Genomic DNA, 72,089 nt, shown 5'->3' with positions numbered 1-72,089 from the left:
GGGTGAGCTGCTTATCGAATATATTGTAAGTTGCAATCTGGCGATTTGTAATAAAGGGGATAAACCGACCTTTATTACCAGGAACAGGCAGGAGGTACTAGATATAACCTTGTATCGGAAGATATAAGTGGAAGAATATGCGACTGGGAAGTGTTGGATGACCACAGCTTCTCAGATCATCGTTATATTAGCTTCAGCCTCGGAGAAAATACTGAAGTAGTGGTCTCTCGGCTAAACAGAAGAAAGGCGGATTGGGATAAATTTCGGCACAAATTCTGCCCCACTATCTCTTCTAGACTAGAAAAGGAAGTAGAAACTACGGAGGATATAGATATAGTGATCAAGCGGATCATGAAGGCGCTGAATGACTCGCTTGTGTCAACATGCCCTAGTGCCAAGCCAAGGGGCAAACAGCGACCGCCATGGTGGACCCCAGAGCTGGTTGGTCTAAGGAAGGACAGTAGAAAACTCTTCAACAGAGCAAAAGCCACAAGAGCATCACACGATTGAGACATCTATAAGGCTGAGCTAAGAAAATATAAGAGCGAGCTTAGAAAGGCTCAGAACAAATCCGGGGTAGAATTCTGCAGCTCCGTGGAGGATACATTTGAGGCCTCTAGGCTAAGGAAGTTTCTGTCCTCGAGACCCATTACGGTGGGGTATATCCAGAATTCAGAGGATGTATGGACAATGTCTAGTGAGGAAACACTAGAACTACTCGTTGATACACATTTCCCGGGAAGTTCTCCAATGGACAACATGGCGCCAGAAGAGGTTGTTACTGATATGCATTCGTCGCTGGCCATTAGGGAAATTGCGCCTTGTAGGGGCTCAAGAAGCAAAATCTGGAGATCTGTTTATATGGGAGCTGATTCAAGCAATTGATCGATTCATACCATATTAGACACGTATATTGAAGGTCATGAGAGAATCCGTTATACAAAATTTCTTCCAAATCGTATGAGAATTGCGCAATCTAGAGGCTCAAGAAGTCAAGATCCCAGAATGGTCTATATGGCAGCTATATCAGGTTATGTACCGAGTTACGCCATACTTAACACAGTTATTGGAAGTCATAACAAAACATCTCAAGCTTAATTTCAGCCAAATCGGATGAGGATTGCGCCCTCTAGAGGCTCAAGAAGTCAAGACCCAAGATCGATTTATATGGCAGCTGTAACAAAACATGGACCGATTTGGCCCATTTACAATCCCAACGGACCTACGCTAATAAAAAGCATTTGTGCAAAATTTTAAGCGGCTATCTTAATTCCTTTGAAGGTTAGCGTGGTTTCGATAGACAGACGGACGGACGGCTGGATAGACGGACGGACATGGCTAGATCGACTTAGAATGACAAGACGATCAAGAATATATATACTTTATGGGGTCTCAGACTCAAACAGTAGATCTTACAAACAGTATGACGAAATCAATATACCCCCATCTTATGGTGGAGGGTATAATATTGTGCCAGCATTGCAGTTACGGTTTAGATTCGTTTAAACAAGAGCTACATTTCAGATCTTGGGGAATAAATTATTTGATCGTTCCTAAAAAAGGTTTGTGCATCTTGTAGAAAACTTTTATAGGCAATTGCGAGCTTTTGTAAATAGATTTATAAATTCAAACCTGTTTCTACTTAGCACTTCAAAGCGCTCAAAGTTCAACAGATACGAAAAAGAGAAAAAAGCTTACAATTTAATAAAACACCGGGTTGTTATGTTAAGTATTTCGATGCAACACTTGACCTCCTTCATACAGTCCCATTATGGCTCTGTATTATAATCTGTGGTATTTTTTTTTTGTTATAAGTAAAACAAAAAATAATGCATGTTGCTGTTTTCGCACATTTAAATACCTAAAGAAATGTGTTTTGAAATTCTTATTGCGTTTTCATGTGCCAGGCGACATTTGCCTGTTGCTGTAATTTGTATACCCTCCACCATAAGATGGGGGGTATACTAATTTCGTCATTCTGTTTGTAACTACTCGAAATATTCGTCTGAGACCCCATAAAGTATATATGTTCTTGATCGTCTTGACATTTTATGTCGATCTAGCCATGTCCGTCCGTCTGTCCGTCCGTCCGTCTGTCCGTCCGTCCGTCTGTCTGTCCGTCCGTCCGTCTGTCCGTCCGTCCGTCCGTCTGTCTGTCGAAAGCACGCTAACTTTCGAAGGAGTAAGGCTATCCGCTTGAAATTTTGCACAAATACTTCCTATTAGTGTAGGTCGGTTGGTATTGTAAATGGGCCATATCGGTCCATGTTTTGATATAGCTGCCATATAAACCGATCTTGGGTCTTGACTTCTTGAGCCTCTAGAGTGCGCAATTCTTATCCGATTGAAATGAAATTTTGCACGACGTGTTTTGTTATGATATCCAACAACTGTGCCAAGTATGGTTCAAATCGGTTTATAACCTGATATAGCTGCGATATAAACCGATCTTGGGTCTTGACTTCTTGAGCCTCTAGAGTGCGCAATTCTTATACGATTGAAATGAAATTTTGCACGACGTGTTTTGTTATTATATCCAACAACAGTGCCAAGTATGGTTCAAATCGGTCCATAACCTGATATAGCTGCCATATAAACCGATCTTGGGTCTTGACTTCTTGACCCTCTAGAGGGCACAATTCTTATCCGATTTGAATGAATTTTTGCACGAAGTATTTCGTTATGATATCCAACAACTGTGTCAAGTATGGTTGAAATCGGTCAATAACCTGATATAGCTGTTATATAAATAGATCTGGGGATTTGACTTCTTGAGCTTCTAGAGGACGCAATTCCTATCTGATGTGGCTGAAATTTTGTACGATGGATCCTCTCGTGACCATCAACAAACGTGTTTATTATGGTCTCAATCGGTCTATAGGCCGATACAGCTCCTATATAAATCGATCTCTCTATTTTACTTCGTGAGCCCAATGGGCGCAATTCTTATACGAATTGGCTGAAATTTTACACAGGTCTCCAACATATAATTTAATTGTGGTCCGAACCGGACCATATCTTGATATCGTTTTAATAGCAGAGCAACTCTTTTCTTATATCCTTTCTTGCCTAAGAAGAGATGCCGGGAAAAGAACTCGACAAATGCGATCCATGGTGGAGGGTATATAAGATTCGGCCCGGCCGAACTTAGCACGCTTTTACTTGTTTTTTTTTTGTTATTGGACATACAAGCATTTTTCTATTTAAAGGGCGAAATTTTCGTTGCTAAGAGTAATGCATTGACATATCCCAATCGAAATTTTCATTACCGATTACCATCATGCTTTTGGGACCCGAACGAAGATAATCGAGAGACTGGTTTACATGGAAGCTATATAAACATATAGACTGATTTTAACCTTATCTGGCACAGTTCATGGAAGTTGTAACAGAACACAGCATGCAAAATTTCTGCTAAATCGGACAAATTTGCTTCTTGTAAGGACTCATAAAGTCAAATCGGCAGATCGGTTTACCTAGGAGCTATATCATGTTATACACCGATGTGGACTTTACTAAGTACAGTTGTTGAAAGTCATAACATAACCCTACATGGAAAATTTCAGCCAAATCAGGAAAAATTGCGGCTTGTAAGGGCTCAAGAAGTCAAGTCGGGAGATCGGTTCATATGAGAGCTTTATCAAGTTAGGGACCTTGTAAGGTTGTTAGGAGTCATAACAGAACACCGCGTGCAAAATTTCAGCCAAATCTGAAAAAATTGTGGCTTTCAGGGGCTCAAGAAGCCAAAACTGGAGATCGGTTTAAATGGGAGCTATATCAAGAAGTCAAATCGGGAGGGCGGTTTATATAGGAACTTTATCCAAATCGAAACCGATATTGCCCATTTGCAATCCCCAAAGACCTACATCAATAGGTAGTATCTGTGCAAAATTTCAAGCGAATAGCTTTACGCGTTCGACCGCCGTCTTTATTTCTAGAGACGGACGAACGGACATGGCTAGATCGACTCAAAATGTCCAGACGATCAAGAATATATATATTCTTTATAGGGTCTTAGATCAATATTTCGAGGTGTTACAAACGGAATGACTAGATTAGTATACCCCCATCCTATGATGGTGGGTATAACAAATTTTATGTGTACGAGATGGTCTCTATATGCTCAAACACTCACCCTCTCTTTTTTTAGTAGAAGGGGCACAAGAGAATAATTATTGGTCTGGTAAACGAATAATCGCTCGCGGCTGTCGAAACATTTTGCTATTAAAGAATTTTTGATTTTAGTATTAAAGAAAGATTTATTTACAGTAGACGAAATAGCTGAAAGTTTACAATAATCAAAGTTGGAGCGAAACGTCTTACAGTTACAATAAAAATAAAACTTCGTTGTACATTCCAAACGTTTTGTTTTTTGTGTGTAGCTAAATATATTCCGTATAAACCTCATGTTGACCGATGTCTCTGTTTTATATTGATAATTTGTATACTCACCACCGACAGATAGAGGCATATTCTTTGTGTCATTCCGTTTGCAACACATCGATATATCCACTCCGACCCTATTAAGTATATATGTATATGTTTGATCGTTATAAAAAGCTAAGACGATGTAGCCAGTCCGTCCGTCTGTTGAAATCACGCTAAAGTCTTAAAAAAATAAATAAAACTTTGGACAGGTTTTTTTTGGTCCATAGGCAAATCAAGTTCGTAGATGGGACTGTATCTTAATAAAGCCCCCATATAAACCGATCTGCCGATTGAAGGCCAAAGGCCCATTAAAACCACATTTATTATCAAATTTGACTAAAAATTGGCACAATGTGTTGCGTTAGGCTCCTAGACTTTCGTACAGAGTATGGTTAAGGTCGGGCTATATTTGGATATACCTAACACACTCGGTGAAATTTGATAGTAAAACAGAAAAAATATTTGCTGTAACAGCAGAAAGTCTGCTGAAATTGGGTAAGCAGTAATTTTTTGCTAAAAAAGCAAATACTTTCTGCTGTTTTCAAATGGTATAACATTAAAAATAGCTCAAAAATTTAATAAATGTTTCAAAATAATTTTTTCTATTTCATCTTGTCTTTCAATGTCACAAGCATATAGCATTTCTCTGAAATTTGATACCAAGAGTTGTATTATACCCTTAGATACCCTTCCCGAATATGGTGGAGACAGGACTATATTTAGACACAGCTGCCATATAAACCAGTTTTTGTTTTGCCGTCTCAACATTAATGCATTGTTCACCGGAATATCACAAGTATGGGTATCCAAACTTCAGCCCGGCCGAACTTAATGACTTTTTGTACAAAATTAGTTAACTTGTAATCATCATTGCTTATCAAAGTAACATGAGTATGACCAATTATTTTCCTTTCTGTAGAGAATTGAGCCAATTTCATTTATGTTGGTTTAACTGGACAACATGCTTGTTACTCAATTATTATATAAAAACAAGTAAGTATTAATGATCGGGATTTTATAGAAAGTGACAATCCAAATACGAACTATTTCTGTGAGTGGCTTAAAAGTGAAGATCGAGTTCTCTTTTTAATTAATCAGCAGCATCATGCGAACATAAAAATTAAATCTTTATGTTTCGTCAACTAGTTTTTGTGATAAGCGCATTTATTGTGACAAACATTTTTATCAAAGACGTTGCTGCGGACGTTTAATTATTATTTTTTATTTATGCTCTATTAGTAATTATTCTCACAAATAAAGGTTTAAGGCAATGACAATTGTCATCTGCATGTGGTATTTAGAAATCAATTTTATTCTTACTTGAAGTAAAAAGGACTTATATCTTAAAGCAAATTGCAAATTTTCGCATTAACATCCCATTAAGGCACAGGGGCAAACTTCTCACACATCAATGAGTGTTGTCCGATTCAAGTTTTAAATACAAGACGGAGAAAAGTTTGGCTATACAATTCATTAAAGAAATAGCCCTGTAGTTGTTTGGAAAATCCGGAGAAACTTTTTAATAGATAGGAAAAATGACGGATCTAACAAAAGTATTGTCGATTTTTCTCCTGGATAGTTGTTGTAGCAGTGTGTTTTAAACTGAGGCGGCAGCACTTGCCGATGAAGGAATCCATCGGGTCAATCCGGTACATACAACCGGCTGCCTTGGGATTGTCCTAGTTAGTATTCTATTAAATGACTTTGTTAATGGATGGATAAATTCTATTGAGGCATTTTGTAAGAATTCGTATGAAAATCGATTCTCACCAGGTGATTTTTACCTTTTCATCCTCTGCAATTTTGTTTCTTCCGCTGACGTAATGTCTGTATCAAGCTCATAGTCAGTGCGCCATATATGTGCATATTGAATGCCGTTTGAAGCTCCTGGGGGATTCTGCGATCTCTCGAAATATTATAGGGGTAATTTAGGTGTAATTTCCATTTCAAGTTCGCAATTATATTCTTCGTTTCCGTTCTGGCATATGTTTTTATAGTTTGTTCTTTCTCCTATATATGATTTTATATCCTCTGCGTCATTATTTAATTTAAGTATCCAACTTAGAGGATTTTATATTAGTTTCTAAGTTGTAGAACATAAGTCTTAATATCACTGATAAGGAACTTCTAAATTAATTTTGCATTGTTTAAGGCCTTACATAATTAGCACAGTCATTTATAAGAATTCATATGGCACTTAATATTACTGATGAATTTCATAAAAATCGGTTCACATTTAGATATAGCTACCATATCCACCACTGCAAGTGCATTTATTGACCAATACGTTTTTTTTTTTTGTACAACGCTTTCCTCGACGACTACTACAATATCAAAATAGTTTGGTCAGAATGTGTTCAGATTTACAATAGATATAGCTCCCATATAAATGTTCGTTAGATTTTATGTAATTCGCAATAATGTTGTCGTGTGCCAACCGTACAGTTTGCTCGAAATTTGATACGAATTGCTTCTGGAAATATCCGCCAAGGTCCATCAATATTAGTTCGGAATTAGAACTAGAACTGCTCCTACTTTGTACTTTTGCCTTTCCTTATTGGTTTTTTAATAAAAATCTAATCTATTTCTGTTCATCGTTGTCACGAGAATCTTAGCTGCGACCTACTGCTCGCGTCCACAGGTAGCGGATAGTGGAATGCTCCATACGGACTAGCTGCAACGTAAGTCGCGGACAATCAGCGATATCGAGCTGAGAGTCTCAGTGAGAGGCCGGGTGGCACCGCCTTTTGCACAAATGCAAAGAAACAATACTTAAACTCTGCATTAATTTCTCACTAGCAGTATCTATTTTCTCAATTTTATTGTCTCAATTTTCATTTAATTACAAATTAGTTTTTGTTTTAAATTAGTTTAATATAAATATGTGTTGCTAAGTTTCATTTCTTTAGCTTGTTGGCCGTAAAGTTTCTTAATAATTTCTTCATCATTCTGGTTTTCTCATAATCGTTGGTGGTTCGGTCCCAATCTTAACCATTTATCAGAAATCTTTATTTTTGCATCTCTCACTAGTACCCGATGGAATAAACTCACTGAACAGATCTGTCTAATTAAAGCCAGCATCACACTCTTCTACTCTTTCATTGTCATCATTGTTCAGATCTCTTTCTTTATAAATACTCGACTCAACAAATTCTCTAGTATTTTTTTGCACTTTGAAGGCAGTTTCTTCAGAATCCAACTCGGCAATCACAACCATTTTTCCTTCACGTTCTGATATTTGTGGATTCCAGCTGGTCTTCTAATCGTGAAACTTATTTTTTTCTTTCAATATTTATATCATCCCGGGTAAAAAAATTAATGTGGTCAGATCCAAATATAATTCGTATAAGGTATTGGTGGATCCAATTAGATCCAAATGGATCTGCCATATCCAATTATATATAATTATATCTGATGCTATATGTAACTATATCTGGTAGAAGACATGATTGGATATGGGGCCAGATATAATTGTACCAGTGTTATAATGTAGAAATGCTTCCAATTCCGCAACGTGAGATAATATGTTTTTTTTTTTAACTTAATCAACATGTGATTGTTGGTGTTAACAATTGGTAATACTATATGAATGTATGTTTACTGATCTTTCTGTAATGAAGAAAGGCGCGCAGCACAGAGGGAAAGCATACGCCTCACAATCGTAAGGTTGGCTGTTCAAATCCCAGCCAGGAAAAATCTTTGCAAATAAAATCTTAATCTATTAATCTCGACTTGAAAAAGACATAAATTAGAAAGAGAAATAAAAATAAGGCTCACTCTAATTGGTAAAAAAAAACATTAGGCAAAAAAAAAATATTTTTTTTTATTGATGACGTTGATAATCGAATTTCAAACTTTTTTTAGTCCCTATTTAGTCACTCATGGGTATATATCGCCAAGTGGCACGTTTTTTCCAGTACCGAGACACCAATTAGTGTAAAAAATGATATCGCCTGAGATTGTTTTCAACTTCCTTGAGTGCAGATTTAGTGAATCGCACGATAGAAAATGGTTGCAGGGATGTAATGTGGTTACAGGTTGTAAAATATAAAAAAAAAATTTAATTACAATACATTTGAAAATTCCGTTAATTTAAAGTTCTTTATTGTTTCCCGTCAAATGTTTTTTTTTTTCATTATGAGATTCAAAAGGAACAGCAGATAGTCCCAATTAAAGGACCCCAGCGCCTGACGTTGCACTCACTATTTCAATACACATGGACGATATGTTGGGTGTGAGTGCAACCCAAACATTTCTATTCTCCAAGAGTAAGAACAAGAAAATAAACAAATAAATACAAAAACAAGAAAAAAGGTATATATATAAACCACCTTTCGTCAAAATCCGGTGAAAAATGCATACCTTATGCCCCATAGCAGCTATATCGAAATATGTTCCGATTTGGACCAAATATTTATAAGTACAAGTCATTGTACCACTGTGTATAACAAAATATTGGCCTTTTAAGTCGCTATATCTAAAAATAAACCGATCTGAACCATATACGACACGGATGTCGAAAAGCCTAACATAAGGCACTGTGCCAAATTTCAGTGAAATCGGATTATAAATGAGCCTTTTATGGGGCCAAGACTTTAAATCGAGATATCGGTCTATATGGCAGCTATATCCAAATCTGGACCGATTTGGGCCAAGTTGCAGAAAACTATCAAAGAGCCTGACACAGCTCACTGTCCCAAATTTCGGCGACATCGGACAATAAATTAGCTTTTTATGGGCTCAAAACCTTAAATCGACGGATCGGTCTATATGACAGCTGTATCCAAATCTGGATCGATCTGAACCAAATTGAAGAAGGATGTCGAAGGGTCTAACACAACTCACTGTCCCAAATTTCAGCAAATCGGATAATGAATGTGGCTTTTATGGGCCTAAGCCCCTAAATCGGCGGATCGATATATATGGGGGTTATATCAAGATATAGTCCATCTTCGAACTTAACCTGCTTATGGAGAAAAAAAAAAAAAAAGAATTTGCGTAAAGTTTCAGCTCAATATCTCTATTTTAAAAACTGTAGCGTGATTTCAACAGACAGACGGACGGACATGGCTAGATCGTCTTAGATTTTTACGACGATCAAAAATATATATATTTTATGGGATCGGAAATGGATATTTCGATGAGTTGCAAACGGAATGACCAAATGAATATAACCCCATCCTTCGGTGGTGTGTATAAAAATACAGGATGGGAATTATTAGGTGCGGATTTTTGAGCAGTGGTAATCCCTAGATATTTGGTGCCAAATTTTTATATAAAATTTATGTTCTCTTTTCAAGTTCCCTTCATTTGAGTCGGTCTTCTTTATCGTGTGGAGTGCTTTTGGATGAGGGGTGGCCTTCCCGAGAAGTGGCTGTAATTGTTGAGTTAAAATTCCTATTATACTCCCAAAAATCTTTAATTTGAGTTCCATAGTATGCCAATCGACCTCTATATCCTTTTGAGGGGGTTTTTGGAGTTAGAGTTGGTTTGGAGCGCCCCCCTAAGACATGGAAGCAAATGTTAATATCAAATTCGTATTCTACTCCCAATTATCTTTGATTTGAGTCCATTATTGCCCCAATCATTTAATATGTCTACTTAGGTGGTTTTTGGGGCGGGACGGCCCCCACTGTGATACTACCCCATATTTTGATACATGTTTCGTTTTCTACTCTAAAATATATTTTGTTTGAGTCCCATATTGTCCCCGTCGGTCGGCTAACATGCCCATCGTTTAGGTGGGTTTATGGGGCGAGACGGTCCACGTGAGACTTTATTGTCCCCATTGGCCCTCTTTTAATTTTGAGTGGTAATTTTGGGGTAAGAGGGAGTGTCCGGCCCACTTCCGATATCAAAAAATTATATACTCTACTACATCAGAAAATTTTTCAGCGGTGGTTATCACCTTACTAATGCTGTCCTCATTTGTAAAGTATTCTGCCATGTAAAAACTTTTCTACCAAGTGGTGGCGCTATGCGGCACGCCGTTCGAAATAGGCATAAAAAGGAGGCCCTTATCATTGAGCTTAAACATTAATCGGACTGCACTCATTGATATGAGAGAAGTATCCCCTGTTCCTTAATGGAATGTTCATGGGAAAATGTAGTTAGTTTTGTACAACTTGTAGCTCTCCAGTACAATTAGTTTATCTACTACCAAACACCTTTTATTAAACCCCTTATAGCCATGATTGACAAATATTCCCATTTTTGGCAACATTCTATCTCTTGAACCACATTTTTAATATCATATTCGTAATCTACTCCTTAATACATTTTATTTCAGTCCCATATTATCATGATTGTCTAATATGCCCACTTAGGACGGTTTTAGTTTTGGGGCGCCCGCCTTGGTAATTATACCCAATTTTTAATGTTCAATAATCATATTTGTACTCTACTCTCAAATACCTTTCATTGGAGTCCTATATTGTCCCGATCGGTTCACTTTTGATTTTGGGCGGCATTTGTGGGACAGTTTTGGACTTGGGCGGGCACATAGGTACTTGAACCCAATTTTTAATATCGCATTAATACTCATCTCCTTAATACCTCTCATATGAGCAGCATTTTGTCCCCATCGGTCCCCTTTGGAATATGCGTGGTACTTTAGGGGCGATTTTGGCCTTAAGACGATCCGCTAGGTACTTGGGCTCAATTTTTTATATCATATTCGTACTCTACTCCCGAATACCTTTCAATTAAGTCCCATATTGTCCCGATCATTCCACTTTTGATTTTGGGCGGTGCGGCTGAGGTAAGGGAGAGGGTTCGCCCCGCTTCCGATATCAAAAAATGATATGGGCTATTGCTCCTTCCAGACTAACCTACGCAATCTGTGAAAATTTCAAGAAAATCGGTACAGCCGTGTTTGAGTCTCTACGGAAGAAAAAAAAAACTTACAAGCAAACAAACAAACACAGATTCATTTTTATATTTATATATAGATTACATCATATTTCATTCGTATAATTGGAACAGTATTTTAAAAACCCATAAGTTCTACATGCGAGGAGTTTTGCGAAACCCCCGTGGTCTATATATATTTTTTAATAGATCCAAATAAAAATTTATTGGAAATTTCAAAAAATTCAATCTTTAATTAAAAAATTAATTGCATTTAATCCAGTTTGTGATGAAGATTTCAGTAATCCTGTAAGACTAGCCTTTGCATTTTTGGTAGTTTTCTCAAAGAAAGGCCTTCCTACCAACACATGGCTGTTCCTTATGTCAGTATGCGTTTTTTTTTTTTAATTTTCAAATATCATCTTTATTTATAATTTAAGTTTCCTTGTACTTACATGGTTAGAGATTTTATCAACAGATATTATAACAATTCCTTATAAGGTACAGGATTCACTGAATAGGGTTAAGCCAATCGATCAGCCGACATAAAATGTTTTTAATTCTTGGCAGCACTGGGCATTAAGGATGTCAACTTGTTCTCTTTTTACATTCATTCCTTGTTTACGTTTTCTCCTAATGATGTTCATGGGGCCTATCCACTTTATGTTTTCGCAAGTGACCTAACCTTATATTAGTAAATCCTGATGAAGGTATACAGGATATAAAAAATGGATATTCATTAAGGCAATTTTAAAGGAAACCCTTAACGTTGGTCTTATGTTAGCTGTGTTGTTTTATCAACATTCCTGCAGAAGTAAATGGCACACAGAACATTTTTTTCTTCTTTCGTAAAACCGAAAACGCTCCAGTCACTATTTTCAACAACATCTGTTTATGATATTGCAACGCATAGTGTATAGAGCGCAGTTCTACTTGGCATGGATATCGAAAGTGTTGATTAACGTTTCCTACCAGTCAAGTTGGATAAGGATTTCTCCGGAGAAGATTGAGTGGTAACTAAAATTCCATAGCGTTTTAGACCAATATTTTTTATTTTATTTTAATTCGAAGCCATCAGATGGCCCATATAACTATGAATTACAAAATTTGTTCAAAATTCATTAACATGAAAGCTGCTCTCTTATAAATGGGAATTGAGAAGATTAATGTAAAAGCTGCTGTTATACCCTCCACCATAGGATGGGAGTATACTAATTTCGTCATTCTGTTTGTAACTACTCGAAATATTCGTCTGAGACCCCATAAAGTATATATATTCTTGATCGTAGTGATATTTTATGTCGATCTAGCCATGTCCGTTCATCCGTATGTCTGTCGAAAGCACGCTAACTTCGAAGGAGTAAATCTAGCCTCTTGAAATTTTGCACAAATACTTCTTATTAGTGTAGGTCGGTTGGTATTGTAAATGGGCCATATCGGTCCATGTTTTGATATAGCTGCCATATAAACCGATCTTGCGTCTTGACTTCTTGAGTCTCTATAGGGCGCAATTCTTATCCGATTTGAATGAATTTTTGCACGAAGTATTTTGTTATGATATCCAATAACTGCGCCAAGATTGGTTCAAATCGGTTCATAACCTGATATAGCTGTCATATATAAACAGATCTGGGGACTTGACTTCTTGAGCTTCTAGAGGGCGCAATTTCTATCTGATTTGGCTGAAATTTAACACGACGTATTTTATTTTTACTTTCAACAACTGTGTCAAATAAGGTTTAAATCGGTTCATAACCTGATATAGCTGCCATATAAACCGATCTAGGATCTTGACTTCTTGAGCCTCTAGAGGTCGCAATTATTATTCGATTTGCCTGAAATTTTGTACGACGGATCCTCTCTTGACCATCATCAAGCGTGTTTATTATGGTCTGAATCGGTCTATAGCCCGATACAGCTTCCATATAAATCGATCTCTCTATTTTACTTCTTGAGCCCCCAAAGGGCGCAATTCTTATTCGAATTGGCTGACATTTTAAACCGGACCATATCTTGATATCGTTTTAATAGCAGACCAAATCTTTTCTTATATCCTTTTTTGCCTAAGAAGAAATGCCGGGAAAAGAACTCCACAAATGCGATCCATGGTGGAGGGTATACAAGATTCGGCCCGGCCGAACTTACCACGCTTTTACTTGTTTTAATTATACAATGTTAATTGTGATTAATTAATATAGATTTGAGTTTCTTATAATTTTTTGCATTGGAAGAGACGAGGGGAGATCAACGAGAATGCAAGATTTCATAGCTACTCCCTATATTTAGAGGTGTTACAAAGGGAATGACGATATTAGTATGCCCGCATCCTATGATGGTCGATATTTACAGTATGTTTTATAATGGTATATAAGTTTTCAACTATTCAGAGAGGTAGCGAAGGGAATGGCATGTCCGCCTATGACGCTGAACGCATGGGTTCTAATCCTGGCGAGACCATCAGAAAAAAGTTCAGCGGTGGTTCTCCCCTCCTAAGGCTAGCAACATGTAAAACTTCTCTCCAAAGAGATGTCGCACTGCGGCATGCTGTTCGGACTCGGCTATAAAAAGAAACCCTCTTATCATTGAGCTTAAACTTGAATTGGACTGCACTCATTGATATGTGAGAAGTTTGCCCCTGTTCCTGATCATGGGCAAAATTTGCAATTTGCAATTATCGAAAACTTAAAGATTTGCTTCTCCAGAGCTTCGAAATCAAAATTGATGTTTGCTTTTTATGGAGCTCCAAAGTAAAAATAGGGGTTTGGCGGTTATTTAACCGTATTGGGAGATGAAAGAATATTGAAGTATTTAACCTCTCATTATAATTCTGCCACTATTGCACCTATTTTATTGTTATTGTTTATCGTTATGTTGAGATAGGTCTGCCAATGTAGTTAAGTGGAATCTCAATTGAGTTTTTGAATGATGAAGTTAGGTTATTGTAGACCTACCTTCCCTCACAGTAGAAAATATGCATATCTGTTATATAATTTTGTTTTCAAGAAAATCACGGAAGAAAGCTCGTAAAAGAATGAATGAAGGTATCACATTATATGAACCAACATATAGATATATTTTCTTAATTTAACATATAGCATTTCCTAAACCAAATCATGCTAGCGACGCTTCGATTCAGCGGCATTTCATCTTGAATTTGTTCTATTTAAAAATAGATCTCTTCGAATCCATACATATTTCATGAGCAGAATTGTCAAAACAAAATATGTATGATGCATCCATTTGAAATACATTGCTTAATATGTTGACGCTATAGTATGTTAAAGAAGAGAACTATTTGTGAAAAAAGGAGAGAAAACAAAAACCGGATAAAAAATACACATTCGATGGATGAACTTAGTTAGACTTGTTAAAAATGCAATCCGAGCATGAACAATTCTATAAAAACCTAAAATACCCGATGTATATTCACAGAACACTTTCGACCCTTTGCGCATAGAAATCAAGAAAGATATAACGCTGAGATGAATAAATTCGTAAGTTCTTCGATCTTAGAGGCCGCAGCAACGGGACAGGATTAACCCAAATTTGAAAATTCGCATTTTAGCTTCTCACTGCCATTGTTGTGGCCACACTGGCATATGGTGTTTTTGCTGGTGGCGGTGAAGACGATGTCCATGCTGATACCTATAAGTTTGAGAGCAACGTTGAATACGATGGTACTTTCAATTATGTGTTTGAAACCACAAACGGTATTACTGCCGAAGAAAAAAGTACAGGGCCTCACAGTGTCAAAGGTGGCTTTGCCTATTATTCTCCTGAGGGTGAATTGATCACGATGTCGTATGTCGCCGATGAGAATGGTTTCCATCCCAAGAGCACCATTTTGCCAACTCCACCACCGATTCCCCCAGCGATCCTAAGATCATTGGAATACATACGAACGCATCAAAAGAAATCAGAAAATTGAGGAGTTTTTCAGTATTTCTTAGGTCGTAGAAACTTCATCAACCATGTAAATATTACCATTCGTTAGTTCATCGCGACGAGTTGCATAAGCAAATATTTCGAGCTGAAAGCAATTTTCTCACAAGCGCATCTAGTTCTAGATATTATACCATAATAAATTGTTTTCTTTTTTTAATCGTTGAAACAACTGTTCTAATTTTGTGCTGGAAATAAAAATATCAAATTAGATTTTCACACTGAAAAAAGGTTTGTCCTAATTTTACAGATTCGAGCCAAAGATTAGCAAACTTAATGTAAAAATTATCAATTTTTCAACTTTTTTAGGAAACATTCCATTTGGTGAAACATATTTTCCTTTATATAAGGGACCTTTTATTTTAAATGGTAGGTTAATAAATCCTTAATTTTGCATCTTGTTGTCAAAGACTAAAATCTAAAATAATGGACAAATATCGTTGAAAGATAGAAATTGAACTTGGGACATGACAACAGTGAACCATAGTTATAGGCACAAGATATCCTTAGAAATAAGAGATTCTTTAATTGTTTAATTTTCTTTAGGTTAAGATGCTATGTTTAAAACAAATAATTTTTAAAAAAAATAATAATTGGACAGTCATCTGCAAAGTAAAATAAGGATCAATCAGCGATCATATATCTAACATGTAAAAAGGCATAAAGTTCGGCTGGCCGAACTTTAGATACCCACCAGCTCGGGTTTATATGTTAACGACTTTCGTCCTAATCCGAAGTAAAATACATTATTAATGAACCCATTGCAGCTATATTTAAATATGGTCCAATTTGGATCAAATATGACAGCTATATCAAAATATAGACGGATCTGAACCATATGGGGCAAGGATGTCGAAAAGCCTAACATAGGTCACTATGACAAATTTCAGCTAAATCGGATAATAAGTGCGCCTTTTATGGGCCCAAGACCTTAAAACGGGAGATCGTTCTATATAGCAGCTATATTCAAATATAGACCGATCTGAAACATATAGAGCGTGGATGTCGAAAAGCCTAAAATAAGTCAATGTGTCACATTTCAGCGAAATCGGGTAATAAACGCTGCCTAAAATCGGGAGATCGGTATATAAGGCAGCTGTATCCAACTATAGACCGATCTAAACCATAAAGGGCACGGATGTCGAAAGGCCTAACATAGGTCCTTGTGTCAAATTTCAGCGAAATGGAGTAATAAATCCGCCTTTTACGGGCTTAAGACCCTTAATCAGAGATCAGTTTATATGGCAAAAATGCAAATTTTGCCCATGAACATTCCACTAAGGAACGGGGACAAACTTCTCACATATCAATGAGTGCAGTCCGATTCAAGTTTAAGCTCAATGATAAGGGACCTCCTTTTTATAGCCGAGTCCGAACGGCGTACCACAGTGCGCCACCTCTTTGGAGAGAAGTTTTACATGGCATAGTACCTCACAAATGTTGCTAGCCTTAGGAGGGGAGAACCACTGCTGATGGTCTCTGCCAGCCTATATGGCAGATATATTCAAATATAGACCAACCTGAACATAAGTCACTATGCCAAATTTCATCGAAATCGAATAATAAATACGCCTATTATAGGCTCAAGACCTTAGATCGGGAAATCAGCCGATATGACAGCTATGTCAAAATATAGTCTGATGGGGGCCATATTGACCACGGATGTTTAATGGCCCAACATAGCCTACTGTACAAAATTTCCGCGAAATCGGGTTATAAATGGTCCTTTTATAAGCCCAAAACCTGAAATCGGTAATATGGTAGCTTTATCCAAATATAGCCTGACCGTGCTCAGTACGAAATTTAAAATTTCAGCGAAATCGAGTAATAAATGTGGCTTTATTGGGCCTAAAACCTTAAATCGGAAGGTCGGTCTATATGGGGGCTATATCAAGATATAGTCCGATATAACCCATCTTCGAACTTAACCTACCTATGGACAAAAAAGAATCTGTGCAGCGTTTCAGCTCAATATCTCTACTTTTAAAGCCTGTAGCGTGATTTCAACCGACAGACGGACGGGTTGTTACGACAAACAAGAATATATATAATACTTTATAGGAATATATATGTAATACTTTATATAGGTAAAGGATATTTCGATATGTTGCAAATGGAATGACAAAATGAATATACCCCCTTCCTTCGGAGGTGGGAATAAAAATCACCCAATTTGGTTCGTGTACAATGCGATCATTTGCAGACATATGATTGGGCAGATGGAAGGACGTATCTAGATCGCTAAAGAATTACTTAACTATCAAGATCATATTTAGGGTAGGTTAGATTTTTGTGGCAGTTTGCAATCAGACTCAGTTATTTTAGCCTATTGTGGTACCACAGGAAGAGGAGAAGCAATATGTTTTCTCCTACCATTGTACCTGTCAGATCGCTTTAAAAATCCTAATAACTTGCTAATGTTCACATCCGCTAATTTAGATGAGTCCCCACAGGAATAATAACAGCCATACCCCTCCTCCGTCAGCTTGCCGAATTGCCTTAGTCTTCCCAACCATACCACTGCCTCATATGTCAGCCACATACATTACACCATCCTTGGGATACCCTAGCACCACCTACTAAGCACATTTCTGTAAAAGTAGAAGCAGCACAGTGCCTTGCAGCACTCTGTTTTTCTTCTCTATGATTGTTCACACCTGCAAATTCATACATGTCCATAAGGATATAAAAGCATAAAGTAGAATATCTTCTAGTCTGTCCAGAACAAGCACACATAAGATTTTCTATGTTTCCTCTACCTCAACGACGTGACTGCTTCTGCAAAAATCGTCACTTGCAACCTTTAGTCTATCAGCATTTTTATACCCACCACGGAAGGATGGGGGTATATTCATTTTGTCATTCCGTTTGCAATACATCAAAATATTGATTTCCGACCCTAAAGAGTATATATATTCTTCATCGTCGTACAAATCTAAAACAATCTAGCCATGTCCTTCCGTCTGTCTGTTGAAATCATGCTACAGTCTTTAAAATTGAGCTGAAACTTTACTTCTTTTTTTGTCCATAACCAGGTTAAGTTCGATAATTGGCTATATCGGACAACATCTTGATATAGCTCCCATATGGACGGATCCGCCGATTAAGGCCTTAGGCCCATAAAAGCAATATTTATTATCCGATTTTGCCCAAATTTGGAACAATGAGTTGTATTAGGGCCTTCGACATCCTTGTTCAATTTGGCCTAGATCGGTCCAGATTTGGATATAGCTGCCATATAGACCGATCTGCCGATTTAAGATCTTGGGCCCATAAAAGGTGCATTTATTATCCGATTTTGTGTGTTAGGCCCTTCAAAATTCTTCTTCAATTTGGCTCAGAACGGATCAGATTTGGATATAGCTGTCATATAGACCGATATCTCGATTAATGGTTTTGGACCCATAAAAGTGAGTTGTGTTAGGGCCTTCGTTATCCCTCTTCAATTTGGCTCAAATCGGTTCAGATTTGGATATAGCTACCATATAGACCGATCTCTCGATTTAAAGTATTGGCCCCTTGAAAGGCGCATTTATAATTCGATTTCGCTGAAATTTGACACAGTGACTTATGTTATAGTTCATATCGGTCTATATTTGGGTATAGCTACCAAAAAAAAGCAATGGTTGTCCTACAAAATTGAACAATGACATGTATTTATTAGACCACTCAATGTCCGTGCCGAATTTGGTCCAAATCGGACCATATTTATATAAATCTGCTATGGGGGCATAAATCATGGCTAGCTGCTATGGGGGCTATTTTCACTGAATTACGACAAAGGTAGTTTGCATATCTAATGTTCGGCCCGGCCGAACTTAACGCCTTTTTACTTGTTCCCATTAGACAGTGATATGCCTCGAGGACCATGACATATCGTTGACTTGCGTTCCTAGACACACAGACATTTCTGAAAATAAGAAAGACGGACAAATATGCTAAGAAGGATATTGAAAAAAGACTGCTGAAAATAACAAACACTGTCTGCTGCTATTATAGCAGTAGTTCTCCTATTAAAATAATATTTCTGCAATTTCAGAACAGCTGGCTTACTGCTGTAAAGTCTGTTGTTTGCTGAAGGGTTTGTCAGATGGAATAAAATAAAAGGGCAGATTATTGGAAAGAATATGAAGAAAAACAGGATGCGGTCACACACGCACTTTGCACACAATAGAATGACCTTTTATTGTTGTTGTTTATTGCACACGCAGTTTGTAAACCAATTTTGAGCACATGCGTTTTATGACATAGTTAAAAGGGTCATCGTTATTGTAAACAATACACAGCGCTCATTCGTCGTAAGTATCAAGTAGGTATGAAGAACTTATGCAGCATTTCCCTGTTTAAAATACCTTTGCACTGTTGTTGTTCTACTTTACTACACAGGGAAATGAACAAAGGCAAAATATCAGAAAAAAGGCAAAATATCAGATTTAAGGAAGTTTTTGAATAAGATTTTTACCGTAGGCAAATGGAGATGTGTGTCTCATTGGCTTTTACATTCCGTACTCTTATTTTCATATAAAAAATAGTACTATATTAGTTTTTCACAGGTTAAAACAAATGTTCTTCGCAGTTGCTTTTTTGAAACACTACAAAAACCTCAATAATAACATAATACTTTTGTGACAATATTTTCATAAACAATAAATAGAGACCGGATTTTTTGCAAAATCGAAATTTTGCTATCAATTATTCGGAACATGCGTTGGTGTTTTGCATATATGCATGGAAAAAGGAAATTCTGAAGCCCTTGTATGTTTACAAAATTAAATTTTATTACAAAATACCACCGCATTGGCATAATAATTGATGTCAAAATTTCAATTTTGCATAAAAATCCGGACTCTAGTAATGAAGGAATGTCCTACTGAATGAAACCTAGTATCTAAGAAAGGAATCATGGAAAAATTTCGCTAAAAGTGATTATAGCACCAACCTTAATAACGATATAAGCAATAATGAGCTTTAAAGCCAGTAGCAATCACAATCATACCATTGTCCGCAATGGCCATGTGTAATAGGATCTGTTGATCAGGTAATTTCTTTTAGTAATACATCACAAACAATAATCTTCTCTTCCAACATAATTTGAAATGGTCATTAGCTTGACTTCCCTTTGAAAAAATGTCCAAAGTAATCAAAACACATGACAGGCCGTAAAAACCAAACTAACAATAACATTAAATAATAAAAGCAGAACATTTTTTCATTAAAACAGCAGTTTTTGTTAGCTGAAATAGCAGTAAAAAAATTTTGCCAAACCAGCAGCACTATGTTTGCTGAAAAAGCAGTAATGCCAGCATTCCCTGTTATTTTAGCAAACATTTTTGCTGCTTTGAATAACAAATTTCGTTAAGTGTAGGGCAGAGGACCTCATTTGTCCAGCTACTGAATGTAGTAGAAGGAATGGTTCAAGCGGGTACCATGGTAAAGTGGAAATCTATGCTTGGCTGCTGGACTGACATTGACCAAAACAGCTTTGGTCTGAACGCCTTATAAGATGTAATGTAAGCAAGTTTTACATTTTGAGGCTACAATCAACATTTTAACATATAAGAGTAAAAACGCGTAAACTTCGGCCAGGCCGAATATTATATACCCTCCACCATGGCTCGCATGATTCAAGAATTTTAATACCGTTTACAAAAATATGTATAAAAGCTCTATGAAGTTATAGACCACGTTTATAGTTTCTGTCAAATTGGATAAGAATTGCGCCCTCTATAGGCTCAAGAAGTTAAATAGGGAGATCGGTTTATATGGGAGCTATATGAACTTATGATCCAATTGAAACCATATCTGGCACAGTTGTTGCGAGTCATAACAAAATTCCATGTGCAAGATTTCAGCTGAATCGGATAATAGTCCTCCTCTACAGGCAAAAATATAATTCGTTTCACAAAAAAAAATTTTCGCCAAGTAAACTTCTTTTCCGAAAAACGTTGGAATTGGTTTACTATAAAAGTACATGTTGTTTTGCGATAAATTCTTGCAAGAATTCGTGGCAAATTTTTTTACACTGGCAATACCTTTCATTAGGAGTTTCAACTAATTTTTCTTTACTTTAACATTGATTTAACGCCATGCTTATGTACATTCTTTTTATACCCACCACCGTAGGATAGGGGGTATATTCATTTAGTCATTCCGTTTGCAACACATCGAAATATCAATTTCCGACCCTACAAAGTATATATATTTCGGATCGTCGTAAAATTCTAAGACGATTTAAGGATGTCCGTGCGTCTGTCCCGCTGTCCGTCCGTCTGTTGTAATCATTCCAGAGCCTTCAAAAATTTAGATTTTGAGCTGAAATTTGGCACAGATACGTCTTTTCGATGAACGCTGGTTAAGTTCTTGAACGGGCAAATCGGACCATATTTGGATATAGCTGCTATATAGACCGATTTTCCGATAAAAGGCCTAATGCCCATAAAAGCTTTATTTTTCATCCGATTTTGCTGAAATATGAAACAGTGAGTAGTTTAAGACTTTCCGACAACTGACCCAAATATGGTTGAGATCGGATAATATTTAGATATAGCTACCATATAGACCGATCTCTCGATTAAGGGCCTGAAGACCATAAAAGCTTTATTTATTACACGATTTCGCTGAATTTGCAACAGTGAGTTATTTTAAGCGATATCTGACCTCAGTATGAATTAGATCGGTTCATATTTAGATATAGCTGCCATAGAGACCGATCTCCCGATAAAGGGTCTGAAGCCCATAAAAGCTTTATTTATTACCAGATTCCGCTGAAATTTTAAATAATCCGTTATTTTAAGCCTCCCGACATTTGACTTAAATATGGTTCAGATCGGATTATATTTAGATATAGCTGCCATATAGACCGATCTCCAGGTAAAGGGTCTTAAGGCCGTTTTATCTATGGATGGGGGAGAGTACTTGGTAGCTTCAATGTTCATTTCATGGAAATTTCAATAAACTTTTTCGCCCCCGACGACGTGGGTAGGCAAAACCTTAGTGTGGTTCTATCCTGGTGAACCAATTAAAAACAGCAAATATTCTGAATTTTACCATAAACGACCAAGAGGTACCGTTATACAGAACTTGGAGCAATTGTTTATTGTCGATAGCAGTGAATGGTATCCCTTTTACAAATTTTGTAAAATAATATCCAAGAACTCTCCTCCATCTTTAAATAAGACGCTTACTTTTGCCAATATTTCAATGGTTCTATCCTGGTGAACAGCAGTGCATATATGGGAGCCATATCTAAACCAGAATCGATTTCTTAGAAATTTATCAGAAGAGTAATAAGAGAAATCTTCGTGTCAAAGTTGTGACCTGTACTTTGTATACAAATTAACATGGACAGACAGACCGACAGACATAGCTAGAAATAAAAAGCGATTGTGAGTTAATCCGTATACTTATCACTCTAGCTCTCTTCCTTCTGGATGTTACAAAACAACTTAAAAGGCGTTAAGTTCGGCCGGGCCGTGCTTTGGATACCCACCACCTCGGGTATATATGTATACCACCTTTCGTCAAAATCCGGTGAAAAATGCATACCTTATGCCCCATAGCAGCTATATCGATTTTGACCTAATATTTATAAGTACAAGTCATCGTACCACTGTGTATAACAAAATATTGGTCTTTTAAGTCGCTATATCTAAAAATAACATAACATAAGGCACTGTGCCAAATTTCAGTGAAATCGGATTATAAATGAGCCTTTTATGGGACCAAGACTTTAAATCGAAATATCGGTCTATATGGCAGTAATATTTAAATCTGGACCGATTTGGGCCAAGTTGACGAAGGACGTCGATGAGCCTAACACAACTTACTGTCACAAATTTCGGCGACATCGGACAATAAATGCGCCTTTTATGGCCCCAAAATCTTATATCGAGAGATCGGTCTATATGACAGCTATATCCAAATCTGATCCGATCTGAGCCAAATTGAAGGAATATGTCGAATTAGCAATTGAAGGAATATGTCGAAGGGCCTAACACAACTCACTGTCTTAAATTTCAGCAAAATCGGATAGTAAATGTGGGTTTTATGGGCCTAAAACCCAAAATCGGTGGATCGGTCTATATGTGGGGTCTATATCAAGATATAGTCCGATATAGCCCATCTTCGAACTTAACCTCCTTATGGACAAAAAAAGAATCTGTGCAAAATTTCAGCTTAATATCTCTATTTTAAAGAATGTAGCTTGATTTCAACAGACAGACGGGCAGACGGACGGACATGGCTAGATCGTCTTATATTTTTACGCTGATCAAGAATATATGTACTTTATAGGGTCGGAAATGCATATTTGATGTGTTGCAAACGGAATGACAAAATGAATATACCCTCATCGTTCGGTGGTGGGTACAAAAATGCACAAAGTTATAATATTCTGTACCACAGTAGTGGTGTAGGATATAATATAAAAATCAAGTAACTCATTATTGGCGATTCGCTCCGATATTTAATATTTATACACACTTTGTAATTAACCCGATCACCGTTACGCAAAATAAACTGATCAGCACATTTAATTTATAAAATTATGATTTTAATACTGATTGATTGCTACAATAATTCTTGTGTATCGTCCATCATGCATTTAGGAAATAATAAATTTACCAATGCTATTGACGCGAGTAAATGTTTCGTTTTATTATTTAAGCATGAGTTCACCATTGGTCCAACTGGAAAGATGTTAGAATAAAGTTTATATGTGCAAACTAGTAGTTCGCACAGTAGGCGAAATTTCATTAAAATTTTTGATATTTTTATAAAAAATTAAGTTAAGTTTTTGGTAGGTTGGATCAGAGTATTTTAATATTTGATGTGTTTTATTTAAGTACTATATAGTGCAGTGCAAAAGTTTTTATGGAAGTGATATCTATCCAGTACAACGGAGTTCTGGATAAACTACCAATAAAGGCTTATGTTAAACATCTGTTGTCTGGATTGCCATGATATGTGTTTCACAAAAATATATGGTCACTTGCAAGAATTACTCTTTTGTGTATGCCAAAATAAAACTAAAACCGATTATTGACATAATGGCGTGCACAAATCCTAATTAATCTTATTTGCCTTCTGTCCCCACATATGTTTGCAAATTTAAGTTATAAATTCTACAAATATTTGCAATTTTTTCTCCGTATTGTTACTACTTCATGGCAAACAAACAGGCTAACACTGGAAACTACTTTTTTGGTGTTTTTTTTTTTGCCATTCACGGCTTATCTATCCAGTACAAATATAAAACACAGCAATTATATAAGAAAAGTCATAATGCGGAGGTTGTAGTTTTAAACCAATATGAAACCGTTACCACGTTTAATGGCCCTGGATGTATATCAGAGAAATTACTTTCACACCAAGTTTTCTGTTGGACCGTTTCCCCGGGAAATGCTAGTTCTAGTGTTTCCTCACTACACTGGTAGAAAAAGGACGGTACTTTGCCAATACCGACTGGTAATATATTATTCGCGTTATTGGCAAATATTAATACCATTTGGTAGAATTGACGGCCTCACGTTTGTATTCTTGTCTCCGAGACAAACGAGTTACTTCGCTTTGTACTTAAAATATAAACGCCATTATAAAATATTTTAAAATATTTTAATACGAATTGTGTGTGTAAAAACGTGCGTGTTCAAATACTCGAGAGCGGAGAAAATAGAAATAGTACAAACTCTAAGCACGTTATTATTATCGACGCCGTGTTGGTGTCCTCATACGAAAAACACTTGCCGAATACAAAGAATCGAGGTTGGTCACGGTGCTACATTATTTTTTGTAATTCTTGAATAAAATTTGATTAAAACTATTTTCAATGGTTGTATATTTTTGTTTTTTGGTAGCGATGGGTTTCTACCGGCTAAATACCCATCGCTTGGGTATTTATTGGGTAAATACCCAATAAATACCTTTTATGGGTATTTATAATTTTGCAGATATCTTGGGTATAAACAAATTTTTGATGATTTCGTATTCTTTGTATATAAACCTGACCTTCTGATCTCATAAAGCAGAATTTTAATTTTATTTAGCCACTATGTAGACCGATTTCCAGACTTAAAGTCTTGAGGGAATAAATTGGTAATTTTTCATCCGATTTCCATTAAGTTTGGCACCGTGAGTTCTGGTAGACCCCTATTCATTTCTGTGAAGTGCGGTTCAGATTGGACTATATTTGGATATAGCTGCTCTTAGACCGACCACCTGATCTTCCGATATAGGGTATTGAGACCATAATGGATCCATTTATTACCCGAATTAGCTGAAATTTGACACAAAGAGTTCAGTTAGAACCCTACCCATTCTTGTCAAATGTGGTACAGATCGGATCATATTTGGATATAGCTGCTATATAGACGGATTTTCTGATAAAAGATCTAATGCCCATAAAAACTTTGATTTTCATCCGATTTTGCTGAAATTTGAATTAGTTAGTAGTTTACTGAACCAAATATGGTTCAGATCGGACAACATTAAGATACAGCTGCCATATTGACCGATCTGCCGATAAGGGGTCTGAAGCCAATAAAAGCTTTATTTATTACCCGATTTCTCTGATATTTGAAACAGTGAGTAGGTTAAGACCTCATAACATCCGAGCTAAACATGGTTCAGATCGGACTATATTTAGATATAGCTGCCATATAGACCGATCTGCCGCTAAGGGGACTGAAGCCCATAAAAGCTTTATTTATTACCCGATTTCACTGAAATTTTGAACTGTGAGTTTTTCTGAGCCTCACGATATCCGACCTTAATATGATTTAGATCGGTTTGTTATTGGATATATCTGCCAAAAAGATGAATAGTGACATATATATTAGACCACTCAATGCCCGTGCCGCATTTGGGTGCTTAAGTTATCAAATTTTCACCTGAATGTGACGAAATGGGATTTACATATATACCCGAGGTGGTGGGTATCTAAAGTTCGGCCAGGCCGAACTTAATGCTTTTTTACTTGTTATACCCACCACCGAAGGATGGGGGTATATTCATTTTGTCATTCCGTTTGCAACATATCAAAATATCCATTTCCGACCCTATAAAGTATATATATATTCTTAATCAGCGTAAAAATCTAAGACGATGTAGCCACATCCATCCGTCTGTCTGTTGAAATCACGCTACAGTTTGTAAAAATTGAGATATTGAGCTGAAACTTTGCACAGATTCTTTTTTGTCCATAAGCACGTTAAGTTCGAAGATGGGCTATATCGGACTATATCTTGATATAGCTCCCATATAGACCGATCCGCCGATTTAGGATCCTAGGCCCATAAAAGCCACATTTACTACCCGATTTTGCTGAAATTTGGGACAGTGAGTTGTGTTAGGCCTTTCGACATCCTTCGTCAATTTGTCCCAGATCAGTCCAGATTTGGATATAGCTGCCATATAGACCGATCCTCCGATTTAGGGTCTTAGGCCCCTAAAAGCCACAGTGATATGTGTTAGGCCCTTTGATATCGTTCGTCAATTTGGGTCAGATCGGTCTAGATTTGGATATAGCTGCCTTATGGATCGATCCTCCGATTTAGGGTCTTAGGCCCCTAAACGCCACATTTATTATCCGATTTTGCTGAAATTTGGGACTATAATATGTGTTAGGCCCTTTGATATCATTCGTCAATTTGGTTCAGATCGGTCTACATTTGGATATAGCTGCCTTATGGACCGATCCTCCGATTTAGGGTCTTAGGCCCATAAAAGCCACATTTACTACCCGATTTTGCTGAAATTTGGCACAGTGAGCTGTGTTAGGCCCTTCGAAGGCGCATTTATAATCCGATTTAACTGAAATTTGACACACATACGACATCCACGTTGTATATGGTTTAGATCGGTTTATTTTTAGATAAAACTACTAAAAAGACCAATATTTTGCTTTACACAATTGAACAAGGACTTCTATTTATTGGTATTTGGTCCAAATCGGAACATATTTCGATATAACTGCGATGGGACATAAGGTATGGAAGTTTCAACGAATTTTAATGAAAGGTGGTTTACATATATACCCGAGGTGGTGGGTATCCAAAGTTCGGCCCAGCCGAACTTAACGCCTTTTTACTTGTTGTGATATATTTTATTTGAATCTAATCTACTCACAACTATTTTTATACCCCTCACCACTACCCATTGAAGATTAACGGATCAACTTAGAAACACCTTCTGATTTGATTTCGCTTCGTCCTTCTGCCTTTCCATGTTCATTTGTCTTCATAGTACGGGTGGCAATTTTCATCCGATTGTCTTCAGATATGTCACAAGCATATTTTTGACCATAAGACGAAGCTTACAAAGGGTAATTTTTTTTGAGGTTAGGATTTTCATGCATTAGTATTTGACAGATCACGTGGGATTTCAGACATGGTGTCAAAGAGAAAGATGCTCAGTATGCTTTGACATTTCATCATGAATAGACTTTCTAACGAGCAACGCTTGCAAATCATTGAATTTTATTACCAAAATCAGTGTTCGGTTCGAAATGTGTTCAAATTTTGACAAATTTTGTTCAGCGATGAGGCTCATTTCTGGTTGAATGGCTACGTTAATAAGCAAAATTGCCGCATTTGGAGTGAAGAGCAACCAGAAGCCGTTCAAGAACTGCCCATGCATCCCGAAAAATGCACTGTTTGGTGTGGTTTGTACGCTGGTGGAATCATTGGACCGTATTTTTTCAAAGATGCTGTTGGACGCAACGTTACGGTGAATGAACACATTTCGAACCGAACACTGATTTTGGTAATAAAATTCAATGATTTGCAAGCGTTGCTCGTTAGTAAGTCTATTCATGATGAAATATCAAAGCATACTGAGCATCTTTCTCTTTGACACCATGTCTGAAATCCCACGTGATCTGTCAAATACTAATGCATGAAAATCCTAACCTCAAAAAAATCACCCTTTAGAAACTGGAAAAAAATCGGTTCAGATTTTGATGTAGCTCCCATATATTTGTTCGTCCGATTTACACTAACATTGCAATAATGTGGTCAATTGTAAACCCATCCTCACGAAATCTGGCACGAAGGATTCTCTTATAAATCCCGAAAGTTTCCCTTATGACTCTTGACATCACTGGTGAATCAATAATGTGAGTATATATCAAATATCATATCATTATATCATTTAAACAAAATTTAATTTCGACGACTTAGCCTGCATACCCAATGTGGTGTCACCCAATGTGGCAACAAAAGGTCGCCCTATTTATTTGGTTTTTTGTACTTCAACGTCCAATGTGAATGTGAATGAGAATGCGAAGTATTAACATAGATTATTAACGCGTTTTAGAAATTTCAAGGCACGCTAAATAGTTCTAATTGAATTAGTTAATCAGTTCGCAGAGTGTTAAATAGAAAAATGCATTCGGTCACAAACAATGAACGCATCATTGCTAGTCCTCATAAATCACATGTATGGTTAGTACCATTGCTACTTAGTATATGCATAAATCAAATCTAGTTTTTTGAAAAGGACTGGTTTTATTGGTTTAATGCTTTTATCCAAGTGTAGCCCCTTTTCAAATATTTCTTCCCGTGGACGAAATTAAGTGGATAGTTTTAAACATTTATCTACGTCATCACAAAATAAATCATTGTTATTTGAACAAAACTTAAGCTATCTTGAAAAAAATTAACACGAAGAATCTAAACGCTTCCATATACTGATTCTATTTACAATGCATGTATTGATCTTATTTGCAAACGCCAATAATGTTAATTGTTAATCGACCAATATGCGTCGGGGATATATTCCATATTCCTTATTACTAAAGCGTAATTTCAACAGAAAGATATAAAGACATATAGACCAACTCACGTAATTAATATTTTAAATAAAAACTTTAGTTTCTTTCCTTTTTGAAGTGTTTTCCATTGAAATAAATCAAAAAATATCAAAATTCCATTTTTACTTTAAGTAGAAAAATAAATTACAATTGGAACCAGGAGTCTCAAAAACACGGGGCGCCTGAACCAACTTTAAATAAAAAAAGTCTTTAGCCTAGAAGATTATTTGAGATAGTGAATTTTCAGCGTTCGTTGACAAAAAAAACAAAACCAACTAAAAGCGTGCTAAGTTCGGCCGGGCCGGATCTTATATACCCTCCACCATGGATCGCATTCCTAAGGGAAAAGAACTCGACAAAGAATATAAGAAAAGAGTTGCTCTGCTATTAAAACGATATCAAGATATGGTCCGGTTCGGACCACAATTAAATTATATGTTGGAGACCTGTGTAAAATTTCAGCCAATTCGTATAAGAATTGCGCCCATTGGGGCTCACGAAGTAAAATAGAGAGAACGATTTATATGGGATCTGTATCGGCGACTTCTAGGGGTCAAGAAGTCAAGATCCCAGATCGGTTTATATGGCAGCTATATCAGGTTATGAACCGATTTGAACCTTATTTGACACAGTTGTTGAAAGTAAAAATAAAATACGTCATGCAAAATTTCAGCCAAATCGGATAGGAATTGCGCCCTCTATAAGCTCAATAAGTCAAATCCCCAGATCTGTTTTTATGACAGCTATATCAGGTTATGGACCGATTTCAACCATACTTGGCACAGTTGTTGGATATCATAACGAAATACTTGGTGCCAAAAATTCATTCCAATCGGATAAGAATTGCGCACTCTAGAGGCTCAAGAAGTCAAGACCCAAGATCGGTTTATATGGCAGCTACATCAGGTTATGGACCGATTTAAACCATACTTGACACTTGGGTATCATAACAAAACACGTCGTGCAAAATTCCATTTCAATCGGATAAGAATTGCGCCCTCTAGAGGCTCAAGAAGTCAAGACCCAAGATCGGTTTATATGGCAGCTATATCAGGTTATGGACCGATTTCAACCATACTTGGCGCAGTTGTTGGATATAATAACAAAACACGTCGTTCAAAATTTCATTCTGATCGGATAAGAATTGCGCAAGCTAGAGGCTCAAGAAGTCAAGACCCAATATCGGTTTATATGGCAGCTATATCAGGTTATGAACCGATTTGAACCATACTTGGCACAGTTGTTGGATATCATAACAAAACACGTCGTGCGAAATTCCATTTCAATCGGATAATAATTGCGCCCTCTAGAGGCTCAAGAAGTCAAGACCCAAGATCGGTTTATATGGCAGCTATATCAGGTTATGGACCGATTTGAACCATACTTGGCACAGTTGTTGGATGTCATAAAAAAACACGCCGTACAAAATTTCATTCGAATCGGATAAGAATTGCGCACTCTAGAGGCTCAAGAAGTCAAGACCCAAGATCGGTTTATATGGCAGCTATATCAGGTTATGAACCGATTTCAACCATACTTGGCACAGTTGTTGGATATAATAACAAAACACGTCGTGCAAAATTTCATTCTGATCGGATAAGAATTGCGCAAGCTAGAGGCTCAAGAAGTCAAGACCCAATATCGGTTTATATGGCAGCTATATCAGGTTATGAACCGATTTGAACCATACTTGGCACAGTTGTTGGATATCATAACAAAACACGTCGTGCGAAATTCCATTTCAATCGGATAAGAATTGCGCCCTCTAGAGGCTCAAGAAGTCAAGACCCAAGATCGGTTTATATGGCAGCTATATCAGGTTATGGACCGATTTGAACCATACTTGGCACAGTTGTTGGGTATCATAAAAAAACACGCCGTACAAAATTTCATTCGAATCGGATAAGAATTGCGCACTCTAGAGGCTCAAGAAGTCAAGACCCAAGATCGGTTTATATGGCAGCTATATCAGGTTATGGACCGATTTCAACCATACTTGGCACAGTTGTTGGATATAATAACAAAACACGTCGTGCAAAATTTCATTCTGATCGGATAAGAATTGCGCAAGCTAGAGGCTCAAGAAGTCAAGACCCAATATCGGTTTATATGGCAGCTATATCAGGTTATGAACCGATTTGAACCATACTTGGCACAGTTGTTGGATATCATAACAAAACACGTCGTGCGAAATTCCATTTCAATCGGATAAGAATTGCGCCCTCTAGAGGCTCAAGAAGTCAAGACCCAAGATCGGTTTATATGGCAGCTATATCAGGTTATGGACCGATTTGAACCATACTTGGCACAGTTGTTGGGTATCATAAAAAAACACGCCGTACAAAATTTCATTCGAATCGGATAAGAATTGCGCACTCTAGAGGCTCAAGAAGTCAAGACCCAAGATCGGTTTATATGTCAGCTATATCAAAACATGGACCGATATGGCCCATTTACAATACCAACCGACCTACACTAATAAGAAGTATTTGTGCAAAATTTCAAGCGGCTAGCTTTACTCCTTCGGAAGTTAGCGTGCTTTCGACAGACAGACGGACGGACGGACAGACGGACATGGCTAGATCGACATAAAATGTCACGACGATCAAGAATATATATACTTTATGGGGTCTCAGACGAATATTTCGAGTAGTTACAAACAGAATGACGAAATTAGTATACCCCATCTTATGGTGGAGGGTATAAAAATAAATAATCCGTGGAGAGATTTTAAAATAAGTCCACTTTGAAAATTCGTGCGCACGAAATACGATTAATATATTTTTGAAAACGGAAGGTTAGGTCAGGTTTGAATGGCAGTCTGCCATCAGACTCACTTAGACGTTTTCGTCCATTGTGATACCACAGGAACAGAAGAAGGATGCCTTCTAGTTCCTACCGTTGACATCCAGATTGCTTTAAAAGCCCAACAACTTGCGGATGATCAGATCCGTTAATACAGACAGGTTCTCAAAGAAATGAGAACCTAAAGGTGAACTTCTTCTGACTGCTAATGCGGGACACACACAAACACAGAAGGTGTTCTTTAGTCTCTTCTTCCTCGATGTCCCTACAGCTTCTGCAAAAGTCGTTGCTGGCAACCTTCAGTCTGTCAGCATGTTTTCCGATTAGACAGTGACCTGTCATGATGGACACAATGACTGAGACATCTGTTCTAGCCAATGACATCAAAGCAGTAGACCTCTTCAAGTCTAGATCAGGCCACATAGTTTTGGATTGCTCACAGCCGCCCCTTTGTGAATTTTTTGTGGCGGTTTTTGTGTTCAGAAATACGTTTTCCAGGGATTTAATGGCTGCCTGGCTGTCGGAGAAGATATTTATGCCATTCGTAGTAATGATATTATATCGTAGCCATTCCACCATTTCCTTAATTGCAAGGGTGTCCGCCTGATACACACTGCAGTGGTCGGGTAACCTTTTCGATATGACCAGTACTAGATCTTTAGAGTACATTCCAAAGCCCACCAGGTCTTTTAGTTTGGAACCATCCGTATAGAAGTCTATGTAACTTCTGTTACCAGGGATATCGTAGTTCCAATCGGTTCTATCAGGAATAGTGGTACATTACTTTTTATCGAAAAGCTGCTCAGGTAGGTTGTAGTCCACCCTGCTTGGAACATCGGATATTGTGTCAAGGATAACACAGTGTCCGTAGCCGCCACATGACGAATGAAAAAGCTCCCTTAACCTCACGGCAGTATTCGCTGCAATTTGGGTAGCCACAATGTCCAGAGGCATAAGATGTAGCATTTTGAAGCGCCATCCACCAGACCACAACACCATATAGCATTAAAGGTCTCACAACTACAGTATATACTCAATGCATGACATGCGGTCTAAACCCCCTAACTTTTACCATTGGCTCTCTTGCAGGTGTATAGGGCAAGAGTTGCCTTTCTTGCCATTTCCAAAATTTTGGATTTGAAGTTCAATCTTCTGTCCAGCAAAACACCCCGGTATTTTGCGCTTTCTGTAAATGGAACATTCTCTTCACGCAAGGAGACAGGTTCCACTGTAGGCAACTGGTATTTCCTGCTGAAAAGAACTACTTCTGTCTTGCACGGATTTATACCTAGACCACTTTCGGTAGCTCACTTTTCTGATGCACGTAGAGCTTCATGAAGTATATCTCTTAGAGTGCTGGGAATCTTTCCTCTATCCGCAATTGCCACGTCATCAACATACGCGACCACTTTTACACCTTTCTCTTCCAGATACAATAATATATTGTTGATGACTATATTCCAAAGTAGAGGAGATCGTAAACCTTCCTCTGCTGACCCATCTTTTTATATCCACAGATCCCAAGCCTGCCGTAATTCATCTAGTAAGCTATTAATAAATTTTCTTACAGTAGAGTTGATGCCTAGAAACTCCAACTCCTTCATGATTGACGTCGGTGTTATTTTATTGAAAGCACCATCAATGTCATGAAATGCTACCATGGTATATTCCTTGACAGCGAGAGAACCCCTTATGTAGCCGACTAGGTCGTGAAGGGCTGTTTCAGTGGATTTGCCTCTTCGGCTCAGACACAATTTCCCTAATGGCCTCCGACAAATGCATATCAGTGACAACCTCTTCTGGCGCCACGTTGTCCGTTGGAGAATCTCCCGGGAAATGTGTATCAACGAGTAGTTCTAGTGTTTCCTCACTAGACATTGTCCATACATTCTCTGGCTTCTGAATATACCCCACCGTAATAGGTCTCGAGGACATAATCTTCCTTAGCCTAGAGGCCTCAGATGTATCCTCCACGGAGCCGCAGAATTCTACCCCGGATTTGTGCTAAGTCTTTCTTAACTCGCTCTTATATTTTCTTAGCTCAGCCTTATAGATGTCCCACTCGTGTGGTGCACTTGTGGTTTTAGCTCTGTTGAAGAGTTTTCTGCAGTCCTTCCTTAGACCAACCAGCTCTGGGGTCCACCATGGCGTTCGCTGTTTGCCCCTTGGCTTGGCACTAGGGCATGTTGACACAAGCGAGTCATTTAGGGCCTTCGTAAACCGCTTGACCACTATGTCACCATTCTCTGAAGTTTCCACTTCAATTTCTGGTCTAGAAGGGGTAGACGTTCAGAATTTGTGCTGAAATTTATCCCAAATCGCCTTCCTTCTGTTTAGCCGATAGACTACTTCTGCAGTATTTTCTCCAAGGCTGAAACTAATATAACGATGATCAGAGAAGCTGTGGTCATCCAACACTTCCCTGTTGCATATTCTTCCACTTATATCTTCCGATACAAAGGTAATATCATGTACCTCCTGCCTGTTCCTGGTAATAAAGGTCGGTAAAGGAAAAATATATTCAATAAGCAGCTCACCCCTTTTGTTGACATCTGAACTTCCCCATATTTGGTGATGTGCATTAGCATCACTTCCTACATTGAAGCTCTTCTTCCCTACAGAAGCGGCTTGAACCAGCTACTTAAGGTTTAAAGGCGGCATCTCTGAATCGTGTGCCATGTATTGGGAAGCCAGCCAGTATTGAGACTTGTTTATTTCAAGGCTGGCTACTGCTAAATCTCCAGTGCTTAGCGACGGAAGAAGAAAACGGAAACTCAAATAAAAATTATTTTAAGAAAAAAAAAGAATGAAAATATCTTAACGAAAAAAAAAAAACAAATGAAAATATCCCACGAATTGGGGATCGTTGCTTTGCATTTTCAGAACTTGAGGGGTTTTCCAAGTATTTTTTAAGTTGCCTACTTTGGAGTGCATCTAACACCCCTTAAAGTTGGCACTCTCTGACAATCTCTCTGAACCATTCAATACCAAAGAAGATTCCGGACAGGGTGACAGTTTATGTTAGTGACGAATATACGAGAAGAAGGGGTGAATAGGCATGACACCCTTCTAACGAGAGAACATATGCTACTCGCCCGAGCAGATAAAGCAAACGGAGAAAGTTGGGAAATACAACTTTGAGATAGTCAGAAATTTTATATAACAACTCGCCACCGTCGTAACAGAAACAAATGACACCAGTTTTGATATAAAACGAAGGATAATAGTAGCTAACGGATGCTACTTTGGATTGAGCAAGCAGTTCGAGAGCACGTATCACATGAAAATCGAACCTAAAATGTCTTCATAAATCGCAAAGTAATACCGATCTCCCGATTTAAGTTCTTAGGCACATAAAAGGTGCACTTTTTAACCGATGAATGCGGTACAATAAGTAATGTTAGGTCTTATTCATTGTACAACACTGGCTTAAACAACTCACGTACGTTTCGTGTATGTATATAATTTTACCATGAATCGTCTTACAAACGAACAACGCTTGCAAATTATTGAATTTTATTATCAAAATGAGTTCTTTTTAAGAGCGCCCTTCCATTGAGCGACGAAAAAGCAAAAGCTTGACTTGCATTACCCGTGGTTTCAACAAGACGGTACCATATGCAACACAGCACGCATAACAATGGACTTATCGAGAGGCGAGTCCGGTGAACATTTTATTTCACGTTCGGGACCGGTCAATAGGCTGCCTAGATCGTGCGATTTAACGCCTTTAGACAATTTTTTGTGGGGCTATGCTAAAGCTTATAAAGACAAGCCCGCTTCAATTGACTCACTGGAAGACAATATTAAAGTATTTATTCATGAGATGCCGGCCGAAATGTTGGAGAGAGTATGACAAAATTGGACCAAGCGGATGGACCATTTGAGGCGCAGTCACGGTCAAAATTTGCATGAAATAATCTTCAAACATTAAATTATATGGACCGTTCTATCAATTCAAGTAAAGATGTCATAAATTTTTCTGTATTTATGAGCTTTTAGAATAACTTTCCTATAGCTCTTAAAAAATCACTCTTTATATGACAGCCATATCTTAATATAGACAGATCTGCGCCATATGGAACACGATTGTCCAGCTTAACACATCCCACTGTGTCAAATTTCAGGGAATTCGAGTGATAAACGTGGTTCTATTGTCCCAAGAACTTAAATCGGGAGATCGGTACATATGGCGGCTATATCCAAATATGGCTCGATCTCGAACATACTCGGTGCGAATATCGACCGACGCAACTCATTCTGCCTATTTTTAACATAAACGGTCAATAAATTCACCTTTTATGAGTATGAAACCTTAAATCGGGAATTCGGTATATATGGTAGTTATATCCATAACTGAGCCGATTTGGGTCGTAATGAACAGGGATGTCGAGGAGCCTAACACAACTCGAAATTGCGAAATTCTGCGAAATAGGATAATAAATGCGCCTATTATCGGCCCAAGACCTTAAATCTAAATCTATACCGATCTGGGCCATATTGAACAAAGATGTCGAGAATCCCAACACAACTCACTGTCTCAAATTTCAGCGAAATCGGTTAATAAACGTACCTTTAAATACGCAGATCGGTCTATATGAGGGCTATATCAAGATACTAGTATAGCTCATTTTCGAACTTAATCTGCCAAGAATCTGTGCAAAGTTTCAGTTCAATATCTCTATTTTAAAGACTGTAGCGTGATTTCAACAGACAGACGGACGAGCGGACGAACGGACATGGCTAGATCATCTTTGTTTTAGACGACGATCAAGAATATATATATAGGGCCGAAAATAGATACTTCGATGTTGCAAACGGAATGACAAAATTAGTATACCCCCATCCTGTGGTGGAGGGTATAAAAATTAAAAGTCGAATAACCCCGTAACCAAGAGTGATATTGTAGACCTCAAGTGGAATTTTTGTAGGGATTTTTTAGCACTATCCACTAGGTGGCAGCCCGACCACCTAGGACCTTTCACATGATCTCTTTAGCACCTCAACTCTAACTATTTAAAATTTCAAAGAGTTATCTGTCGGTCTACATCTTGATATAGCCCCCATATAGACCGATCTGCCGATTTAAGGTTGTAGGTCCATTAAAGTCACCCTTATTATCAACTTTTGGTAAAATTTGGCACAATATGTTTCGTTAGGCTCCTCGACATTGGTACAGAGTGTAGTCAGTCAGACTGATCTCCCCATTTAAGTTCTTGGGCCCATAAAAGACGCATTTATTAGCTGATTTCGCTACAATTTGGCACAATGTGCTGAGCTAGACCTTTCGACATCCGCGTTCAATATTGCCCCCATCGGTCTATATTTCGATTTAGCTGCCTTAAAGACCGATCTCCCGATTTAAGGTCTTGAGCCCATAAATAGTGTATTTCGCTGAAATTTGGCACCGTGGCCTATGTTAAGCTTTTTGACATCTGTGCCCTATATGGTTCAGATCGGTCTATATATGGATATATTAGCTGGCATTATTACCGATCTGGAGATTTAAGGTATTGGGCCTTCATCACATAATTTACCGTCTTCAGTTGTGTGACTCTGCAACTCATCTTAAAGTATTAAAGATTTTAGTTAGGAAAAGAATATTAAAAAGCATTTAAATCATTACCGCCCGTTGGTGTTTTTTTTTTCTTTCAAAATTTGGGTTACAAATAAAGTAGCATTTTTGAGTTTTCATTGAAGTATATATATTTTCTCTTGATTTTTGCTTAATGAAAGCATTCCTTGTTCCAAGATATAATGACGCAGTGGCAAATAATTGGCCACTCCATGAAAAATGCCGCGAAATCCGCACTTGGGTAACGGAAACCTCCCCAAGAAACCCATAGTACGACCAATACTGCCGAGATGCCACTGAAGCCAAGAATGCGGCATATAGAGCAACCCTGCGATCAGTAGCAACGCGCCAGAGGTATCGGGAGAAAAGGAGAGAAGACAAAAAAGTCCTTTACGCAGAAAGAAAAGAGACGTGAGTGTGAGCGAATTGAGATGTACAGGAGTCAGAATGAAGTCCGGAAATTCTACCAAAGAATTAAACATCAAACCGATGGCTTTGGTGCTGGTACATCCTCCTGCAGAGACAAAGAAGGAAATCTGGTAAATGACACAGATAGCGTGCTGAGAATATGAAAATAATTTTACCCAACTGATAGTGTCCGACGACGACGGCGAAGAGGATACCGCAGAACCAATCCCTGGTAATGATATAGAAAGTTTATCTCCTTATCAGAATGAGGTCCAAGGAGCAGTGCAGCTGTCGACGAGTTAACCGCGGAACTATTTAAGACCGGAGGCGACACGCTGATAAAGCGTATGCATCAGCTTATCTGCGCAATCTGGTTGGAAGAACGCATATTCGATGATTGGAACATCAGTATACTTTGTCCCGAGCACAAGAGAGGAGACAAGGCGGAATGTGCCAACTACAGAAGTATACGTCTCCTCCCCATTGGATACAAGATACCATCGAGGAATATTAAAACCTAAAGTCAATGACATAATAGGGACCTAACAATGCGGCTTTAGACCTGGTAAATACACCATAGACCAAATATTCACACTGCGCTAAATCCTGGAAAAGACCCGAGAAGGACAAATCAACACCTACCATCTCTTTGTTGACTACAAAGCTGCTTTCGCTACTCCTTTACGTTCAAAGGTATTTCAAGCCATGTCTGAGTTTGGTATCCCTGCAAAATTAATAAGATTCTGAGGAATGACACTTGCTTATACACGTTCCTCAGCAAGAATAGGAAAGAATCTCTCGAAACCATTCAATGCCAAAAGAGGTTTCCGACATGGAGACATCCTATCGTGTGATCTCTTTAATATCCTGCTGCAGAAGCTTATACGAGACGCAGATGTGAATAGATATGGCACACTAATCACAAGAGAACACATGCTACTCGACTTCATTGGTCGGTCACCGGAAGTAGTAACTGCAGCCTTTGAAAAAATCGAAAGAGAATGTGTCACAATGCGTCTGGGAGTAAATGGTGATAAGACAAAATGTATGGTATCAACTCCCAAAACGCCCTGTGCAACCGATCTGATTAAGGAAATGGAGAAAGTTCGGAACCACAACTTTGGATAGTCAGTAACTTTATCTACCTCGGCTCCGCTGTAACCGAAACGAATGACACCTGTTTTGAAATAAAGTGAAGAATGGATTGAGAAAGCAGTTTAGAAACAAGGCTACCCCTGGACAAACGAAGATTACACTATACAAGACACTGATACTATCCGTGTTGTTATATGGTTCTGAGGTGAAAGCAGCTGAGGCAGTGCTTGGAGTGTTTGAGAGAAAGATTCTTTGTAAAATATATGGACCTGTTTACGTTAACGGAAAATATAAGCGTCGTATGAACCACGAGCTGTACGAAGACGATAGCATAGTTACACGTATCAAAATACTACGGCTTAGTTTGTTAGGTCATGTTGTCAGAATGGATGAAGAAGCTCCAGCAAAGAAGTCTTTTGAAGGCAAACACGGTGGTACACGCAAACCGAGACGATCAAGAGTCCGACGGAAAGTCCAAGTGGTGGGAGACACCTCGAAACTTGGTGTCAAAGATTTTAGAGCAAGCACAAAAGATCGAGGCGCTTGGAACGCTATTCTACGGTCGTTTAGTGGAATAAATATCTTGTCATAGGCAATTAAAGAAGGTATAAATATTTTTCTACTCTTTTATTGAATGTTATTCTTAGTGACCAACGTTCCTATTATTTTTCCACCACTGTATATTAATCGGTCAATTTACACTTATAAGAACCTATGTATTAGTAACTACAATGATTCATCTTGTAAGGATATTTGTCTTTAGTATTTACGGGAAGGACAACTGCTGCTATTGCTGGGTATTGCAACAGTTCATACAATGGTGCCTGTTCAAGCCATTGAAAACCAATCGAATCTACTCCAAACTTTTTGGAACATGGAGATGTTTTTTGTACAATGCAAATTTGGCCATGTTCATTCCATTAAGGAACAGGGGCAAACTTCATACATAATAATAAGTGCTGTCCGATTCAAGTTCAAGTTCAATGATAAGGAACATCCTTTTTATAGCCGAGTCCTAACGGCATGCCGCAGTGCGACATCAGAGAGGAGGGTTTTTATAGCGTTATTGATCGTTTAAACTCTGCTGCCCCACGAGGCCACAAAGGCCCAAATAACAGCTAAAAGTCCTTCATTCATCAAAACAAACACAAAACTTAATAACTCCTTAAAGTAGGTTCATTTGACAGTTCTATAAAAGAAATCAGTCAAATAAACCTATTTCAAATCAACATTAAGTTTTGTGAACAAAGTCGTTAATGTGATACCTTTTCACTGTTGTATTAGGGAACTTTTAACATGAAAAACTATCTTATCAAAAAATAATTCATATTTATTTTATTAAAAAAAATTATTTTTTAAAAAATATTGTTAAAAACTAAAAAAATAGAAAACAATAACACGGACTAAATAGAAATAATAATATCTGTCATAGATGAACACGTTTCTGTACAATGTTTACCTCAAGACATTTTTCAACTAACTTCTATTGATATACATGCCAATTTTTATAAAGATAAGCGTCCTCTAGCCAAACTAATACTGCAAAAGTTTCTAATGATCATCTTTCTGAGGATGGGTGCGGATGTATTCCAAAGACCTCAGTATTGCAGCTGGAATCGGAGGTGGAGTGGGCAAAATTTCACTCTTGGGATGAAAGCCGTTCTCATCAACCTCATAGGCCATCTGGATTAATTCGCCTTCGGGCGAATAATAGGCGTAACCACCTTTGGCAAATTTACCACCGGTACCCTTTTCCTCGGCTGTAATACTATTCGAGGTCTCATAGACATAGTTGTAGTTACCATTGTGGTCTATGTGGCTTTCGAATTTTAAGATCTCAGCATGGACATCCTTGTCTGTTGTGGCAAAAGTACCAATAGCCAATGTGGTTAATACAGCAACAACAAACTAAAATAAAGGTTCGATTTCATTATCACTTTATGCTCACTTTACAAGAGGAAATCTTTTGTTTTGTGGTTTGTCTTCTTTTTTGTATGGCTTTTGTCTTTTTGTTTTTGTCACCGATTGACTTACAATCTTTTTCATGATGGTATCGTTTTTTTTTTTTTCTTTTATTTATCCACCAATATTTAATCCCGAGCGGTACAAGAGTTCTGAGAGTGTTGGCCATACTATTCTGCTTTTTATAAGAAATTTATGGGGGATCTATGCAATGCAAATGTTGGTTGCATTGCGAGGTGTATAACAATCCGGTTTGAAGTGGTAGTCTTCGTTGGCCAACATTAAATTAGCAAATCACCAAAGGAGGTATTTTCGCTTAGATTTATTGCAATTTCTTGACAATTTAATAATAAAATGTGTTTTAATCGATACATGTACACTCCAGTGATATAAATGCTAGAAGATATGACGCGCTGTCCCACAGTGGGTACCATAACTCAATGTTCTTATTGATCTCAAAATTTTAAGAATTACTGCCATAACTTAATTCCGATACATACGAGCCGAACGAGATAGAAGTTAATTATTTGAGACTACATTGTTTACTCTACACCTACAAAACACTGTCCGCTTTTTAATATTTTTGAATTAGGCTATTTTTGTTGGTTAGATGGGTTTTTTTAATGAGTCTTATTTGTCAGCTTTTGTTGAAACTGAAAAAATAAACCTAAAAATAGCTATAAACCGAACGATTCCGGCAATTTGACTTCTTGGACCGAACCGATCGCATTTGGTTTGGTAAACTTTTTGGAAATCAAATTGTGTTGCGGTCTTCAACAGCAATGTGTTGTGTTCTATCTCGCGTCTGCTTGTTTATGTTAAATATACAGATCCAGGAACTCTGTGTCTAAGGTGAGGTGCATTCAGAGGTATCTGGGTCTGAGTTGAGCGAATCTGGCTGGGCAGGTTAAATAGGTGACGTGTGTCGTGTGATACCAGGTCGCAATGGAGACACACATGCTGCATATTGGCATCAATCCTTGCTCAGTAGGAGTTGAGGCGTGTGTCGTGCGGTACCAGGTCACAATCGATACACACATGCTGCATATTGGAATCAATCCTTGCTCGGTAGAAGTTGAGGCGGCTGCATCTGCCGAATTTTAATTGTACCATATCTACTCTGGTTTTCTGGGGGATGTTAATTTCTTCAGGTGTAATGGGTAGCGGTCGTTCTACAAGGTTCACATTCATCCGATGGTTGTTCATCGCATTACCATTTAAGTCACTCGGACCTAAAGGAATATTTTCGGCGTTACTACAGAAAGAGGCAGACTATCTGGCGCCTCATCGGGCCAAAATTTTCACAACGTGCCTAGGACTTGCATATACTGCGATAGCCTGGCAGGAGGCAAGGGTGGTGTTTGCATGCATACAAGCTCGGCAAAACAATTTGTGCGACACCAAAGGCCTACAAACCCATAAGCCTTACGTCCTTTCTACTCAAAACCATGGAACGTATTGAGGACGCCATGATAAAGAGTAGGACATCCAGCCAACTGCTCAAATACAAACAGCATGCCTATGTCAATGGAAGGTCGGTGGAGACTGCCCTGCACGAGGTTGTGCATAAAAAAGAAGAATCCTTCGATGCCAAAACATACACCCTGGCGGTATGCGTTGACATTGAGGGTGCTTTTAACAGTGTGCGGTCCGACACACTGATCGAATCCTTAGACCAGTACCGGGAGGAACCGGTCCTTAGAGACTGGATAGACCATATGTTAAGGAACAGGTAGATAAATTGTGTGTCCCATGGCATAAATATAAGGAAGAAAGTGCACAAGGCACGCCGCAGGGGGACATTTTATCGCCACTCCTATGGGTGACCGCCATAAATGACTTATTACGAATGCTAACAGAGGAGGGTTTTGAAACTGTATACTACGCAGCATATGTTATAATACATCTAAGGGGTAAGGATCCGAACGAGCTACGCATAAGGGCCGAAAGGGTCTTGCATATGGCATATGACTGGGATAGACCCAGAGGTCTCAATGTTAACCCAGAGAAGACTGAAATATGCGTGTTCACGAGGAAGACGAAGATGAGCCAATTTAACGCACTACGTTTCCTCAATAAGACGATTTCGATATCTGCCAAAGTCAAATACTTAGGTATGATTTTGGACAGGAAATTTAATTGGAAGTGTCACATTCAGAAGGCTCACTGATGGTGGGCATAATGTAGACGGGCCGTAGGCTCGAAATGGGGCCTGAATCCGAGGATAGTCCACTGGCTCTACAGGAGCGTGATTAGACCAACACTTTTATACGTACATATGAGATGAACATTGAGGTCGAGGGCAAGTCACTGCTGTCATCGGCACAGTCTCGGATTGACGGACCCCTAGTATTGCCATCTGGAAGATCATATTACACGGATGGATCAAAGCTAGAGAACAGAGTGGACCTGGGGGTCTGCATTGAGAACCCAAGGTCTGAGATCTGTTTTAGACTGCCTGACCATAATACGGTCCTGCAGGATGCGTGAAGTGGTGTGGTGCTAACGCGAGGATGTCGAGTGTGAACATCTTTACCGAGAGTAAAATTGGCATAAGAGCAATAACAACCAGGACGGCAAGGTCACGAATAGAGGATGTCAAAATTCGTATCGTTTGGGTGCCGGGCCATAACGAAGTAAGTGGAAATGAAAAGGCAGCCGATATGGCGGTAAAGGCCAGAGGACTGCCGTCAATAAACTTGGTTAACCCGAATCCTTTCGGGTCGACGCAGTCCGAGTTAAGGGAGAGGGCGACTTATGCACATGCAACCTTGTGGAACAGCGTAACGGTCGGTAGGACGGCGAAAATCCTATGGGGGGATCCAGATCGTGAGAAAATGAGGCTATTACTGAAAGGAAATAAGAAGGAGGTCAGTATAGCTATTGGTATCATAACGGGACACATAGGGCTACGAGCTCACTTATGTAAAATCGGTGCGGCAAGTGATAGCATGTGTATGGCATGCGGGGAAGATGATGAGACGTTGGAGCATTTCCTTTGTCACTGCCCGGCTTTCGCGTCTAACAGATTCCGGCACTTAGGTGGAGACACAATACCAGACATGAACCAACTTAGGGGAGTGGTATTGAAAACAATTAAAGATTTTGTAAGTAGCACGGAATTCCCAGCTTAAAATTTTCTTTTTATAGGTTACTTTATAGTTTTTAGAGCGCACAACAAACCAATTACTGGCTTATGTGTATGTCCATAGTGGCATGGGGCCGATTAAATCTACACCCTCTTTTCAACCTAACCGCGTCTGTGTGATATATCCGCTTGAAATGGCGCTTGACCTGGGGGTACTCACTTGTAGCACTGAACCTCCCGCTCTAGATCATGTAGATCCACCATAAGGTTTCTGAGCGGTGGATACCTATTAACAAGTTGATGATTTGGATGGTCCCTGCGATTACATATTTGTCTCCTCATTGAGGTGGTGCAAGTGAGAACTGAGGAGAGAGCGACATTCTGACAGATCTGAATATTATTCCACTGCGTGTCACTTAGCTGACGTCACCACACTGGCGCTGGATAACTTACCACAGACCGGTCAATTGCTACAGTTTAATCAGCGCCACCCCTTCTTATCTCAAAATTCCACAAAATACTGCCGACCACACAGATAATTCGTGACCCAGTGTTTCAGTCCTGGCTGGAGAGACGTGCTGGCGATATCCTCAAATTGTTTTGGCATGGCTGACCACATCGAATGCTCTCAATAGGTCCAGTGCCACGACTCACAGTGGGAGAAAATCAAAAAAAAAATAGTAAAACAAGTAAAGAGGCGTTAAGTTAGGCCGGGCCGAACTTTGGATACCCACCACCTTGGGTATATATCTAAACCACCTTTCGTCAAAATCCGGTGAAAAATGCATACTTTATGCCCATAGCAGCTATATCAAAATATGTTCCGATTTAGACCAAATACTAATAAGTACAAGTCATTGATCAATAGTGTAAAAATGTTAATCTATTTAGTATAAATATCTAAAAATAAACCGATCTGAACCATATACGGTACGGATGTTGAAAAGCCTAACCTATGTCACTGTGTCAAATTTCAATAAAATCTAAAAAAAATGCACTTTTTATGGGCCCAAAACCTTAAATCGAGAGATCGGTCTATATGGCAGCTATATCCAAATCTGGAACGATCAGGGACAAATTGCAGAAGGAAGTCGAAGGTCCTATCACAACTCACTGTCCCAAATTTCGGCGACATCGGACAGTAAATTCGCCTTTAATGGCCCCAAAAACCTTAAATCGAGGGATCGGTCTATATGGCAGCTATATCCAAAATTGGACCGATCTGGACCAAACTATTGAAGGATATCGAAGGGCCTAACACAACTCACTGTCCCAAATTTCAGCAAATCGGATAATAAATGTGGCTTTTATGGGCCTAGGACCCTAAATCGGCAGATCGGTCTATATGGCAGCTATATCAAAATATAGTCTGTGTGAGAACGGGTAGAGATATCTCTTTGAAATGGTTAGAGCTGAAGTACTACCGAGATTGTGTGCAAAATTCCAAGGCCCTAGTTGGTCCGGGCGCCTCTTGAAAGGCCACTAAAGTTGGTCACCTCGGCATTTTGAAATATTGTTTGGGGCTGTCAAATCTTCATTTATGGTCCGATTTTCAAAATTATTTTTTTGATGGATTAGTATTTGTTGAAAAAACTTGCTTAAATACCTTACATTTTTCTTTTCCGTTTGTAATGAAGACATATTTTAGATGTTTTTTAAGTGAAATTTGAAAAAGGAAAGATAAGAAATCTTTTTATTAAAAAATTTGAAAACCCCTCGAGTTCAACATTCCAAAGCCCAGATCCCTAATTTCGATTCCAATTCCTGAGAAAATTTACTCGACTTCGACTACGCAGCCCTGATTCCGCTGTTGACTACCCGGTTTATTTCCAGATTCAGCTCGCTGAGTCAGGAGGTAAGGGAATGCAATGGAAATGTCTGGCGAGCTACTGTACTTCCTCAAAATCCAAGTGGAGGCTTCTTCATTTACTGTGCAAAGCGTGGAGCCTTCAATCTGCTCTGCCAACGCTTTACCCCGCTGATCGTCATCAAGGAGAGAATGCTATGAAACATGTTGTGCATTAAAGTCTCCCAAAACCAGGCGATTATGGCCGGACAGTAAGTCACTAATGATGGTCCTTTAAACTTGGCCATTAACTGGGACTAAGCTACCAACTGGCTGTATGTACATATTGCATTATATTCAGTGCGACTCTACTGCCGTAGTGACTTAAGGTCACAGCAAGAACGAAAATGCACCCACTTTATGCACCGGATACACCTCAGTTGGGGCGGTTCTGGCAAACCAAACAAAACCAGGGTCCGGAGTTCTCTTTAATTTCGATACGGGCCAGAAGCGTGCGGAGTAGGCACTCCGGTATGTAACTCCACCATGACGAAAAAAGGACATATACCGAGGAGGCAACCCATGGCTGATGAAGGGTTTCATCTCGTGAATCCGGTACACAGAGCCGATTGCCATGGGATTTTACCTTTTTGATGTAAGAGTCCATTGTTATATTTTTGTAATAACAGACTCAAGCCAATGCACATCTTATTTGTAAGGTGCGACAAAAATATTTCTAATAAAGTTACGATCTGAAATTTGCATTGTAGGCTTCTAGTGGGAAAAAAACACTATTGCAAAAAAATCGTGAATATTGGTCCATATTTAGGTATATCTCCTATATAGAGGTACCGCCCGATTTCACATATTTTGAAGGGTTTAACGGTATTTTTCAACAAATGTTGCTATATTTACGCAATTTGGCTCCTCAGAGAACAATAAATATTCAAACCAAAAATTATCAAGATATATCCATGTTTTGACATTCAGCAAAAATTCCAAATCGGCACCGAGTTTGATCCAAACCAAACTCGCCAAATCAGCTTATAATTGTGCCCCTTAGTGCTGTGGCCCACAGTGCAAAGGTGGGAATCGAACCCACGACCATCATCCCAGTAAGCCTAACACGCTGCCAACTCGGCCACCTGCACAAATAAGAAAACCCGCCATGGTAGTTAAAAACCACCTGCATATTAGTGTTTTAATGATTTTTTTATTATTTTTTTTCGCATTTTTGCAAATTTCGGTACGTTTTTCGGTCGTCTTTTCGTATTTTCACTTCTAACGTTTAACAAAGGAAATGGCTCATTGCTTGGCTTCTGAACAGAAAAGGGAATTAATGGAATGGACTTGGGAATTAACACAAATGATAAAAAATACTTATATCTATTCCATGGCACCATTGGGCCACATTAGACTTAGTTTGTACACTTTTTAATGGTGACGTCCATGTTTCAGCTGGGCTCCACCCTGTCTCTCCTCCTGATTGGGATGAGTGCGAATGTATTCTAGGGCTTTAAGAATGGCAACTGGTACTGGTGGAGGTGTGGGCAGATGTTCGCCAGCCGGATGGAATCCATTTTCATCGGCGGTGTAAGTCAAAGTAATCAATTGGCCATCGGGAGCATAGTAAGCCGATGATCCGCTGGCATAATAACCTCCAACACCATTCTCTTGGGCAGCAATGCCATTTGTGGTGTCATATTGATACTGATAGCTACCATCTTCTTTAATGTCACTACTGAAGCTGCGCGTTTGAGCCGCAGCATCATATTGATCGGGACGGGCCAAGGCGGCGGCGCACAGGGCGGCTAAACAGCAGATGAACTGAAAAGACAAAAGCACACCATATATGAGCTGAGGTGTTCGAGACAAAAGCAACCATTTTCGAGACAATGGACAATTGTCTAAAATTGTCAATGATTTCGATTTGGAAGTGTAATATTGCTATTTGCGTGAATTTAATCTTTTGTTTGGCTCGATCGATTTGTATCAATCGACGAATCTTCTTTACACGCGCAATCCGAATCATGGCAAAACATCCTACTTTGTTACCAAGATACTTACCAATTTGGCCATGTTATTGATGTTGGACGGTGATGCTTTATGGCTTTCGAGAAAAGTTGGCGGCGAGTTGTTTCCTCGTTTAGATTCAGCCAAGAATTAATATCGAACATTGGAGTGGCTTGGCAATTTATACCCCTTCATTTTTAGCCCAATAAAGGCCATCCATTCATTGATTGTCTTTTACACTCTCGTACTTGCAGCCTTCGCTAAATGGGATGGATGGCACCCAAAAAAAGACGCCGGTATTTTTGTCCACAATTTTTTTTTTTTTGCTTTTGTTTTCTCTCCCCAAAACTGAGTCAAATTTTGATTTAATTTCTCATGCTTACTCGTATGTAGTGTGTGTGTGATGGTCCAAGCCTGTCTTCTGGGAAGACTACATTTGCAGTGAATGGGTTTGTTTGTATGTTTGCGTGTCTTCGCTGGACAATGTTAATTTTTTGCCAATGTTGTTTCAGATGAAACTTCTGTGTTGGATGGGCGTTCTCAAAAAGTTTATAGCCACTTTGTTGAAACATTCTTCCTCCCTTGCCAAAATGACTCTTCCCAAGTTGGAGTAGGTTTTCTGATACATATTACGACATCGTTTCTTTGAGCTTTGTGGTGAGTTGTGTTGTGAATTGAGTGAGCTACATTCCTCATGCTCATGACCCGCTCAGGGGATCAGAACAGTAAGTGGTCATTTAAAGTGAACTTGAAATTCCACGTCACATTCTTGCTAAAAAGAAAAACACGATGCACACTTGCGGAAAGTAAAAGCCAACTGCAATCATAATTAGCCAACATGTCGATTATGTGTTCTGCTCTCATGGTTTTTGCAGCCACCATTTATGGAGTGTTAACCATTTCTGGCCAGAGATAACGCTAAAGTGGTTTTCATTTTTCACTGTCAAGGCATTGACGATTATAATGGCCTTCGTCTAAAACTTCTGGAGATTTGTAACTCTTAAAATACATGTGACACCGCTTTAAAGACCACCAACATTGAGGAACTGATTTTGAAAGTTGAAAGTTGAATATGTAGATATAGAGAAATAAAAAAGGCATAAGGGATGCCTTGGAACGAGCATTTTAAATCCTATTACGGAATCTTTATTAGACAAACCCAAGTCAATCATGGGCCTTCAATTTAGTAATGATTAAATTTGTATGGAACCATGCCACTGTGAACATACACTTAAGCCAGTAATCGGTTTGTTCTGCGCCGATTCTATTTGTTTAAAATCCTATTTCTATTAAACATGGTTTAACATCTTAAAATAGTATCTCTCACTTGAATATAGCATGCCAAAGTCAATCTTTCGATTTTAATTCGATTATTGAAATTTGAGTCTCATATCTCATCTCAAATAGTACACCAAACTTCATATAAGCATTTATCCTTTGCGATGTTTATGTTGTCATCAGTCAACGGATGATCTCTTACGTATTAGCAAAACCATAACTTCCCATGCAAATAATTATTGGAATCAGAGATGTACCATCTAGGGAGCTGTATCCAATAGTAAATTATTTTTAAATTTACTTGACATAAGAATTGGAGTCGTAATACAACTTCAATTGTAAAATAAAAGCAAAATTGAGAAAGAATGAATCTCTTTATAGGCTTGGACAGACAGGATGAACCGACTTAAAATATGCAATCAAATCAATATAAAAATATTCATTTTATAGGGTTTAACATTTCGCGAGGTGTTGTATTTGGGAATAAAATTGAATTTGTGATTATTATTTTTTTTTTTTTAGTCAGTTTGTCCGGATTAAAGCAACTGAACCGTTTTTGCTGAACATTTCATGGTGTGTTTCTTTTGTTCTGGAGGAAGAATATATCAGAGTGGCTACAATGGAGAACACAGCCTACAGTTTCAGTTTTAACAGTCGGTTGACACGTCTAAGAGGCAACTATTCGTAGCCGAGGCGTGGAACGGTTCCTCACCTTCGAGCTAGGGGCTCTAAGCTGGGACCCAGACACACCACGGCTTTGTATATAGCAGACCGATATGGGTGAAGACCTGTTACTTCCTCTTTGAAACGCAAGCGCTAAGGTTTGACACACAGAAAAAATATCACGAACATGTTTTCAATTAAAAATGTAATTGAAAATAAAAATGTTTTGCTGATATTATAAAAGAAGGCGCATATGGTCCAAGACCAGTTTGTAATTCAAACAATTTTCGATTGAACTAAAATAAGTAAAAGCGTGCTAAGTTCCGCCGGGTCGAATCTTATATACCCTCCACTATGGATCACATTTGTGAAGTTCTTTGCCCGGTATCCCTTGATAGGCAAACAAAGGATAACGAATAGAATTTGCCGTTTATGGACCAATTCAGGGCATACTTGGTTTGGATTTTGGAGACCATAGAAGAAGTCTTTGAGCAAAATTTAGATTTAGATCATACATAGTTGTTGAAAGACAAAAGGAACACTTCATGCAAAATTTCGTCTAAATCGGATAATAATTGCCACCTCTAGAGGCTCAAGAAGTCAAGATCCCAGATCGGCTTATATGGCAGCTAAATCAGGTTATGAACCAATTTAGAGCATACGTGGCACAGTTGTTAGATCTCGAAAGTAGACTGTTTTAAAGTACTCTGTTGTTAGGCGAAAACTCAGAATACGTACGATGTAGAGATCGGGAAAGCACAATGTTGCCAGAGGAAAAATTAAAAGTTCCAAATTATTGTGACCACGAGTGTTCACATTTGACAAACAAAAAATCGAAGGTGGTGCAGTAACCATGGAAATACACTGGCTTGTACGGTGCTGTTACGATGAAAATACGATATTCATAGAGAATTGAAAAATTGAATTGAGCGGAGCAGTCACTGCAAAAGTAACCTGTTGTCAGCGAAATTATCAGAGATGAGGGATACTTTGTGGAATTTTGCTGTGCAGTGACGACAAATGTACACTGTTGACGGATGAAGATCCCAAAGGTTATACAATGCAGTGGCCGCAAAAGTACACTGTTTGACTAAATGGCGAAACCGCATTGTTTCTCGCATTCACGAACACTCTCACCGTCCTTGATACTGAAAACTTTCACTTTACCCAACCTGATTTGCTTAGCCCACCTGACGTTGCTCTCTCTACGACAATTGACTTCTGATCTGAACCTTAAGACATTTGTTCCCATTTTTGTACCCTCCACCATAAGATGGGGTTTAATAATTTCCACATTCCATTTAAAAAACCTCGAAATATTCGTTTAAGCCCCCATGAAGTATATATATTTTTGATTGTCATGACATTTTAAGTCGATCTAGCCATTTCCGTCCGTCCGTATGTCTATCGAAAGCACGCTAACTGTCGATGGAGTAAAGCAAGGAGCTTTAAATTTTGCACAAATTCTTCTTATTAGAGTAGGTCAGGTGGGGTTGTATCAGTCCATGGTTTGATATAGCTGCCATATGAACCGATCTTGGATCTTGAGTTCGTGAGCCACTGGAGGGCACAATTCTTATCCGATTTGGGTGATATTTAGCATAAAGTGTTTTGTTATGACTTATGACCAACAATTACGCAAAGTATTTTTCAAATCGGTTCATAACCTGATATAGCTGTCATATAAACCGATCTGCAAACTTGACTTCTAGAGCCTCTCGAGTACGCAATTGTTATGCTATTTGGCTGAAGTTTTGCGTACAGTGGCCTCGCAACAACTGGTCTTAATCGGTTAATAACCTGATATAACTCCCATATAAACCGATCTCCCGATTATAATTCTTAAGCCTCTAGAGGGCGCCATTCTTACCCGATTTGGATGATTTTTTGGAAAACGACTTCTCCCCTGGCCTTTAACAAACGTGCTTAATATGGCCTGAATCGGTCGATAGCCTGCTACAGTTTCCATATAAACCGATCTCCAAATTTTACTTCTTGAACCCCCAAAGGGCCCAATTCTTATCCGAATTGGCTGAAATTTAACACAATAGCTTCTGCTATGGCCTCCAACATTTTATGGTCCGAATCGAAGCATAATTTAATATAGCTCCAATAGCTAAGCAATTCTTATCCATTTTTCTTTGTTTGCTTTAAAAGAGATACCGGGCAAAGAACTCCACGAATGCGATCCATGGTGGAGGGTATATAAGTCTCAGCCAGGCCGAAAATAACACGCGTTTACTTGTTTGGTAAAAGATTTGTGTTTTACTCCCAAATACGTTTTGTTTGAGTTTCATATTAGCCCGACTGATTTCAAAGGGGAAAATGGTTTTTTCAAAATAAGGATACAAACTTGTACTCTACTCTCGAATACCTATCATTGTGTTCCATGTTTCCGCCTGACACTTGACGTTAAACTTTGATACCAGATTCGTGTTCTACTCCCAAATACCCTTCATTGAAGTGCCACATTTTTCCAATCGATCTATGTGGTTTTAGGGTGTTTTTTGTAGTGAACACACAAACAAATAAAATTAGATTTTTATTTAATTACTCAACTATCTACCAAATTTGTATGTGAAACTTTAAATTCTCAACGAATTTTAGCATTGAATCAAAGACATTATTTTTTGAAGTACGTAAGTAAGTCTCAAGTCTAAGAGACTTGACAGACAAATTTATTGAAATTTTGTTGACTTTCAACAAATTCTTTAGTTGAGGTAGTTGTAAAAATAGGCGTACTACCATATAGAGCACAAAACTCCCATGCCATTTATGACTTGCAAGCCCAGGTACGAGTCCCCCGGTCGGCCAAAAAAAATTTAATTATTTTTTTTTTCATTTAACTTATATGAAAAAATTCAGCACTAAAAAATAATAATTTCGCATTCAGAAAAATTTTTTTATAGTGGTTGTTACCTTTTTTTAATTTTATTATTTGGGAAACTTATTACCGTGCAGCATGCCTTTGATTTATTTCATAATAAAGAGGATGATGTCGGTAGGCTAGAGGATGCGTGCAAGACTACCAAACATGATATCCATGCGTTCAATACCAAAATGATTAAAATTTGTTTTTAAGGGTAACAGTAGAGAGTGATTGAGGAAAACCCGAGAGCAGCAGTTAAACGAACGAGACAAAGCAGCGCGAGCCGAACAAAAAAAAAAAAACAAAAACACCACCAACGAAACAAAGCACATGCGTCGGCTGGATAGACGGTTTTTTGCCTTGCTTATGGATATGCAAATTGCAAATTTTGCCCATGAACATTCCCCTAAGGAACAGGGGCAAACTTCTCACATATCAATGAGTGCAGTCCGATTCAAGTTTAAGCTCAATGATACGTGCCGCAGTGCGACACCTCTTTTGAGAGAATTTTTACGTGGCATAGTACCGCACAAATGTTGCCAGCATTAGGAGGGGAAAACCACCGCTGAAAATTTTTTCTGATGGTCTCGCCAGGATTCGAACCCAGGTATTCAGCGTCATAGGCGGACATGCTAACCTCTGCGCTACGGTGGCCTGCTTATGGATATATTGTTGTTATATGTTGGCTTGCAAAGCGTGCCTTTCAACAACATATTTGTAATTTGGGTCGTTGAGATTCAAAATAAATTGTTGCAGGAAAATTAACAACTTTCGTAGTTGTTTTTTCGACCAAAGTTGTTGTTTTTCACAATTATTTTTATGCGTGTAAATCAATACCCACGCTTTGGCGTAACTCCAACATAAATAAAACATCCGGGTATGTTCTGGGTTTCACTTTCGCAATTACATTGAATTCAATTAAACAAAAAGATCAAAATTAATTGGTTTTGGTAAAATGCATCTTTCTTGACTTAAAAATCTCATGAAAAAAAATTATGACATTTTGACACTTCATTCACGTGTAATCTAGAACACACCCGATAATCATAAAAGATAGATCCTAAACATTTGCTAAAATACAAACAATGTGATTCTAAGCATGCTCAGAAATCCTCTTCAAAACTAGAAATCATAAAATGTTCTAAACTAAGTAACATCAATGCGTACTAAAACAAAAAAAATTCCAATTCCCATTAAACAAATTGATTCTTGTCTTAGGAACTTTGATCACTTCATTTATTTACCGCCAACGGAATCTGTTAGAAACGTTCTGACTCAACAAATTGAAAAAAAAACTGGCTTGAAAGCAATTTTTTATTATTAATTAAAAAGTAAAAGTGCAATGAAAACGAAAGTTTGAACTCATGAGTAATTCACTTAGGTTCAACTGTTAATCTTTCATTAATTGCAAGTCTTTATCAAACCGGTTTTAATCTAATGGCCATAGAGCGCAGGTGTTAATGCAGACTTATTGTGCAAAACCAAATTTCGTTGATGATTCTTATAACCTATAAAAAGACTTATAGCGAATTAGAGTGTGCCAATCGATATTACGAATTATTCTTAAAAATTCTAAAAATAAAATCGATTCCAATCGATAAATGTTGCTTCATACATTTGCTCATCCAGTAATATAAGAAAATCATTTAATATTAAAGTTACATTAAATTTGAGACCGATACCGCCCATTCTTAGCTTAGATGCCAGAACTTAGCATACTAAATCAGTTGAATATTGCTCCTACTTGGCCATCAAGAAATCAAATCGGGATACCGGTCAGCCTTATTTGGTAAAATTGTGTCTTCTTATTACCCAGAAAATACTAATAACCGTTAGGTTAAGGCAGCTTCTTTTTGGCATAGCAGCGATAACGGACACTGTGTTATCCTGGGTACAAACCCCCCATCCCAGGCAGTGTACTCTATAAATTGTTTGAGCAATTACTTACTTAAAGATACTACACCACTAGACCACTGGGAGTGGGCCAAAATACCGACATACTACATACGAGCAGCTTGCGACTCATTTCTATACCCTCCACCATAGGATGGTGGAATACTAATTTCGTCATTCTGTTTGTAACTACTCGAAATATTCGTCTGAGACCCCCTAAAGTATATATATTCTTGATCGTTGTGACATTTTATGTCGATCTAGCCATGTCCGTCCGTCTGTCCGTCTGTCTGTCGAAAGCACGCTAACTTCCGAAGGAGTAAAGCTAGCCGCTTGAAATTTTGAACAAATACTTCTTATTAGTGTAGGTCGGTTGGTATTGTAAATGGGCCATATCGGTCCATGTTTTGATATAGCTGCCATATAAACCGATCTTGCGTCTTGACTTCTGAAGCCTCTAGAGGGCGCAATTCTTATCCGATTGGAATGAAATTTTGCACGACGTGTTTTGCTATAACTCCCAACAACTGTGCTAAATTAGGTTCAAATCGGCCAATAACCTGATATAGCCGCCATATAGAACGATCTTGAATCTTGACTTCTTGAGCCACAAGAGGGCGCAATTCTTTTGCACGAAGTATTTTGTTATGATATCCAACAACTGTGCCAAGTATGGTTCAAATCGGTTCATAACCTGATATAGCTGTCATATAAGCCGATCTGGGGACTTGATTTCTTGAGCTTCTAGAGGGCGCAATACCTATCAGATTTGGCTGAAATTTTGCATGACGTATTTTATTATGACTTTCAACAACTGTGCCAAATAAGGTTTAAATCGGTTTATAACCTAATATAGCTGCCATATAAACCGATCTGGAATCCGATTTCCCTGAAATTGTGTACGACGGATTCTTTCATGACCATCACCATACGTGATTGTTATGGTCTGAATCGGTCTATAGCCTGATACAGCTCCCATATAAATCGGTCTCTCAATTTTACTGAGCCCCCAAAGAGCGCAACCGGACCATATCTTGATATCGCTCTAATAGCAGAGCAAATCTTTTCTTTTATCCTTTCTTTGCCTAAGAAGAGATGCCGGGAAAAAAACTCGACAAATGCGATCCATGGTTGAGGGTGTATAAGATTCGGCCCGGCCGAACTTAGCACGCTATTACTTGTTTTACCTACTCAGAGAAATAGTCAAAGCAAATGGCGGTCATATCGAGCAAAAGTTAATGGATTCTGAAATTAAAATTACTTCCAAACTTTTTTTGTCATTTAAATCAATACAAAAATGTTTTCACACAAAAAGTGATCGTTTAAATTGTGTAACCAATTCATGTCAGCCACCCTGTAGTTTACTTACCATCAACAAACGCAGTCTAACGAACATGGAGCCGACTATGGAACTATCAACCTCTCCCAAGAAGCCCCTAAGACTAGGATAGGCAAAGATCCTAACATTGAAACATCAGGCAATGCAATGATAAGAAAAACAATGCAGCCTAACGAACAGTGAGCCGACAATGAGACCAAGAAGCCCATTTACTCATGATTTGGAAGACTAGGATAGGCAAAGATCCTTATATTGAAACATCAAGCAGTGCAGAGAATAGTGCACATTAAAAATGAGTGCACACGATAGACGTGAAGCGAATGGCATGCTCACACCTTATAAAGGGTGATTTTTTTGAGGTTAGGATTTTCATGCATTAGTATTTGACAGATCACGTGGGATTTCAGACATGGTGTCAAAGAGAAAGATGCTCAGTATGCTTTGACATTTCATCATGAATAGACTTACTAACGAGCAACGCTTGCAAATCATTGAATTTTATTACCAAAATCAGTGTTCGGTTCGAAATGTGTTCATTCACCGTAACGTTGCGTCCAACAGCATCTTTGAAAAAATCATTCTTGCCAAATTTTGGGAGAATCGGTTAACAAATTTCCACATTATTGCAATTTTAGTCTAAATCGGACGAACATATATATGGGAGCTATATCCAAATCTGAACCGATTTTTTCCAATTTCAATAGGCTGTATCTCTTGGTTTAAAGAAAAATGTCGGTGCAAAATTTAAAATTGCAAAATTTTCATGGACAGACGGACATAGCTAAATTGAATGAGAAAGCGATTCTGAGTCGATTGGTATACTTATCAATGTCCAGCTCTATTTATTCTGGGTGTCACATACAAATGCACTAAGTTATAATACCCTATACCACTGTAGTGGTGTAGGGTATATGAATCATTTAGATTCAATTATTTGTTAATCGAATATAATTTTTTTATACCCTCCACCATAAGATGGGGGGTATACTAAATTCGTCATTCTGTTTGTAACTACTCGAAATATTCATCTGAGACCCCATAAAGTATATATATTCTTGATCGTCGTGACATTTTATGTCGATCTAGCCATGTCCGTCTGTCTGTCCGTCCGTCCGTCCGTCCGTCTATCTGTCGAAAGCACGCTAACTTCCGAAGGAGTAAAGCTAGCCGCTTGAAATTTTGCACAAATACTTCTTATTAGTGTAGGTCGGTTGATATTGTAAATGGGCCATATCGGTCCATGTTTTGATCTTGGGTCTTGACTTCTTGAGCCTCTAGAGTGCGCAATTCTTATCCGATTGAAATGAAATTTTGCACGACGTGTTTTGTTATGATATCCAACAACTGTGCCAAGTATGGTTGAAATCGGTTCATAACCTGATATAGCTGCCATATAAACCGATCTTGGGTCTTGACTTCTTGAGCCTCTAGAGGGCGCAATTCTTATCCGATTGAAATGGAATTTCGCACGACGTGTTTTGTTATGATACCCAAGTGTCAAGTATGGTTTAAATCGGTCCATAACCTGATGTAGCTGCCATATAAACCGATCTTGGGTCTTGACTTCTTGAGCCTCTAGAGTGCGCAATTCTTATCCGATTGGAATGAATTTTTGGCACCAAGTGTTTCGTTATGATATCCAACAACTGTGCCAAGTATGGTTGAAATCGGTCCATAACCTGATATAGCTGTCATAAAAACAGATCTGGGGATTTGACTTATTGAGCTTATAGAGGGCGCAATTCCTATCCGATTTGGCTGAAATTTTGCATGACGTATTTTTACTTTCAACAACTGTGTCAAATAAGGTTCAAATCGGTTCATAACCTGATATAGCTGCCATATAAACCGATCTGGGATCTTGACTTCTTGACCCTTAGAAGTCGCCGATACAGATCCCATATAAATCGTTCTTTCTATTTTACTTCGTGAGCCCCAATGGGCGCAATTCTTATACGAATTGGCTGAAATTTTACACAGGTCTCCAACATATAATTTAATTGTGGTCCGAACCGGACCATATCTTGATATCGTTTTAATAGCAGAGCAACTCTTTTCTTATATCCTTTTTTGCCTAAGAAGAGATGCCGGGAAAAGAACTCGACAAATGCGATCCATGGTGGAGGGTATATAAGATTCGGCCCGGCCGAACTTAGCACGCTTTTACTTGTTTTCAATTACAGTCGTGATTGAAATTTTTACATATTTCAATTAAAAAATTAATTAAATCAACAATTTTTATACCCTCCACCGAAGGATGGGGGTATATTCATTTTGTCATTCCGTTTGCAACACATCGAAATATCCATTTCCGACCCTATGAAGTATATATACTCTTGATTAGCGTAAAAATCTAAGAACATCTAGACATGTCCGTCTGTCTGTTGAAATCACGCTACAGTCTTTAAAAATAGAGATATTGAGCTGAAACTTTGCACAGGTTTTTTTTTTGTCCATAAGCAGGTTAAGTTCGAAGATGGGCTATATCGGACTATATCTTGATATAGCCCCCATATAGACCGATCCGCCGATTTAGGGTCTTAGGCCCATAAAAGCCACATTTACTACCCGATTTTGCCGAAATTTGGGACAGTGAGTTGTGTTAGGCCCTTCGACATCCTTCGTCAATTTGGCCCAGATCGGTCCAGATTTGGATATAGCTGCCATATAGACCGATCCTCCGATTTAGGGTTTTAGGCCCATAAACGCCAAATTTATTAGGCCCTTTGATATCCTTCTTCAATTTGGCTCAGATCGTTCCAGATTAGGATATAGCTGCCATATAGACCGATCCTCCTGTGATAAAATGTTTAGATCGACTCAGAAATTCCTGCTGATTCGACTTAGCCATGTCCGTCTGTCGGCATATTCTTTCTGTGCTGATAGTCTGTCTGTCGTTTTTTTATAATAACGTTGTCATTCTCTTTGTAACTCGAAATATTGTTCTGCGACCCCAAAAAGTACTTATATTCTATATCATCTCGACATTCTGAGTCGACCTTGCAATGTCCGTCCGTCCGTCTGTCGGAATGACGATAGCGGTCGAACGCGTAAAGCTAGCCGCTTGAAATTTTACACAGATACTTTGGACATTGGGGATTGCAAATGGGCCATATCGGTTCAGATTTAGATAAGCCAATCCCCTGATTTGACTTCTTGAGCCCTTAGAAACCTCAATATTCATCCGATTTGGCTGAAATTTGAACAAAGAACTTAGTTATAACTTCCAACGTCCATGCCAAGTATGATCCGAATTGTCTATAAACAGATATAGTCCCCATATAAACCGATCACCGGATTTGACTTCTTCAGCCTAAAAGCCTGCCAATCCCATGGCAGCTAGTTGTACTTACGGGATTGACCCGATAGAATCATTCATCGGCAAGGGCTGGCGCCTCAGTGTACAACACACTGCTACAACAACAACAACAACTTGTTGTTACTGAGATGGATATCGGTTTTTTTATCCAATCATCACGTATATCACTTTTTTTAGCCCAGATTCAAAAATCGGTTCAGATTTAGATATAGCCCCATATATATATATATATATATATATATATATATATATATATATATATATATATATATATATATATGGACCATATATATATATATATATATATATATATATATATATATATATATATATATATATATATATATATATATATATATATATATATCGCGCGATTTACACTGAAAAGGGCGTAGTTACTACAATTTTCAACGGATATTTGGTTTCGGACTCAGATTTGGATTTTTCGCACGAGTTTTCGAGGAACGTATCTATCGCGTAAAAACAGAATTGGGTGTACTTAGTTTACCAATTTCATGCTAGGACCTGAAATACACAACTAGATTCCTAAGAATCCTAAGCACTACATTCTACTTTGGACGTCGTGGAGGCACAGGTTATCGTTAACCGATCACCATAATATTTCGTATTTTGCTTATAGGGATCAAAAAGAAAGCCAGGAAGGGCATGTGATTCAAAAAATAATTTCTTATTAAAATTATAAAATTTAGTAATAATTTAATAAAATCGTTTCACAAACTTAATTTCTGACCGCAATAAAAATGCTAATCACAATAAAAACGCTGTCAAAAAACGTCACTGTTGACAAGTTAAAACCGCATACATCGCAGTGGAAAAGAGGTTTGGAGACTCAATTCAAGTGGATTTGGGCTCTAGTGGAAACATGGTATAACTTAACCTTACCGAATCGAAAAGGCAAGAAAAATCTTTACTTACCCAATTATTTCAACATTTTAATATATTTTAATTTCACTTGCTTATTTTATTTTTTAATTACTCTAACCAAGTTATTTTTCTTATTGCCCACTAGCATTATCACCCTTTTTGCGAGACGCTTTGATCGACAACGATGACGTGCTTCCAGCACAATTTCCACTCATTTGGGAATTTGAAACAGACGGACCTAAATTGTAATAGCGTTGCTTCAACTGTTCCTTCCATTCCTGTTCGAGCTTAACATAACATCCACCCAAAGGTCGACTTGGTTTGGTAACGTTAATATCAGCCCCATTTTTCTTACGCACCAAGGCAACGACTTGCTTCATAACTTTTTCCTCAAATTCACGTTGATTATCTTGATTGCTGCGTGCCGATAATTCGCCAGACCAATAACGACCAGGATTCAAGGGTGGTTTACTAAAACAAAACATATTTTTAACATGTATATCATTAGAGCAACTTATTTAATGTGTGATACCTTTTACGATGGTGTTTTTTGCTGTAATTCTTTTTGGGAGCCATAGCCTTGCTGCCCGAGGACTCGCAACCATCGCTGCTGCTTGTGGAGAAACTGCTGCCATAGTCACCTAGTCCATATTTACGAGAGGTTGATCTCAGATTTTCCAGAGTATTGTCAGTACTCTCGGTTTCAGTACTCGAATCGGCAAAAAATTTCGATGATGCGGGACGAACACGCCGTGCAACACGACTATTAGCATCTAACGAAAAAAATATTATTAAACTACAAAGTGAATCATCGAGCTTAAACTTAAATTAGACAGCACTGATTTATGTGCGAGATATTTGTCCCAGTTCCTTCGTGGAATAATCATGAGCAAATTTGTAATTATACCCTACACCACTACTGTGGTACAGGGTATTATAACTGAGTGCATTTGTTTGTAACACCCAGAAGGAAGAGAGATAGACCCATCGATAAGTATACCGATCGACTCAGAATCACTTTCTGATTCGATTTAGCTATGTCCGTCTGTCTGTCTTTCCATGTTAATTTGTGTAAAAAGTACAGGTCGCAGTTTTTATCCGATCATCTTAAAATTTGATACAGGCATGTTTTTCGGGACTAGAGACGAGAATCGGTTTACAAATGACGATATGATAGCAATTTTAGATCAAATCGGACGAACATTTATATGGGAGCTATATCCAAATCTGAACCAAGTTCTGTCATTTTCACTGGTAATGTCGAGACTTATGAGAGTCTCCCTTTGTGCCAAATTTCGTGAGAATCGGTTCACAAATGACGATCCTATTGCAGTATTAGTCCAAATCGGATGAACATACATATGGAAGCTATATCCAAATCTGAACCGATTTCTTCCAATTTTAATAGGCTTCGTCTCTAGGCCAAAAAAATATGCTTGTGCTAAATATGCAAACAATCGGATGAAAATTGCGACCTGTATTTTGTTCACAAATTAACATGGACATAGCAAAATCGAATCAAATAATGTTTCTGAGTCGATCGGCATACTTATAAATGGGTCTTGCTCTCTTCCTTAGTGATACAAACAAATTCACCCTGTACCGCAGTAGTGGTGTAGGGTATAAAAAGCAATCATGTCAATATATTCACCATGGCATCGTTTTCAATATGAAAAATATTTGGTTTGTTAAAAATTTGCAAAATTTCCCAAAAAAGATACTTTTATCTCCTTCAAGTTTTCGTAAACTTTGACCATCAAAGGGTTATTATTTCTTTCCATTTTCATGCATCGAAGGTATAACGAAATATTTCAAATGCTGATTTGGCTCATTTCGATATCAAACTACTCAGTTATCTCAAGGCGAATATCGCCAAAAATTTTACTAACTTTTAAAAATTTCACACTGACAATAGAGTTCGATTGTGATTTTTTTAACTTTTAATTGAAATCTTTAAATGTTCCCAAAAACTAAAGTTATATCCCGTCATATCCTAGCCATAAATAAGATCGTGGCGGTCAAAAAAAAACTGAAAAGACAAATTTCAAGTAGTGCTATTTTTTCTGTTAAAAACTGAGTTCTACGTCCTGTTTTATTGCACATATGTGTGAGAAAATTTTATTCAGTATATCTACTAAACACAGAAAGAATCATGAAAATATCTCTAATCTATCCGATTTTATATAATCGACAACTTAAAAGTCAATTTTTTAAAAAAAGTCAAACATTCCGATTTTTTTTTTTGCCATCGTCACCATTGAACGTGAGAAACAATCGCCATATACTCGTATATGCAATATCTATCTACTCTAAATTCCTCTTAGACTTCATAAAACTCGGTGTAAAAATCACTATTTGTGAAATGTACTCTTATATGAGAACGTCAAAATATGGATCGATTCGTCCATGGTTTTGAATATAGGAGGGTTGCCTTTTATATTTCGGGATTGGACAACCTTTGTGTTGCAATCTGCCAACTGACAACTCTATCGTTAAGCTTGACAGTTTTGAGGTTATACGTACTCAAAACCTTTTTGACATACGAGCAATATTTGTGTTGTTTACAGAAACTTAAAAGACGCATCTCGCCCAAACAAATGGAATTAAAACGTGAACATTTTCGTGCGATTATTTTTTACAACTTTCGGCGTGTATTAACTCAACAACAGTGCGTCGATGTACTTAATTAAATTTTTGGCGATGAATTCAACCGAGGTCGTAGTTCACTCCAAGACGAATTTCGTGAAGGTCGTCCAAAATCAGTTGTTGTTCCAAAAACCATTGATGCTGTACGCCAACTGATATTGCAAGATCGTCATGTGACCTACCGTAAGATTGAGACAACCTTAGGCTTTAGTGGGACCAGCATACATTCAATGTAGCATGAACATTTGACCGTCAAAAAAATTAGTTCGTATTGGATCCCACACACTTTGTCAATCGCTCAAAAAAAGGCTCGTGTCGATTGGTCAAAAGAAATGCTCCAAAAAACGATCGCGCTTCAAAACACGTCTATGACATAGTCCCAGGTGATGAATCGTGGATTTACGCGTATGAGCCCGAAAGTAAACGGCAGTCGACTGTATGGGTGTTTCAAATTGAGCCAAATCCAACAAAAGTTGCTCGCGCACGAAGCACTTCCAAGCAAATGATCGCCTGTTTTTTTTTTCGAAAAACTAGAACAACGCAAAACAGTCAATTCTGAGTGGTACACAACCATTTGTTTGCCAGTTGTCTTCCAAGAAATCAGGAAAACCAACCGCCGAAGACGGATCACTCTTCAGCGAGACAAAGCGATCTCTCCCACATTGGCTCAAACAACTGCATTTTTGAACACTCAAAACATCGATTTGATGAATCCTCCGCCGTATAATCCTGACTTGACACCGAATGACTTCTTTTTATTCCCGTACGTAAAAAATAAAATGAGAGGTCAACGTTTTTTGACACCTGAAGAAGCGGCTGATGCATTCAGAATGGATGTTTTGGAGATACCGCAATCAGAGTGGCAAAAGTGCTTCGACAATTGGTTCAAACGCATGCAAAAGTGTGTAGATCTTAATGAGAAATATTTTGAAAAACAATTAAGCGATTTTCGACGATTAATATTTGTTTTTGTTCTCTAATCCCGAATTATAAAAGGCAACCCTCGTACTTTTGTAGCTCTCCTCCTATAGGCTTTCAGTAAAATGGCTTTCGTCTTTAATATTGGATGTCAAAGTTGACGACTTTCCACTTCCCCAACTTTCTAGCGGCTATAACATTTGATCAACTGATCTAATTTGCTTTGCATGATTAAGGATTCTGGAGAAAAAGCATAATGACACGAAATTAATTTACGAAACGTATATTGCAACAAAGCATGTGAATGAGTGAGTATTAAACATTTGTTTTTCTCTCCTCTATGATTTTAAATTACAAATACAAGAGAATCTTGTATCTGTAATCTCTTAGGTAAGTGGACCAGTAGTCGGTAGTGTAATCCATCGTACCTCTGGGTGCAAAATTAAAAAATATATATTCCTTTTATGAGCTGAAGACGTTTAACCGGATGATCGGATATATATCGGCTGTGTATAAATGTAGTCGAAAATAGGCCTATATATTCGAACTGAACCTGACTGTGGAAAAAAAGTAGTCTGTACAAAGTTTTAATTTTTAGGGAGTGCAGCGTGATTATATTAGACTAGGCGAATTTTTTTCGGATTTTCGAGTAACGACAAGTAACATCTGTGCGACGGAGGCCCCCAACGTAGTACAGACTATTTTTTTATCCTTAGGCAGATTAATTTCGAAGGTTGGCTACATCTGACAATATATTGCTATAGGCCGACCTGCCAATTCGATTTGTGAAGGGCGCAGAATAACCATTTTGTATTCGGCACCAAAATCCCGACTATTGGAAATCAACTTTGTCCCCAAAGGCGGCATCGAATACAAAAATACAAAACAATATTTTTTAAAATCATTAATATGACTAAAACGTTCTTTTGATTGTCCTATGCCATTAAAACTTATTTTCATCGAAAATTTTAGATTTTTCTACGCTTTTTTAACTTATAACGTCATTTCTTCAACTATTTTTTTTTTTTTGAGAACTGACACTTTTGCATGTTTTGATCGACACCCTCTCAATAAAGCGAATTTCTGACATAATCTGTAACCTCAGCTCAAATATTTTTGTTCACAAGGAGTGCTAAGAATATTATTGACATTTATTGACCATTAGTATACCCCCCCCCCCACCATAGTAGGGGGGTATATTAATCTAGTCACTCTATTCGTAACACCTCGAAATATTCGCCTACGACCCCATAAAGTATTTATATTCTTGATCGCTTCGACGTTCTGAGTCGTTCTAGCCATGTCCGTCCGTCCATGCGCCTGTCGAAATCACGATTGCGGTCGAACTCGTAAAGCTAGCCGCTTGAAATTTTGCTCAGATGCTTAATATCGATGTAGGTCATTGGGGATTACAAATGGGCAGTATCGGTTCAGATTTAAATATAGCTCCCACATAAACCGATCTCCCGATTTGACTTCTTGAGCCCTTACAAGCCGCGATTTTTGCCGATTTGGCTGAAATTTTGATGCTCAAATTGATACGGATTCAAAATTTGATACGGATTGTTTTATAACCCATCAAATTCGGTTCAGAATTAGATAAAGCTCCCAATTTCCACTTATAGGGTAGGTGTAGGGTATTATATACTCGGCACCACCCGACTTTTGTTTTTTTTTACTTGTTTCTTACTCTTTTTGTGCAATATTATTCTTAATAACTGTTGTCTCTAATATTTTTTTCACCACTGGAAAAAAATATATGGGACCGATTCTGAAAATATATTTTGTATGTCCACCTGTTAAATATCTCATTCAAAATTATGAAATTATCGGAGCAAAATTGTGACTACCACAGCCATAAAAGACCATATCGGATAAAATATATATATGAGAGCTATATCTAAATCTGAACCGATTTTGATGAAATTTGGCAGACTCATTTCTTTCCCCACACTTACCATCAGGATTTAAAACTGGTAATAAGCCCTGGCGGCAACGTTGTGGCATTAGCGACAATAGCATCCATCGTGGTTCATGCTCTGCACTAGTCAAAGATTCTTGCATTTTTAGAGGAGGACTATCGCCCAAAGCGTGACCCTCAGTAGCCAACTGGACGATAGATAAAATAGAACGTTCACGATCAGTTTCCACTAAGACACTATGTTCACGAATCTGGCAACCCTGTAACAAATGGACCATCATTACACAGTGAGATAAAACAGATGCAATATATCATAATAACATTTGGTCCTGGCAAAGTCTCGAAACGAAATGCCTGTTGCCCACAACAAGCATAGCGACCCGCTGCACCGGTAGTGCGACCATCGGCCACTGGCCCCAGAAAACTTGGAGTTTCAGGATGGTAACGACACCAGGAAAGCTATAGTGAAAAGAAAGAACCGTATATATAATAATTACTTGTCTGGTATTGGTGTTTCATACCTGGTACACTGGAAAATACATTTCACACAAACAACAGTAGAGATAGTGGGCATGTCCCCAAAGTTTCCAATAAACACGACGCCATGATTTCAGCTCTTTAAATAATTGAGCTATGTAGCAATTCAAGTCCCATGTGGGATCTCGAACATGATGACTCACTAGTTGGCCCCAGCGATTGAGACGCACATTGCCTTGAATACATTGAACATAGGATTTCATGGTGTTGGTTAAGCAACGCTGACATCTGAGAAAAAAAAAAACAAGTTAATTGAATGTACTATGTCATTTAAGTCAGTACCTAGAGCAACGAAACAATCCCGCCAAACTGTAGTAGTGACCACGTAAAGCCTCCGGTTCTGGTTCACAAAGACTCTGTATAAGTTTGGTCCACAAACGTGGTACCAAACGATCCTTTTTGTCCCTAACCATCTCCAGTTCGACATTGGTAAACATATCAGCCATGCGGGTAATGATAGAATCATTGAGACAAGAGAGGTTGGTGGACGCCTTGACCACTTCTCCCAAGCGTGAATGACAGAAACTAAGGCAGTCCAACAGCAAAGGTTCCATCTGCAAATCTCGGTTAAATTCAAATACCTCATAATTGAGAACGGTCTCACTGAAAAGGTCTCTCATTACTTAACCTGTAAAAAGCTTGCCGATACCAATATTGGCACCACATTGTTTACATTCAAGTTTGGCGAGCCATCACCTTGATCCAGACTATTGTTTCCTTCGGACTTCACCCACTTCATAAGCCAATCGAATATCTGTATGTCACAATGCACCGATATGTCCATGTCCTCCAACTTTTGCCCGGCAGTAACATCGGCGAAATAGCCCATCTTGCTGACTAACAAACTCTGAGGACATATAAAATCCTTGGATGTATTCTTTACCTCATCGCAGACATGGATAACGACCTCGGGCCTAAAAGTATCGAAACAGATGAAGTCATTACTGAACGTGGAAAATGTCAACTTACTCCTTTTTGGATGTAGCTCCTTGTGAATTGATTGAAGTTTTTATGGGAATCGAAGATATCTTTGTGGGAGCTCTTGTACTCGTACTTGTCTCCTTGGAAGTTGTCGTGGAACTTGCATCGCCTTCCGATTCGGTGCATGTTTGCATTGCTACAACTGCTGGTGCGGAGGGAGACACCCTGACCGCAACCTCTTTGGTGCCTTTGGGCTTCAAACGATTGTTATAGTTAGCCGGCAAAGGTACGGGACATATAAAAGGCAACACCGCATCCAAGATGCCCTCATTCAAAATGTTATCCAACTTTTCATTTAACTTGGGATGCAGAGTACCATCACCATTGGTATTTGTTTGAGCTTGTTTCGTTTTAGAAAGAGCCATGGAACTGAGCCGCCGACCACGTGCCGTCGTATCTCCTAGACCAGTGCTGCTACCAGTGCTGGGGCCACTATCTGTCAAATCTTCCTGCACTGCCTGAGGAGATGCACGTTTGTAACCGAACAAATCATTTACCAAACAATTGTGCGCTAAATGCTGAAAGTCCAAGGACTTGGCTGGTCCACTAGACTTTGTTCCCAAGGGCATTGAGTTGCCTGCCCCATTCGTTGTATTTTTGTGCAACGATCCATGGTGATGGGCATGCAACTCCTTTGTGTGGTGATTAGTAGTCTGCTGACTTGTCTGAGTCTGAGAAATCATGTCATTGACATGACATGACAAATTCAAAAAATCCAAAAAGTCATTTAAATTTATTGTCTTCTCCGCACTGTCATTTGGCCCAACGCCATTATGTGTTGTAGGTTTTTGTGAATTGTTATTCGAAGCCATAATTAATTTTGAAAAATTAACTTAATTAATATTATAAAGGTCAGCAAGAGAAACACCTATCAAATAAAGTGAAAATCTCTCCAAATGTTTCATGATAAACAAACATGCGTTTCCAGGCAACAGTATCTACGATGAAGGAAACGGCTTAAGGCATAGCGGTTTGTGGCATAGCTTATAACGGAAAAATACACTCTTAAAACAACAACCCTCCAGATATTTAATGATAACATCGGAATGGATTTCACCTCAATATATTCGGGCTATTTTGTTGTTACATCCTACACCTAGTCTTGCCAGATGGTCGGGATTATCCCGACTTTCTGTGGCTATCCCGACTCCCAACTATTGGGGAAAAATATGGGAAAATCCCCAATTTTAGAGACTATATAAATATGATAGCGCATTTTCAGTCATAGGTGTGCATTCAATTATGAATATTTGAAACAGTCAAATAAGATTCATCTATCCATCCGTATGTCTATCTGTCACCCGTCCTTCTTCCTGTGTGTTTGCTCTTAGGACACTACTGGTTTCACAAATAATGCTATCCGTTAACGAAGTTTAGAATGATGAGTTCTATAAGCTGCTTCCACATCAGTGCCAAGTATGGGATACATAGGTTCAACTTTCGATATTGTCATCTGTCTTAAATTGAAGCATTCAAATAATGGTCTAAGACTTTAAAAGTACACATATTTTTAATAGTTATGGTATAACAAGTGGATTTAAAGATGCCTGTCCGTCCGTCTGATGAAACATCTGTTCTAGCCAGTGACATCAAAGCGGTAGAAGTCTAGATTAGGCCACATAGTTTTGGGATGCTCACAACCCCTATTTGTAACCATCTATCATTCATCAGATGGTGTCGTCCTCAGTGCGGACGTGATGCACAAACAAGCCACCCTTTGGACACGGTTGACTATTGAACAGTAGCTGGACTTTTGAAGCGCCGTCCACCAGACCACAACACCATAGAGCATTATAGGTCCGACAACTGCAATATATACCCAATGCATAATGCGCCGTCTAAATCCCCAACTTTTGCCAATGACTCTCTTGCAGTTGTATAGGGTAAGAGTCGCCTTTCTTGCCATTTCCAAAATGTTCGATTTGAAGTTCAATTTCCTGTCCAGCAAACACCCAGGTGTTTTGCGCTTTCTGTAAATGGAACATTCTCTCCACCCACGGCGCATATCTAGCACACCACGTGCAAAATTTCAGCCAAATCGGATCAAGAAGTCAAGACCCAAGATCGGTTTATATGGGGGCTATATCAAAACATAGACCGATTTGGCCCATTTACAATCCCAATCGACCTACACTAATGAGAAGTAATGGTGCAAAATTTCAAGCGCCTAGCTTGACTCCTTCGAAAGTTAGCGTGCTTTCGACAGACGGGCCGACATGGCTTGATCGACTTAAAATATCATGACGATCAAGAATATATATACTTTATGCGGTCTTAGACGCATATTTCGATCTGTTACAAACGGAATGACGAAATTAGTATACCCCCCATCTTATGGTAGAGGGTATAAAAACGTGAAAGCGTTTTATTTAGCGCGGCGTATTAGCTGCATTGCTAGAAAGTTCTTCATCCGAAGTTCTTCATACCCTCCACCATAGGAAGGGTTTGTAACTACGTGTTTTGTTATGATATCCAATAACTGTGCCAAGTATTGTTCAAATCGGTTCATAACCTGATATAGCTGTCATATAAACAAATCTGGGGACTTGACTTCTCGAGCTTCTAGAGGGCGCAATTCCTATCCGATTTGGCTGAAATTTTGCAATACGTATTTTATTCTTACTTTCAATAAGTGTGTCAAATAAGGTTCAAATCGGTTCATAACCTGATATAGCTGCCATATAAACCGATCTGAGATCTTGACTTCTTGAGCCTCTAGAGGTCGCAATTATAATTCGATTTGCCTGAAATTTTGTACGAAGGATTCTCTCATGAGCATCAACATACGTGTTTATTATGGTCTGAATCGGTCTATAGCCCGATACTGCTCCCATATAAATCGATCTCTCTATTTTACTTCTTGAGCCCCTAAAGGGCGCTAATCTCATTCGAATTTGCTGACATTTTACACAGGCCTCCAACATATAATTTAATTGTGATCCAAACCGGACCATATCTTGATATCGCTCTAATAGCAGAGCAAATCTTTTCTTATATCTGGACAGTTTTGTAAGAACTGTATTCTTAGGTCACACACAGTCAGTTTAATTCTTATCAATTGTTAGGAGATAAAATGTTTAATAATATAGCCAGCAGCATTTAGTCTATAATAGTTTCGTGTTATAAGTTCCCACATGTGGCGTTTGGTGATGTTTGGCCGCATGGTGTGGATATGTTAGAGTATTTACATTAGAAGATAAGACTGTATTTTTATGTGCATTTTGAATGTAGCTGCATTTGTCTAGGGTGGTCTTAAGTGCATCTTTAAATAGGCATATCGCTGCGTGTGTGACCGTATATGTTAAGATATTTGTACATATAGATTTAGGTTTAGAGTTAAGAAATTGATTTTAATAAAGTGAGTTCAATTTTAGTTCGCAACCTGACAACAACTACGTCTTTTTATTATTATCCGCCCCAAGAGCTCCAATATCCTTTTTTGGCCTAAGAAGAGATGCCGGGAAAAGAACTCGACAAAAGCGGGCGAACTTAGGACGCTTCTACTTGTTACCGTAGTATATGTTTGAAATGACTACATGGACGTATGAACATGTTGGATTGAAAATGCAAATAGTGTAACACTATGAGAAGATTGGAGCGACATTTGCAAAATGTTGTCCCGTGCAAGTGCAACATTGTGAAACATTTTTTTTCAGAATCGAAATCCCCATTACTGAATTCGTTTGTAACACCCAGAAGGAAGTGAGATAGACTCTACTAACAGGGGATACTCCTCTCATATCAATGAGTGCAGTCCTATTAAAGTTTAAGCTCAATGATAAGAGTCCTCCTTTTTTATGCCGTGTTCGAACGGCGGGCCGCATAGCGACACCACTTGGTAGAAAAGTTTTAAACATGACAGGATACCTTACAAATAATCACCGCTAAAAATTTTTCTGATGTTCGTGCAGGGATTTGAAACCAGGAGCTCGGCGTCATAGGCATACGTATCAACTGAGAATTACTTTCTGATTAGATTTAGCTCTTTTTGATGTCCGTCCGTCTGTACGTCCATTCGCCGGTGTGTCCGTCTCTCCAGTTAAATTGTGTACAAGGTGCAGGTCGCAATTTCCATCCGATCATCATCGAATTTGGCACATACATTTTTTGCCAAGAGACGACAAAGCATACTGAAATTGAAGGAAATCGGTTAAGATTTGATATAACTCCCATTCGATTTGGACAAAAATTTCTCTTATGAATCTACAGATTACTAATGAATTTGGTAGAAATCGGCTCAGATTTCGATAAAGCTCCTACATACACATATGCATTTATATGGTCGGATTTTAAGTTTAAGCGCATTAATTAGCCAATTTTCTCAAAAATTTCCATAACACTTTCTTCTATGACTATCACAATATGTACGGATTTTTCCGAATTTTTTTCAGATTTAAATACAATATCTCCCATATATACATACATACGTACATTCGATTTGAACCAACATTACAAAATATGGTAATTTTTTAAGGGACTTAAGGGAAAATTTTGCACAACGAATTCACTTTTGACAACAGAAATCGGTTCGAATACAGATATATCTCCATCGTCCAATTTTAACTTTTAGAGCCTTTCTCTTCAATTCTCCAACAATGTATTTCTTTATGACTACAACCAGGTGTACACATTTTGGTAGAAATCGGTTCAGACTCAGATATAGCTCCGTTAAGTGTGCATCACAAGAGTTACACTTATGGAGCAACAGTTATTACAATTTCGGACGCAAATCTAAACAGATTGTTTTATTACCCATCTGAACACCTCCTGCATTCATCCAAATCGGTTCAGAACTAAACAGAAGGAGGGTGGATTGGAATAACTTTCGGAGCGCATTCTACAGCACGGTTTCTTGTAGGCCCGAGAAGAAAATGGAAGCTGTGGAACTTACATTAGAGCTGGCAAACTATCGATAATCACAACATTCGATATTTTCGATATTTCTAATAAAATATAACGGTAGTATTGATACTATCGCAAATTCCCCATCACCTATATTTCAAATAAAAACAAGTAAAAGCGTGCTAAATTCGGCCGGGCCGAATCTTATATACCCTTCACCATGGATCGCATTTGTTGAGT

General features: G+C 38.3%; 4 protein-coding genes across 4 annotated transcripts; 1 reads left to right on the top strand and 3 right to left on the bottom strand.

Annotated features, from left to right (window-relative positions):
• Positions 1-14,759: 14,759 nt before the first annotated feature.
• On the top strand, positions 14,760-15,205 carry LOC106091587 (pupal cuticle protein-like). Its single transcript, XM_013258147.1, has 2 exons — positions 14,760-14,771; positions 14,843-15,205. Exons 1-2 carry the CDS (start codon positions 14,760-14,762, stop codon positions 15,203-15,205), a joined length of 375 nt encoding a protein of 124 aa, XP_013113601.1.
• Positions 15,206-40,460: 25,255 nt separating this feature from the next.
• On the bottom strand, positions 40,461-40,955 carry LOC106091586 (pupal cuticle protein Edg-78E-like). The gene is made up of 2 exons (XM_013258146.2): positions 40,944-40,955; positions 40,461-40,817 (listed from the first exon to the last, which is right to left on the bottom strand). Exons 1-2 carry the CDS (start codon positions 40,953-40,955, stop codon positions 40,461-40,463), a joined length of 369 nt encoding a protein of 122 aa, XP_013113600.1.
• A 5,983-nt stretch (positions 40,956-46,938) lies between these two features.
• Positions 46,939-47,929, bottom strand: LOC106091588 (pupal cuticle protein Edg-78E). The gene is made up of 2 exons (XM_013258148.2): positions 47,813-47,929; positions 46,939-47,572 (listed from the first exon to the last, which is right to left on the bottom strand). The coding sequence occupies exons 1-2, from the start codon at positions 47,822-47,824 to the stop codon at positions 47,180-47,182; spliced, it is 405 nt and encodes a 134-aa protein (XP_013113602.1). The 5' UTR covers positions 47,825-47,929; the 3' UTR covers positions 46,939-47,179.
• A 12,130-nt stretch (positions 47,930-60,059) lies between these two features.
• Positions 60,060-67,881, bottom strand: LOC106091589 (SANT and BTB domain regulator of class switch recombination). Its single transcript, XM_013258149.2, has 8 exons — positions 66,996-67,881; positions 66,655-66,940; positions 66,309-66,580; positions 66,011-66,254; positions 65,811-65,948; positions 65,527-65,749; positions 60,537-60,777; positions 60,060-60,475 (listed from the first exon to the last, which is right to left on the bottom strand). The coding sequence occupies exons 1-8, from the start codon at positions 67,817-67,819 to the stop codon at positions 60,136-60,138; spliced, it is 2,568 nt and encodes an 855-aa protein (XP_013113603.1). The 5' UTR covers positions 67,820-67,881; the 3' UTR covers positions 60,060-60,135.
• Between the last annotated feature and the right edge of the window lie 4,208 nt (positions 67,882-72,089).

This window comes from Stomoxys calcitrans, chromosome 1 (assembly GCF_963082655.1).
Source record: "Stomoxys calcitrans chromosome 1, idStoCalc2.1, whole genome shotgun sequence".
In the NCBI taxonomy this organism is placed as follows: domain Eukaryota; kingdom Metazoa; phylum Arthropoda; class Insecta; order Diptera; family Muscidae; genus Stomoxys; species Stomoxys calcitrans.
The sequence above is the reverse complement of the archived record's forward strand: the minus strand, read 5'-3'. Positions and strand labels throughout refer to the sequence as shown.

Excerpts from the sequence above, each read along its gene's own strand:
- LOC106091589 (XM_013258149.2), bottom strand. The coding sequence starts at position 67,819 with ATGGCTTCGAATAACAATTCACAAAAACCTACAACACATAATGGCGTT. Across the intron at positions 65,750-65,810 it reads AGACTTTGCCAGGACCAAAT|GGTTGCCAGATTCGTGAACA; the intron begins GTTATTATGATA and ends CATTTGTTACAG. Across the intron at positions 60,778-65,526 it reads ACCAGTTTTAAATCCTGATG|ATGCTAATAGTCGTGTTGCA; the intron begins GTAAGTGTGGGG and ends TTTTTTCGTTAG.